Source organism: Phragmites australis, chromosome 3 (assembly GCF_958298935.1).
Source record: "Phragmites australis chromosome 3, lpPhrAust1.1, whole genome shotgun sequence".
Taxonomy (NCBI): Eukaryota; Viridiplantae; Streptophyta; class Magnoliopsida; order Poales; family Poaceae; genus Phragmites; species Phragmites australis.
In genome coordinates, this window is record NC_084923.1 from 7,706,624 (window position 1) to 7,778,058 (window position 71,435).

The window sequence follows — 71,435 nt, forward strand, 5'->3', positions numbered from 1 at the left end:
TTGGCATGTATCACAGTAAAGCTGCAAAGCAGATAAATTTTGTGTAAGAGAAACAACATGTGAAGATGGATATACAAGTACAACACCAAGGATAAGTTGTACCTGCTGCATTGTATTTTCCGTGAGCCAATTGTTTTCCATCAATCTATGGAAAATTGCATGGCAGACTTCTGTCTGCTCAGGAGAGGACGTACGCGAACTTGTCAAATTTTATGTCAAACCACTTGTAAACCTCATTATGTATAGCATGATACCTACATTTTTCAGCAGGGAAAGCTTCCTATGAAGAAAGTGTTTTCTTTTCTTTATGTAATAGATGCAGAATTGAGGTTTCCAAGAAATGCATATAGCAAATCACAGGTTGATAACTGAAACGTTCATGCGTAAATTACAAGACAAAGGAATATACAGTGGAATTCATAAAAGTCCAAATCTTATAAATAAGGAAGATATATAATTGTCGAACTCTAACACGATTGCAGCATTAGATTCATTCAACATGCGCAGATTGAACACGCAATATCAAACAAAATCATATGATCACCGATTAGGTTATCAACCAAATATTGCGCAAATCAAATCACCAATCAACTAACTACTGCACCACGACTCCACCTGTTCAATGTGATTTAGGAAAAGTGTAACCAAAATTCATAAATTGAAATCAGCTGAAGCAAGCAAATCAACTGGTATGAGAACCAATTTATCGATTTGGCCCATAAATCTCTCCGTATTCGAGTTTTTAGTTCTCAAACATCATAACTGCACGTCAACTTACTTTAGTGCTTCACTATTGAACACACCAAACTCGTACCACCAAAATTCAAAACCATGCATGAGGAGTGTCTAACGAGTTTACGTCAAAATGCAGCTAGAATCTGCTACCCCAGGCAATTCACCTCACTTTCGCCAGGTCGTCCTGAGGCTCAAACCCCCAAATCAGACAGCTCGAGCGAGACGATATAAAACCAAACCGATTCATCTAACAGATCAAAATTTCAACTAGAACGCACCGCCAGGTGAGGTGGAGGCTTGCTCACTTGTCGCAGATCTCTTTGGGCGTGCACTTCTCCTCCATGGCCTTCATCTCAGTGGCCGTCCCGTACTCGTCAGTCCCGCATATGTAAATCGCGTTGTATCCCCTGCAGCCGGCAGTACCGCGCGAACACATCGGCGCTGAGCACACCTGCGCACATGACCACCGAAGATCCCCATCAAGTGAAAAATGGCGAACGGAGAGAGATCAAGGAATAATTTGGGGGAGGCGGCGCAGGAAGGGAGGGATGCTCACAGCCGATGATATTCCCCAGGTGGGAAACATTGTTGACGTAGGGTAGAGCGCTGGTGATGAGTATGTTGCGGCGGCCGGGGATCGGCAGCTTCGGCGGCGGTGGGGAGGAGGCCATCGGGACGGAGGGGAAGGTTTTTTTTTTTTTTTTAGGGAACGGAGGGGCGGGTTTAGGGCTAGGAGACGGCTTAGCGATGGTTTGTGCGAGTCGCTAACTCGTGTTTCGTCTCGAGCCGCCCGTGCTTGTTTGGTGGCATATATATGGTTTAACTTGACTTTTGTTTTGAGACATAAGGAATAACTGTTTAGTTATGTGTATGTATTTGTGGGATTGGTTTTTAGAAAAAAGTTTTTTAGCTTGACTAAGTGAAAATATAGAAATCGGTCATTTCTCCAGAGTCATACTTGTGGGGTGCAGGTATATGCAAGTATGCACTTTGATTGTAATAGTATATGATTAGTTAGTGTTAATTTATAATAGTATATTCAAATTGGATCAATGTTTAATTTGATAAAAATAATATATAATGTATTTATGTAAAATAAATATTATCTTAACCCTTGCCTTTTCACTTTAATCTTCTATAACATATACCCATACAGATAATAAAATTTAATCTCTTCTCAATCAAATTAATAGTATATAATCAACTAAACAATATGATACTACTACACACAATTTAGCTTAAATAAAGCTAACTCACTAATACGCCAGACTAAAGCCATACGGACAACTAAGTGAACCCTAATCACTGTCAAACCTACCAACGCCGCTTCACAAGAATTCAGGAATCAGGAGTAACTGATTAAGGCTTCGTTTCTGAGTAAGCTGGAACCTGTATGCTTCGATCAATTGGTTCGTTTGTGCTACGAACTACTCACCTCTTTTGGTTCTTGGATTGCGCGTTTGCCATCCAGTGAATTTTTGGGCGTTTTCCAGGACGCTGAAAATCTTTCCTGTTGCTAATGTGAGCGCGTGTGAAATCAATCCTGTTGTGGAATGCACGCAGAACTGAACTACTGCCCTGCTGATTTGAAGAAAGTTTGATTTCTTGAATGTTGCACTGAATAAGGGTTTATGCCTGAAACCTGACAATTTCGTTTTGCTTTTCAGTTGATAAACTTAACCTGGAAGGAAAAGCCTGCCTTATAGTGGACTCGAAGCTTTTGATGCAGGTGCCTCAACATTCAACAAGGTACCCTCCTATGGTATCAGTTGTCCTCTAACGACTTGAAGAACTTCAGTCTTCAGTTCGTTCAAAAGGTGTTAAATGAACTTTACTCTGTTCTTTATGAAATCGAAATAACTGTCAAAGATATGTTTTCTTTATCACCATGAAAATCATATAAGGAGGGTGCAGTAGAGGAGTAAACAGTATCCCTCCGAGCATGATGTTTTTTGGTGTTAAGATAGAAAGTTATGGTCGAAGACCATTACAACGCGACCCGTACGAGACGATCGCCAAACCCGTGCTACCGGTTGATTTGTTATACAATGAAGCATGCAACCTAGCAGCTAAGCCTACTCTCGCAAACATAGACGACCTAGGTGCAGTGCACCAGCAGCGATCCAGAGGTCCACTTCGTGCTTGATGATCGCAAAGTCTAGGAAACAAGCACATGTTTCTTTCTCTTAGCTAGAGAACGGATTTTATCATCTGAATATGAGTCTCAAGCAATGCCTGAGCATGCATCAACCAATCAACTAAGCTACGCAGAAAGAAGGATTTTGCTTATTTACAATGATACGTGGTTGCCTCTTTATACAGAAAGAAAAAATTACAATCATAAATTTATTATAACTCTTAACTTATCTCTTACTAAACTTATCTCTAGCCAGTCATAATTCAATTTAATTCCTAACTTATCTCCTATCAAACTTATTCATAATTAAATCAATTCTAATTCTACCATAGCAATAAATACACTAACTAATCTTATCCTAACCTCCCTCATTCTACAATGTCGTGGTTACTATTCACATGCATGAACAGTAATTCATGCGCATAACATAGTGGTAGAGAGCGAGAGTTGTTAGTGGTTAAGTGTGTGACTTCAAGCCCTATTTCGTTTTGAAAAAAAGATATGTAGTTCCTTCTATGATTTCTAGAAAAAAAATCACTAACTTTAGTGCACATAGTGTTGCTTCCTGAAAATTGCTGAGATGTTAATACATTAAAGATTTTGGTAATCATATTGATATAGCTTAACCTACAAATCATCGACATAGTCAAGTACGGTACTTCATAATCGTGAAGCACTCAAGAAATAAAGTCCATGGCACAATGGATTGAAAAGGGAAGGTACAAAGCAATGGATTGAAAAGTACATCATGTTGTTTGGTTCATGTCACATTGCTAAAAGCTGAGTCCATGTGTCGCTCCCTGATCCAGATTGGGGACAGCATGAGCACTACTGCAGCTTGAACTACAAATTAACACTCTTGTGGGTTATCACTTTTTAATCACTACAATAAAATTATTGCCCATAGGCTCAATGGATGAAAGGGAAATGCATTGCATCACTCAGAATAGTACTACATCACGCTGTTAGGTCTGCGTCGCAATTAAGAAAAATCATGTTCATGATCAAAATTATTATTGGCTCTAGACAAGCACGATTAGTTGGTTAATTGATATGACTATTAACAACCAGCAGCACTCACGTTGTTGATATATCCTGAGTCCTGACCTCCATAAGTTGCCAACAACCAATTCATGCATCATCATTAGCTCAATTTGTGGTAATATGCCAGTATCCATGGCTAATTCTATCAGCTCCATTTGGGGGTGAAGTAACCAGTTTTAGTGAACTGAATAATCAACATCTTTGTTTCATTTGTTATTCCACTTTGTATCTACAAGTAAGAAGGTAACAGTGGAACAAGCTTCTTTTTTTCCTTTTACTTGCAAAAAAGAGGTGTTCTAGAGTAGTTAAACTTATAAAGATAGAATAATACTTTTGTGCTAGTGCCTGGAATATCTCCTTAAGAGAAGGCAAAAAAAAAATGTCATGGATCCTGTTGTCTCAATCTAACTATGAGATCATGTGATAAAATATTGGATTGAATGATGAAATTGCCATAGTAAAGTGATTTAGTATAATAACATTAGGATAATGTTCATAAGTTGCTAATATGCTACTTAGATATGCTTATATGCCAGTGTTAGTGTAGAGATGATGCAATATACTCGTTTGAGTAGTGTTACGTGAATTGATTTGAGTCTAGTTAGGAAAGACTGATGCTTGTACTCGTTTGTTGTTTAATTCATGTGCAGGTGTTGCTCGAAGGCGAACTTGGTCGATGATGGATCGGTGAACTAAGTTTAAGGAGGAACTGAGTTTCGATGACTAGGTTCAGGAGGAACTATATCACATCCGATTTTAAGATCAAACCGAATATAAACTATATTTATGATAGGATCAGTTTACACATACATATAGCGATATCACTAATGGAAAACAGACACAATGCTAATTATTACAACGCTATTTATTATAAAATGACCCACAGGTCTAAAGAAAATTACATAGCAGTAGAAAAAAAAACATAGGCGTAGTGCCCACTCCACAGGCAGTCGATCGGAAGCTCCACAAACCTAGAATTTTGTGTCGTCTTCATGATATTCCTCGAAAGCTTCACCTTCTGAAAAGCAATCGTGAATATTTCCAGTACTCGGCAAGTGAGGGAAAGTATGACATGGAGACTTAAACTAAAATTTTCCTATCCTCTAGGGTTTAATTTGCATAAAAACCAATTTTAGACTAAGGTTACATAAAGCAGTTTTTTCTAAAGGAAATAAGTGTAATTGATCTCCTTTAACCTCCAAAAATTCAACAATTTCTTTACCACGATAAACATCCATCCAACTAATCATATGAGGGTCCATGCCACTCGTAACCATGAGCACAGCTGAATATTCAGTTTAACACTCTACAGAGTTTGTACACTTTACCCACGAATCATGACCAACTCTTTTTCCAATACCCGTCAGTACCTTACACTCTTCCGAGGTGTGTACCAAGAGATCATTACGAGGCTTTTCCAAAGAGTCTCCCAGCATATATTTGCCCACTAAGATTTGGTCGTCGTACATAAGTGGAGTAACCCTCCACCCCAGAAGCCTCCTCTTGTGCTAGGTAGAATCGAGAAATATCCCTTCCTTTTCTACACATCTATTTGGCTCATACACCACTGGGAAAATATCTAGTTACTTAGTTACTTAGCCAAGCCATACCATATAGGTCTCATGGTTGTACTGTTGTCATGGGTGGTCACTCCACAAACTGATCCTTAATATGGTTTGGACAAGACCGTCAACTAACCAACAAGGGTAATCACCAGAATATCCATCCATAGTTAACCATGCTTGGAACACATCAACAGGCACACACTGGCATCCCCTTCTTGACCAAACCCTAGATTCCTTATTGCTAAATCCCTTAACAACATTAATTATCATATCCTACTTCTTATCTCAACTTTTAATTCCAAAGCTCATGATTCATCACCTATATACTACATGTTCATCTAAAAGCACAGCTAAGCAGTATACTCGTGTTATTGAATAAAACATCTACAGAGGAAAACTACACATATTGCTAGTGTTTGCTAAACTATCCCATTTCACCATAAAAACAGCATGTATGTTTTGTAAAATTGACTTTAATTGAAAATTAGGATCACAACATGGTCAAGACACTTGCCTTCATCAAGGTGGTGCATGGTTCCTTCAAAGTCTTCTTCATGGAGATTTCTGAACTGCTCTTGAATTGATTCGTCTACACGTGCACAAAATCAAACATAAGAACAGTAAACCAAACAGTAAGAAAACTAGGTAAAAACCCTATAAAAAGATTCTACACGTCGCAAAAAAGGTCTATGGATACATGGACCGTGGCTAGAGGGTCGGTTCACAAGTCCACAGTGGACCAGAGATGGCAGTGGTGGCTTTAGCGGCAGAGGGTGGCTGGAGATGGCCGGATCGGGGCTCCAGTGGCTGAGGTGTTCTGACGAGCGGTGGAAAAGGGAGATGAAGGGCCGGTGATCTCAACCTGAGCGATGTTGGGGTCAGAGCAATGGAGACGCGGCAAGGACGACGAAGGTAGTGGTCGGAGCGATGCGCGGGGGGGGGGGGGGGGCTCCGGCGGCTGAACAACAACGAAACTGCACGGGGCGGCCTCCAGAGTTTCCTGCGAAGCCAAAAGGACGATCAGCATGGTTGGATACGGCACAATGGTGTGAAATAGTGGCGGCGGTGCACTACTCATCGGAGACAACAGCGACGGCAAATCAAGTGAGGAGAAGAGGCTGGAATGGATGGAAGGGGTGCGCAAAAGGGTGACAAACTCGGTGGTGTAAAATTTATAGAGAGAAAGGGGGAGAGAGGGGCGCATGGCTCGGTCGGACTTCAATGTCGAAGTTAAATCCACGTGGCCAGAAATGGCAACGGGTGACCATTTCACGCGATTGAAGAGGGGAAAGGGAAGGGAGAGGGTGTGTGTGCGTGATGGTTTAGTGCTCGGGCGGGAAGGCGGCTCCGATTAACGACAACAGCGGCGACAGTGCGGGAGTGGGGAGGCAAGCGACCGGAGGAGGAAGATGAGCCAGGGCGGCTCGGCTCGACGTGGCTTTAGCTGGGCCCACGGTCAGTTAAAGGGGTGGGGCGGCTAGCTGGCTCAGCCAGTTTGGGCTCGACCCAAACCCATAGGGAGAGGGGGGCGAACAGGCTTTGGCCTAGGCGAAAAATTAGAGCAGGCCAAAAAAAAAGAAAAAAATGGCCCGGCCGGATGGAGGGAAAAAGAAAGAGAAAGGAAGAGGGCTTTGGGCCAGGTTTTCAAGGAGTTTTGGCTCGGGTTGAGTTTTTTTATTTCTCTTTTCTATTTCTATTTCGAATCTAAGGCAAATCAAACAAATTTTTAAAAACACTTTTCACCCAAAATTTTAGAGAGGAAGAAAAAGGGGCCTACTGCAACTACAGAGCCAACATGAATGCAATCAAACAAAATGTAACCTAAGGTATTTAATTTGTTTTAGAAAATATTATTTTATTCCTATGCTAATGGTGAAGCTATCAATTAATTTTGGGAAAAATTTTAATAGTTAACAAAGCTAAAAGTTAGGGTGTTACAAACCTACCCCTTAGGATGAATCTCGCCCTCGAGATTAGGGTTGATCCTCGAATAGCTGCGAAAACTCTGCCTATAGATCATCTTCTCACTCCTAGGTGGCCTCATCTTCTGAGTGCTGACTCCACTAAACCTTGCACATTTTGATAGTCTTTCTTCTTGTTGTTCGTTCCACAATATCCAAAATTCTGATAAGATATTCTGCATAGGTAAGATCTTCCTGTGGGTCCACTCCTTCTAGAAAATATTGTTCCTCTAATACTCTTAAACATTTCTTTAGTTGAGATATATGAAAAACATCGTGCATGTTGGCCAATGCAGATGGTAGTTTCAATTGATATGCTACTTCTCCACGTCTTGTAAATATCCTGAATGGTCCAATATACCTGGGTGCCAACTTTCCTTTAACCTTGAATCTGCGGAGATCTCTAACAGGTGAGACTTTCAAGTACACCATATCTCCGACTTCAAAGGTTAATTCTCTTCATCGATTATCCGCGTAGCTCTTCTGTTGAGACTATTCAGTCTTCAAGTTTTCTCATATGGTTTGAACCTGCTCTTTTTCTCTTCTAAGAACTTATGGTCCAAACACTTGGTTTTCTTCGATCTCGTTCTAGTATAATGGAGTTCTGTACTTTCTTCTATATAAAGCTTCAAATAGAAGCATTTTAAGGCTGGCTTGGTAGTTGTTATTGTAGAAAAACTCTACATATGGTAAGGATTTATCTCAACTCTGCTTTTACTTCAAAGTACATGCCCTCAACATATCTTCTAATACTTGATTGGTCCTCTCCATCTGCCAATCGGTCTAAGGGTGATATGCAGAGCTGAAGTTTAACTTAGTGTTCAATGATTTGTGCAACTTCAGCTAAAAGTGAGAGGTAAATTAGGTACATCGATCTGACATGATCTTTTTGGGTACACCATGTAGGCACATAATTCTTGGCATATAGAGCTCGGCAAGTTTTGCACTTGAATATTGAAGGGATCGGTGACATACTAAGAGAAGGGGGGGTGAATTAAGACACTTAGAACTATTTTGGCTCCAAAAACAACACAAGATAAATCTATATCAATTTCTATCTAAATGTGCTCTAGGTTTATCTAGTGTATCTACTTTACCAATCAAAACACTTACAATCTATCTAAGAAGGTAAATTACAAGAATGTATATGAGGAAATGTAAATAAGGTAGAGAGAGCAAACTCGACACAAGAAATTTTTTTCGTGGTATCGATGGCATAAATGCCACCATAGTCCATGTTAGAGCTTCATAAAGGATATGCTCCTGGTTGGCACCCAGTCACGGCTCTTGAGCCACCAAGTCACAAAGAGTCCACCCGGATAAGCCACAAAGCCAAGGTCTCATTGCTAGCCTCTCTTTCAGTTCCTTGCCACCGTGATCACTTTAGAGCTTGAGCCACCAAGACAAGGGTCTCCGCGTCCCCATACAATCGCCTTGCCGCCGCTCCACACCAAGTCGGAGGGTCAACAAACTTGCAGGCGAGTCACCAAGACTCCAAGGTACCAGCGTACCACTTGGTACAAGATTGGATCACTCCTCATCCACTCTCTAGGCAGCAATCGCCTAGCAACACTCTCTCTAGACCTACAAGCACTAATCACTCACTAATCTTATGCTTAGTCACATTGGATAATCACTTTAAGCACTTTAGTGGCTTGGATGTCTTATCAGGTGTACATGAACTTCTCTGGACTCTATTAGCATGCCATAGCTTTAAATAACTGAGTGAAGGGGTATTTATAGCCTCAAACCTGTGCACTAATCGTTAAACCAATGACTCAGAAAAGTTGTTAACACCAGATGATTCAGTGAGAACAATAGTACTAACACCGGATCATTCGTTGAGTACACTCTCACAAACTAGCCGTTGGAACTCCACTCTATCCTCTGTGAACACCAGACACACATTTGTATCTGTGTATTCGTATCTATTAGATGCCTGCCAACGAGTCTTCATGGGGGTCCTCTGATGAAGGACAAGCTCCCAGTCATACATCTGTGTAACTAGGTCCCAGAGGAGCAACAGTACGAAGGCCAAGGGCACAAGAAAAGAGGTCGATGGACAAGATTACCGTCACAGAAATCGATGATGACAGCATGCCTATGGAAAAGAAGGCCCTGCGGAGGTTGCAGAAGCTCGCATGCCTTAATGCTCGGAAGAGAGTGTCATTGACCCTTCCAAAGTTTGATGACCACATTGTGGCTCAAAAGAACACCTTGTTCAATGATGGCATCAATACGTTTCCGGAGTTCCTAGAGAACATGAAGATGAAGGGATGCAGGGCAGCTATGAAAATGATCGACAAACTTTGGAGAAGCCACAAGAGCAAGCTTGTGAACGAGTATATGGCAAAAGAGTTGGTGCCCTTCAGCAAGTACCTATATATTAAAAGAGAGGATTGTGAAGCTTTTTGTGGGGTTGAAGAGCTCAAAGGCGTTCCAAACGGAGAGTTTAGCAAAGAAGTAGTTTTAGGCAAAGAACAAGCAGAATCACAACCTGGGCATATGCGGGTACGTGGGGAAAGAGATAAATGACAGATGAAGGATGAAAAGTTAGCCAACGAAGGCCACGGGAATCCTTGGTTGTAATTCCCGGAACGATCGCAATCATATTTGCGAGTGAGGGGTACATTGTTAGATAGTGAAGAAATTACCTTCAAATCCACCAAAACCGAGATAGTCACTGAAAAGGTGAAATAAATAGTTGTCTAATCCTTCAAAGGTTCATTCACTAGTTTTAGGGAACAGGATGAGCTCTCCACTGTGCTGGGAAACCCTAAGCACCAGGTCGCATTCGAGGTGTGTCCAGTTACTAGGGCTAGAAGTTATGCTTCCTTGAACACGTTGGGATGTATAAGAAGAGGAAGAGGTCGGTTACAATCGATGTGCAAGCATTGAACCAATCAATCACGGAGAGTGTTTATCAAGATGTCATGCAAAAGTTTGCAGCATATGGACTCGTAATTCCTAGTGCACCAGCAGGTGGTAGCCCTATTACTGAATGCAAGAGTAGTCAAGCCTCCATAAAGGTTGAACAACTTCTCTTCTCTCCATCCATGGAGCCAGATACTATAGACCTTCTAGATGGGCCCATGCCAAGCTCACTGGTCATAAGACCTGGTGGCTACCAAATTGAGGTTGCAAAGGGCCAGGTGCATCCAAAGGTTCAAATGTTACATACGGTCCCAATACGTCCTGGCTATGTCATGGTCTTTGTAGATTTTGTACATGCCAATGTCGTGGACACATATTTGCCCATCCCCCCAATGGTGAGATCCAAAAACTGGATTAATCTCGTCTTCAAAGGATTCAGTAGAAGAGGGGGACATCATGGTGCACACGGAACCATCTAGGAGCTTTCCGCTTGGAGGTTCAAGTGCACTGAGTTCCCTACCCCAACCTTAGCCTCAAGATGAGATAGATATGTCACCTTTGCCCACTCTGCCATCTCCAGTTAGGCAGCCTAAAGGCAGCCTAGAGAAGAAGAAAAAGTTCAAGCCAGGGTCCAAGAAGTAGCTGCCGAAGAAATCCAGATCCTCTGGTAAGGACTCAATCACCGAGAAGCATGAGATAGGGACAGCTTGGACTTACGCAAACCCAAAATTCTAGCTTGGGGCGCCCTTGTTGCTGGCAGATCTACTTAGGAGGGTGGGACAACCTTGTGTCGAGTTGCATAATTACTATCTGCAAGTTTGTAGAGAGAAGCCGATTTCCGTTGTCGTCCGGTACCAAAATCGTCATTCTTGAATGGAGATGGCTAATTCCTCGTGGGATTCAATGACTTATACAACCTCTTCAACTTCGATGGCCTGGACGTGGGGTTATTGTGATGCTTTATATTGTAAGTTGTTTCAAACTAGATGTTTATTAATTATTACCACTAATTCACCAATTTAACTAATTTCTTATATGTAGACACTTTGTGCAAAAAACGAGAAAGAAGGAGCTCTTGAGATTCCTTGACCCCCAAATTATGATGATTTTTGTGATGAAACAAGAAAGGGAATTCGTTGTGGGTGGCTAGGGCAATGAGCCACTTTCTGAAGAAGGACTATCTGTTGGTGGCCTACAACACGGGTGGCCATTGGATCTTAATGGTCATTGCCCCCAAGTGAAACTTGGTCTGATACCTCGATTCATCAAGGCCAATAGTAGGATGTAACGACGAATGGGGAGAACATGACTATACTTTTATCAAGAAAATCCATGATGAGTTGGTTCTTCAAGACTTAAGTTACATATTGAACTTTCCAAACTTACACCAAATGTTGACTATTGGATCCCTCTTCGAATGTAGGGATTTTCATAAGTATATGCACTATGATCCAAAATACAATCAGAAGGAGCCCCACACACTAACACATAAGACCATCTTTATGGTAAGTGCAAGCAGGTATATTTGCAAATACTCTACTACTACCTTTTTCTTTTGAACTGATGGTTTTTTTACCTCTCCAGTGCCACCAACAACCACCAAGCAACGCCTGTGGCTTTTACATTGTGTGTCACATGCTGCTAATCATGGCATCAAAGGATGTGAAATCCCCAGATGTAAGATAATTGCATAGTCTTTTCATAACTACTTTCATTCATTAATAATATCCGATGATAAAATAATTTTGCGCATGCTAATTGCATACTTTTTTCACAACTACTTTCATTATGCAGGAATTCAACATACCGGATGTCAACATCGAGGAGTCTACGCTCTTCCACATGAGAGGATGGATCGTCTCGTTCATAATGACAGAAGCTGTCTCTTCGAAAGGCAAGTTCCATTTGAGGGATACATCATACTGACTTATGTAATTTGTGGTTCCATTTTTGACTTATATAATTTGTAGTTATCTTGATATGGACTTGTACCGCTATATGTTTTAATTATGTGTATGTGAATACCTCATGACTTTGGTACCTACAATGTGGGTATCTTAAAATGCACGGTGATTATGACATGAATGTTTTGAGTGATCTCGAATCATCATTGATGGGTGCACTTACCACCCGTCACTATGACTGAGTCATAAGTGATGGGTGTATTTACCACCCGTCACTAATGACTATGCTATTAGTGATGGGTGTCTTTGAACCATCACTAAAGACCGAGTCTTAGTGACGGGGTGTGGTTACCACCCGTCACTAATGACCAAGACCCAATAACATGTTGGAAATATACCTGTCACTAATGACGGTCACCAATGACGGGCAACATACTTGCTCAGGCCATAGGAGACATACTTTAGTGATAGGTTCGAACCCATTACTAATGTTTTAGCATTGGTGATGTGATAAGAGTGATGGGTACAATAACCGTCACTAATGATAATTATCACCCATCACTAATGTGCTATTTTAGCATAGTGCAAAATAATAAAAGAGATAGAACTTGCCTTCTCCGAAGCCTTCTTCTGAACCTTCATCGAAGTTAGGGTTCTTCGGTTCTACAAACGCGACTATTGGGGAAATGACCCAGCCCTGAGATATTTAGATGATGTATTGTGACATTACTATAGTGATCCTAGTATCTCAGTTACCACGTCTCGTGTAAAAGGGTGAAAAGCCCAAAATACACTCCTACACACATGATTGTAACATAATATCTTAGAGGAAGGTTGGTAATTTCTTCTGCCCTTCCTCTCTATAAATAAGCCCTCAATGGGCTAGAAAGGGGTTCTCTCTCTTTGGACTGAAACCAAAAACTCTTTTTTTTGCTATCCTTTTGTTTCTCAGTTCATCTCTAAGCTTGAGCCTCCTTGTTAGAAGAGGCTCCTGCCATATTCTGTCTGGGGCATATTTTTGTGCTCTAACAACGACAATGATCAACAATGACATATGCTAGAGAAGAATAAAATGACACTAAATGAAATTCCAAATAATCCATAATTGATATCACACTGTGATAGAAAGATAAATCTCGAAGTTAAATGAATTTAGGCAAAAGAATCACCAGAATAGGAGTCAGAACGGAGAAGTTATGACTCCTAAAATATTTGACCTAGAAATAAATAAAAAATTAGGAAATGACACTATTCATGTGTCAGGCCCACATGTGGGACCCACTGAACAGTGATAGGCCCACTGTACAGTGTACTGTGTGAAACCCACCGCACAATACTTGGGTTGGGCTGAATCTAGGCATGGATATGTGCTTGGGTTTGGACCTAGGTCGGGTTGCATAGTGGATGCCCACCGGAGTCGGGCCTCTTGGTTTCACGGGCTACTGCAGCCGGGCCGACCCATGGGGGCTCGACCTTGGCTCGTTGGACTGGCCAGCAGGTCGGCCCACCAGCGGCTGAGCCACCACCAACCTTGGCGGGGCCAAACCAACAGGCCAGGGTATGCCATGTGCGCGCGCGCCTGCCGAAGCAGAGCAGAGCAGAGAATAGCCGATGACAGGGAATCACAGCGGAGCCTTGCCAGGAAGCTCACCAGCGATGGGTTTCTACCGAAGATTCACAACAAGAGACTAGGGTTAGGCATCTATGCTCGATGAGGAAACCAATTTAGCGCTTATCGTTGATAGGCGGCTACCAAAGTGACGTCAGATGGCAGCCAGAGACAAGGACGATGGTGGAGCAGAAACTAAGTGGCACTTCTCCTATTCTAGAGTAGTTTGCCTGCAAGGGAAAGGGACTTAGTGCTCCTACGCTACACAGCATGATGGCCTGCACACACAGAGAGAGGGAAGAGTGCTGGCAACAACCACAGCACGGTGGTGGGGAATAATCCCATGGCCGAACCACGTCACGCGAAGGTGGGTCACACGGGCCAATGATATGCTAACTAGTGGGAAGCAGGAGGGCTAGGGAAACTCACCAAGATCAGAGATGATGAGGGAGAGAATGATGTTCGGCGGCGGCGCCTGCTCGGTCCTCGACTCGCGTGCAATCTCATCTGGCTTCTAGGCGAGGAAGGGTGACATGGGGAAGGCGGCGAGCTCTTGGTACCCCTCAGCTGCTCACGGGGAAGAGGCGGGGATGGTAGGGCAGCGACGGTGGTGAAAAGGGTAGCAACAGACTGTGATTGCGAGAAAGGGGAGGGGGGAGGGGGTTAGGAGCTCCATTTATAAAGAGAGAGGTGGAACAGAGAGGTGGTGACGGTGAGAGGGTGTGGCATGGCTTCTCGGTGGCGGCGCCTACTAGAAATCGCTCGGCAACGGCGGCTCTATGTGGCCATCTGTGCGTATGGTCGCCAAAGTCGTAGGCGGCCGTGGGTGCCTCGGTCTATGCGTGCACTGAGAGTAGAGAGAGAGAGAGAGAGAGAGAGAGAGAGAGAGAGAGAGAGAGAGATATGGGGGTGCGTAAGTCGCCAGCTCATCAAAACGGGAAGCAACGGCGTGTCCTCAGGCCTGCACGACAGTGAGCTAGAGGAGAGAGAAGGGGCTAGAAGGCAAGGCCGTGCGGCGGTGAGGGAGAGAGTGAGTGGGTGAGGCTGGCTTATGCGTGTGCGGCTGGGCCGAGCTCCATGGCACTTGCGCCCACATGAGCCGGGCCATGCGAGTGAGCGCATTGTGGCCCATGCGCGTGGAGGAAGGGAGAAGGGGCACCAAACTAGGCTATTGCTGGCTAGGCCGCTCTAAAGAAAGGAAAAAAGGTGCCCCGTGAAGAAAAAGAAAAAAAATAGATTAAGGATTAAATTCAAAAAGAGGTATTTGGATTTGGATTTGGCTTTAGCATGAATTCAAATAAGAGTATTTGAATTGAGATTTGGATTTGAACTCTGAGATTTGGGAGAGGATTTGAATTCAAAAGATTTGAATTAAATTTGGAATTCAGCTGAAATGAAACTAAGAAATATATTTGAATTTGGGAGATATTCAAATGCAAATCTCCACTCAAAGAACCATAAAAACAATAAACCAAAATACGTACGATTCAAATTATTGCATGGGTTAAATTAGAAATTAATTTGGTGCTCTTTGAAATACTTAGCCAAAATAATATATTTGAATATATTCATACAAGTATATATATATATACACACACACACAAATATATATTTCCTTGCTTTTAAGTTGTTTTGAATAATTAGAAAATTTTAAAAAGTAAAATGAATTTTTTTTATAATCTAAATACTAAAACTCGGAATGTTACATGTACCTTCTGACGTGAGAATAGGGCCTGGCCTTTTCTTTCTTTCTTTTTGGGCTAGGCAGGGTCCACAACCTAGCTTCGCCGCTTGCTTGTTGTAGCTCTGTACTCTACCCTATCGGGCTTTCCCGCTTTTTAATATAACAAACAGCTCTCCTGCCAATTAGGTTTCAATAAATTTCGAAAACACGATATAGATTGATTTGCCCAGACCATATCTGGAATTTCCACAATAGTTTGATTTATGAGTAAACTAGCTATTTATATCGTTATCTTGGAAAATATTGTAACTACAAAATATGCACATGAGCTACGAACTGCCGAATTAACTCAAATACTTACCTTAGACTGGAGAAGGGCAGAGACCACAAGAGCATGCCCACACGTTCTGAACGCCCAGCCAGTAACTTTATCTTTGGAAAACTTTTTAACTACAAAATATGTGCATGAACTCTCTCAAAAAGGAAATATGCGCGTGAACTACTGACTCGGGTTAGCTCAAGAGTATATTACACAGAAAGGGGTAGGTTGGCACTTTGGCTACACATGTTGGTAAGAATTCTTTAGTGTCCTGAAAGCGCCATATCTTTTTTTTATAAGAGAAGCAAAGCTTACTCTCCATACCTTAAAAGAGTTTATGCCCGCAAATCCGCAGTGCTTCTCCCCTCTGCCATTTGGAACCTTGTAGTTCATCCAATAAGTAATTCTGAGGCGATGCAGACGACAAAGGGGAGGCTCCATCCCTCGTCAACATCAGCAATGGGGCGTTACACGCTTCAGTGTCGTTACACGCTTCAGTGTGCATCAATATATCTATGGTTTTTCTCAGTGACGGTTACGATACACAGTTGCTTTTGGGTTTTGATTAGGGAGCGCGCAGTACATTGTACCAAATAAGATGTCCTTTTCTGCCTAGCTAACTCCTAATAGTATCCATTGCCAAATCAACGTTGCATTTAACACGACTTAGTTTCTGTCACACGGTGTTCAAGATTGATAATCTTTCGATTAATCATATCCGGTTTTCTAACAGCCCGACCTTTTGAAATATCTAACCAGTTAGATGTCGCTCCGTTTGGATAGATTTTTTTTCTAGTTTTTTCTTAAAAAGGCTAGAAACTATTTAAACGATAGCTTTTGGCTCTAGTTTCTGTGGTATTTGACTAACTGAGAAAGCGGATGTGGTTGAAATGAACTAAAAGCTGAGAAACATGTTCTGTATGTCTTTTTAGTATATTAAGAAGCTAAAAATTTATTATAAAAACTAATAACTAAAATTTAACAGTTATAGTCACTTTCTCAGCTAGCTAAAAACTCCGAAACTACAGCCTATTCAAACAGGCCTGTAATCTCCTCTCTTCTGAATTCTATCGGTAAAAGATGGATACTGAAAAGTGAAAATGGAATATTTAGTTAATATACAAACCAGCGAAATAAGATACATATACGATCTCCTCCCAACAGCTCATCTGCTGATTATGCTTTCCTTGGGTCAAATGTTTGTTTTGCAGTGTAACTCGGTTCCAAGAAAAGGTCACCGAAATCTGCGTCTCTCTCATGCCAGCTCTGTGCTCTATCGGTGACTTTGGGACACATCTCCATTTGTCACCCCGGCCCGGCCTGCCGTGGCTTCTCTTCAACCGCACTCATCCGAACTCCACTCCGCAGTCAATTTCCTCGCGTAAGCCGAGCGGCGAGTCGGCAACAATGGGGTGCTCCTGAAGAAACCAAGATCCCCATATAATCCCAACCACAGCCACACGGTTGGGTGTGCAGCCCATCTTCCTCTCCTTATTAGGTGAGAAGAGAGCAGAAACTGCTACCGCCATAGCAGCTACAGCTATAGCTAAGCTAGCTTGTCACTGAGTCCTTGCCTTCACAGCATTGCGAGAGAGGGATGGGCAGCTTGGGAGAGGTTGATCATGGCAAGGAGATGTTCCATGGCCACGGCCATTCTGATCCCGTCGTCAACGAGCTCGACAGGCTGGAGAATCTTCTCAGAGGTTTGTTCGTTTGCCTGTAGCAAATACGCATGCATTGGATCATCCGTTGTCAGACTTTCCTCGCAAGTGCACCCTTAGTTGCAAGTACGCTGACCAGTTTGTCTTCCCACACTCTACAGAGTGATGGAGCATTGCACAGCATAAATCAAAGATAAATTCTGCATACGGATATTGTTATGAACCTGATAACTATGGCTGCAACTGCACCATTACCGACACTTTGCAAATCGTGCTACTGCTAACAGCCTATAGGCTATAGTTTGTATTATACTGCATACCTCGAAGTGCAGTGCAATTATATATGCATGACATGAGTATGGGCTTTTTGAGAAATTGCTTATTACTTGATTGTCCTAGTTTCAGATGTATCTGGAATTTTTTTCCTAGTTTCAGTTGTAGTCCCGAGCATCAAACTCAAGTCCTAGCTGTGACCATGAGATCGGCCTAGAAGGCTAGAGCATATACCATGCACGTTTCTAGAAATAGTGTTTTCATCTTTTAGGTCAATTTGCAGGTGTATTGTTATCACCAAGAGTTGAAGTTAGGTTAGTGTCAGGGAAGAAGGTTCTCATCCCTAACACCTGAGATTAGTCCGAGTTAGACTAGGGTCCACACATGTGCGTTCAGTGGTATTGTATGTTTCCGCGTATTGGAGGCCTCATGCCCTCAATCCCATCAAACATGCATATGGATGCGCGTGTGGTGAGTGTGGGGTGCATGTGTAGCTAAATGCACCATGTCACTTGTGTGATTGTCTTGGCAAAATAGGTATAATTTCGCAAAAAAAGAAAAGGTATAAACTTCGTAGTTCTGACCTTGCTAATGCAATCAGTAATTCATTCAGTATGAAATACGATTCACATGTCTTAATTTCAGTTTCTCCAACGTATCAAATCTCTTGTGTTTGTCTGGCAATGTGTGATCCAGTATGCTGCATGCTGAACGTAACTGTGGAAAAATGATCCCTGAGGCTAATTTGTTTGCCGTTATGTTTTAGTGAAGCATGCAAATTAACTTTTCAAATCCTTTTTTTTCGAACTGAAAAAAAGAATGTTTCACATGCACGCTTTCTATGATTGCAATTCTAGAGTCCAAATAATCAGCTTTAATCAGATGAAACTACCTTTTCTACTGTAGAGGAGGAAACAAAAAGAGTGATACAAGTAACCAATTCGTGTAGGTTGGTAGAGATGTTTGCTCAGATTCTAAGGCACAGGTGTGACAAAACCTTGGAAAATGTTAGTGTGTGCACGGTTGGTAGGATGTCAAGGAATTGAACGGAGAATTAGCATGCAGAGTTGGTAGGGTGTCTATCAGCACCCATTTTAATACACGATCGATCGATACACGGCAGATTAATTTTTAAGTTTTTGAACTGCCATTCGCTTTAACCCTTTCTATTAATAGTGGACTTATTCTCTTTAACGTTTCTTATTCATAATGGCTTTATCCAATGTCTTTTTCTTAAACATTGCATTGCAACAAAATAATCTCCAGTTTAACTTTATTGTTTTTACACTTATAAACACAAAAGTCGTTGCTCATATCTTTTGTTGTCATCCATCTCATTCAACTACTTCACCCATATCAAATTACTTCAAACAAAGAATGAAGAAATTTCGTAAACGTAGTCTTCCACAGCCGCTATTTTCTCAAAATTACCATATGAGCAACTCTTACATTGCTAAGCTTTTCAGAGAAAGTGTAAAATAGTAATCCGTAAGGTTTTCCAAGAAATTAAGGTTATTCTAGAAATATAAAAGAGGAGAGTATCATGTCTATTTGAGTTAAAATTCGGAGTTTCATGCAGAAAATGAGAGAGAGCTAGGACATGCATATAGTGAAATAAAAGGCTTGAAGCTGACGGAAGCTCTGAAGGACAAGGCTATTGCTGAGGTAATTTGCTCTTTTTAAATTATCTTTTGCTTGAGTTTTTTTCTGCCGAAATGGATGAAAGGAACTTTTATCAGTTATAGTAAAGAAAAGATAGAGTTTAGAATTACATCACCTGACACACCAGAAGGGGGAAAAAATCTAACTGCACTTGAGCTGTTTGCATTACTCGGGAAAAAAAATCTAACTGCACTAGAATTACATCACGTGAAGACTCGGGACTCAGCATGGACCAATACAACACCTATCTACTCAACTACTCGCCATTCCTTTTGCTTGAGCTGTTTGCATTGCAAGTTAATTTCCACTTTCCACGCAGAGTGAATGCAACTTTGGACAAATTATAGCCTGGTAGCTAGCTTACTGTATTGAGAGCTTTATATTGTTGTAGGTGAGCAAGGAACTGAAGAAACAGGACGAGAAGATGAGAAGTTTGGAGAAACAGCTTGAGAAGAAGGTTGATTAGTTCCTTCAGCTTGATTTCAGTATTTGTACCTTTTTTTTCTTTGAAAATATTTTTACATAGAAACTGGAGTCTGCTTCACCATCGTAATATGTCTATTTGATATGGCAGAATTTAGATGTGATAAGACTAAGCAATGAGCGTAAAGAAGCATTATCTGCACAGTTCGCTGCGGAGGCAACACTCAGAAGGATACACTCTTCCCAGAAAGACGAGGAAGTGGTTCCCTTTGATGCCATCATAGCGCCCCTGGAGTCGGACATAAGAAACTACAGACATGAGGTAGTATAAATTCAGAAAAGTTTTACCATCAGAGCAACTAACAAACTTCCATCATATACTTAGTTACTTACCATATCTCCTCTTCTGGTCACCAGATTGCAGTGCTCCAGGATGACAAGAAGGCGCTAGAACGGCATCTAAAGCTGAAGGAGGCGACCCTTGTCGAAGCAGGGAACATTTTGCGTAGTACACTTGAGAGGGCACTTATAGTAGAGGATGTTCAGAACCAGAACATTGAACTCAACAAGCAGATGGAGATGTACCATGTAAGTACATGGCATCATTGTTTAATTGCACAGCAGTTAAATCTCTGTGTGCTGGTGATCTTGTGGAACTGATCCTTCTTTCCTGTACTACATCTGTAGGAAGAGAACAGATTGTTAGAAAAGAATAACAGACAGAAGGTGTTAGAGATCGAGAAGCTCTCGCATACCATCAGCGAGCTTGAGGAGACTATTCTTGCTTCTGGCGATGTTGCCAATGCAGTGCACTTCTTTCAGAATCAGGCTGCCAAGTTGACTGTAAGTGCGGTGCTAGTGCGCAAGTAATTCAGATGTTGGATTCCATCAGATCCTTGGTCGTTAACATATTAAAACTTGCAGAAGGAAAAGAAGACTCTTGAGAGGGAGCTAGCTCGAGCCAAGGTTTATGTCAATCGTGTTGCATCGACAGCGGCAAATGAATGGAAAGATGACTCTGATAAGCTGATGCCTGTCAAGAGATGGCTGGAAGAACGAAGGCTCCTTCAGGTACCCTATGCTGTGTCATATTTGAAAGGATGACCTGACACAAGTTACAAATTGTACATGCATAGAGGATTAACCATTTCACAATCATGCAGGGAGAGATACAGCGACTGCGTGACAAGATAACAATAGCCGAGAAATCTGCAAAGATTGAAGCCCAGCTTAATGTTAGCAATACTAAATAATCGTTTCAAGCAATTTACATCATTCAATTCTCAAAGTAATTTCTTCAAATTTGGTTTGTTTCACAGGATAAACTCAAAAGGAGACTGAAGTCCCTGGAAGAAGACATGAGAAATGAAACATCCAACTCATCTGCAAAGGAAATCAACAAACGAATCGCTCCCAAAAGATCAACATCTCAACCAAGACAAACTAGCACAGCCAAAGTGACACATCAATCACCCTCATCTGAAGCCACTGAGAGGAGAAGGCCAACATCTCAACCAAGGGCGTCAATGGCAGGGAAAGTGTTGAAGCAGCCATATTCAAAAACCGAACCTGCAGAGAAGACTAAAAGTGTTATGCGATTCGACAGTCCAAGATCAAGAAATGTTGTTGGTAAAGGGGAGCGTCCTGTGAAGAATCATCTATGGGCGACAAGAAGCAAAATGACCGCTGATGATGGTAAGGAGAACATGGAACATCTGAATGTGTCACGTTTACAAGGACGTGATGACACAAAGGCTCACGCTGTATTTGATGCAAATTGCGAATGTGGAGTTCAGTGCATTGAACATCAAGAAGCCATCAAGGACGAGGGAAATGTTCATACCTCCAATGCCGAAACTAGTACTTAGGACAACAGGGAAGGTTGAGGTCTTGAGGATTTCTTCTTGCATGAGGATACTTAATAGAAGGACAAATAGCAATTATTCATGTACAGGTAAGCATTTTCTACCATTAGATGCTTCATACTTCTTGAACAGTTTTATTCACTAGTGCTCTTTTATAGTTATCTCCGAAGCAAAACAATCATTTGCACATTTTGCATAAAATCTTATTATACCTAGACTTTTGATCTGACATTGTTCGTTTCTTTTCTTTTTCTCACAGATACAAGATGTGACTTACTTGAAGAGCATGTGTGCCTATCTACAGCTTAATTTATTCCATTTGTGAGGTTGTTTGGACAAGGAAGCCAGTAGTGGTGTCTCTGCGTTTTTCTTGTTTTTTTTTCTCTCCTGGACATATAAACTATATCATAAAGCCTACACATGTAATTTGTGCCTGCCAAAAAGAAAGAAGTTCTTCAAAAAAGAAGAAAGAAAGAAAGAAATTTATAGCTTTTTGAGAAAAGGTTTGTTTTGCCCACATAAAAGTTGTTGATAATGCAATGGAAACAATACAAAAAGAAGTGAAAGGTATTCCTCAACGCGGTTGTCAAATAAATAAAAAAATGAATTTTATTGTTCCCGTTTGCTACTCTCATTTGCCATTTCCATCCGTTGCTCCTCTCTGTTCCATCTGTTACTAAACCATGTGCGATCAAAATATTTAGAGTGAATTGTATAGAACTACAACTATTATATCATTTGTAACATAAAATTACAACTATTATACTAATAACACAAAATTACAAGTTTTGTACACCGACTTCACATATAACCCGATTTTTGTTATCTCTATCGTCGAAATCACTGCTCGCTGGTACTGTTCACCGATGCAAAAATCAGTGGTCTTCTATTTTTCAAAAAATCCTAAATTTTTTTGGACAATATTTACCGAGCTAAACTCAAAATACCTCATGGATAAACCCTAGGCTAGGGTTAAGCTTGAGTCTAAATGGAATGAGGATCGATTAGAGCTCGAGAACAATGAAAAAATTGTAGGGGACATTTCACCTTAGCTTAAGGAAGCCTTCTATTAAAGGAGATCACTCCGGAGGAAGCTTCGATTGGGTGATCGAGCTTTGGGGTGGTGTAAGGATTAAGGTGGATGAACTCATGTGGAAACTTTACTGACGACGAGGGTGAAGGGGATGAGCTCGATGAAGTCTTTGGGGAGCTTCAGGAAGTCCCCTCCGTCAATCTCTGGTCGTTGTGGACATCGAGGTGATCTCTCCCTCTCTCTTGGTGTGGGTGAAGGGGTGAGTGAGAGTGAGAGTGTGTGAGAAAGTTTGCCGATTTCCTTAAGTGGAGCCTCTGCGCTATGGTGGTCAGACCGCGGAAAGGGTCGGTCAGACCATGGGAAGCCCATGTGGTTGGCCCCTGGCAGTCAGATCACGGGTAATCCCGGTCAAACGTGAGAGAGATCCTTTACTGAATTTTCCTAAATTTGCCCCTCTTTCTATTTTTCTTCTTCTTCAAAATATTTAGGGCTTCTCTAAGGAGCTTTAGACTATCTCCAAAGTATTTTTGAAATATGTTTAAACTCAAGTTATCAAATAAATACGTATAAATATAATATCATGATGATTATGAATGTTTAATCACCTTATTAGCATTTTGGGACATGAAAACCACCAAAATCTGTCGAGCCCAAGCATGAATCGGCGAGCCTGAGCTACGTGGAGCGAGGAGAGGAGTCGCGAACGGCATCCCCGACTGAATTGGCATGTCTTCCCCACCGGGTTGGAGCTCGCGTTGCCTTCTTCCCCATCTCTAACCACCACCCAAACCGGTCGCACGTCGAGTCGCAACTGTAGCACTCCTTTTGGCAAGACTAACATGCAGTGTGTTCCCCTCACCATCCTTTTCCTTTTGCACATTTAGCTTTTCCTTTGGCCCTACACCAGCGCACCTCTCCGCGATGATGCACTACGTCGGCTGGGCCATCGGCCCCTGAACCCCTTGGCTAGACTCCATGCGTCGCGCCACACCTTTAGTGGCCCTTAGCTGGTCAAGTCCCCCTCTCTTTCCTCTCCTTCGCCAACGACCCAGCCACCGCCACCATGGTCATCTTCGGTCATCGATTAGACCCACTCCAGTGGCCACTTGCTGTTGTCGACCCCCAAAATGGATCCATGTGCCCACGTAGACCACCTGCCCCAAAACCTTTGACTCAGCCGTAGCCCTAACGCAACGCCGGTGAGCTCTCCGGTGCGGCTCCACCACCTTTGCTCATTGTCGCTCCCCCTTCGTCGCTCCACCCTGCTCGTCGGCTCGTCGCTGCTCCTTCTTCGCCACTCCATCCTGCAAGAAGTTATGACTCTGTGGGCTGAACACTGTGTAGCCTAGCCTAGGTCCAAACCCGAGCCCAAGTTCAAGACAAAATCTAGCCCCCATCCAGTTACTGTTCGGTGGGCCCACAATATTGTTCAGTGGTTCCACCTATGTGCCCCACTAATGAATAGTATCATTTCATAATTTCTAGATTTAATGTAAGGTTAAATCTTTTAAAATGCATAACTTATCCGTTCTGACCCCGATACAGTGACAGGGATTACAAAGCAAGGTGTAGCCCCTTTCAGGAAAAAAACTTAGATATACTTTATTACCTTGTGTACACTGTTTTCAAGGTTAACAATATAGAATATGACTGGATATATGCATAAAACTGCTTTACGCTTAAAACTAAACATCTAAAGCCTTATCTTTTAATTATTTTTTATACATCTATCAACACCTTAACGTAGTATGTGACTTGTTGATTACCTTCCGTACTCACTCTTATTATCATTCAAATGAGAAAGCAGATGCCGACTTCGCTAGAGATGAAAGCGTGGATGAGGAGTAAATTAGTAGTTATGTTCGTATTCTAGCTCCTATGGCTTTGGGTAGACGATCCGATGTGTTTTTGATGGTTGTTAAACTAAATTTGTAATATACAGTATGGTTTGAAGACATTTTATACTCTGTAAACTTAATAGCTTTATGTATGAAGTATGACTATGTATCATAATTATTGTATTATGTGTATCAGTTATTTAATTTAGAGACTGATATATGAAGTATAGAAGATCCTAGATTTAGGTGTCTTACATTGGGCAAATATCTTAGTAACATCACTGTTATATATGAGATGATGTCATGATTTTAGCAGAATTACTGCTCGGTGACACCAGTGACACGATTTTCTGGATTCGCACCTGCCAACAATAACCTCATCAGTCCTGATATGATCAGGTTTTTGAAATTGAGCTTAACCTACCACCGTCGGAAACGAGAAAGACAACATACTAGAGCATATTGACTGTTGAGAACCCAATCAAAAGGTTAAAGTTTTTGAATTTTTTTCTCAAAAAATAGAATGATATATATCAAAGGGTAAGTCTTATTCACTACATTCTTGGTTTTTTATTAGGTTTTCTTGGTTTTTTTATTTGGTTTTTATTTCTCGTTGTTTGCTAGAAATTCTTTTTCTGAAATTCGCTTGGAAAAAACCAAACTGCCATGCCGTCGTGGGCCTAAAGTCCTCAGCCCTCGTGGGCCCATGCACTAAGCATATCCTCGCATTAATGTGATTCGAGCCCGTTCGGCCTCCACAGGCCCACAAAACCACGGCTCGCTCGATGCTCGTTTGGTTCTCTCGCTCGCCATGGCTGCTGCGACGACGGCAGGAGTGGCTACCGCGGCCGTGGTATCGCCAGAGACGCCGCCGATAACAGTGACCTCACCGGAGACAACATAGAGAAACAAAAGCCGGCATGGCACCTTCGCGAAAGACACCACAGGAACCCTAACTATCTCACAACACCTACTAACTATGCTATAAACTACCTCCGACGTCGATCCACCCGAACCTCTTGTCCTCCAGCGCCAAAGAGGCTGCAAGAGTAGAGGAGCCGGTGAGATTGACGCCGGAATCGGTGTCACCTCCGCTGTCACCCTTTTCACCTCTCTGGTTCTGTAGCAGGAGAACTCTCTGATTCCATTTTCTCTTCTTGTGTTATGCATTATAATTGAAACTGGCCTATGGGCATCTGGATGAAAGCAATAGAAAGATAACTTTAGAAGGAAGCAATTAAGCATCTACCAGCAGAAACCTGTTGGGGGGGGGGGGGGGGCATCAGAGCACCTGCAGATAACACAGAAAAACCGGGGGGGGGGGGGGGAATGTTATAAGCCCTAAATTCTGCCGTTTACACAGCAACCAATTCCGACGACTTCATCCCAACCAGTGCTTCGCAGCAACGCTCGTCGTCAAGAACCAGCCTGCCTTGTCAGGTGCCTCATGGAACGGCGCGTCGAGCTCCTTGAGATGCGCCTCGAACATGGCAGCCAGCCCTCTGTCGGAGTAAGAGTTCGTCCCTTGCCCCGTGTGGATCCCCAGCAACGGTGGCAGCCCCTCACGCCGCCGCTCTGCAGCGCCGTGTACAGGTCGTTCATCCAGACATGCAGCGTGGTCAGTGCCGCGCCGACGGAGAGTCCCCTGAGGTGCAGTGACCACTGCGTCTGCGTCCTGGTCTGGATGTTGGCATAGATGCCGAGCTGCTGCGCGGCGTCGAGGAGAGCGCAGGCCTTCTCCACCTGGTTCAGGTTCACAAACAGGTCCATCAGGCAGTTGCAGTAAGGCATCTTCACCACGCCGCGGGAGCTGCTCAGCAGGTCACTGGCTGCTTCCCTGAAAGATTCAGCGGAGGCGCTCCGGTCCACCAAGAGCTTTACTACAGCGCCAAGCTGGATATTGCTCCTCTCAATGCAGTTGATCACCTCGTGCAGCTCTTCCACCTGCGTGTTCGCCACCACGCTACGAAGGCAACCGCAGAAACGGTCGTCGGGCCTGATACCGAGGTCCTGGAGCATGCTAAACGACCTGACCACGTCGTCGGTGCGCCATGCTTTGCCGTAGCAACGGATGAGTGAGGTGAGGACCAAGATGTTCGGCTTGAAGCCGGCCTCTACCATCTCGTTCAGTATGCCCTCTGCACCCAGGACGTTGGCAGTGGAAGAATAGAGTGTCACCATTGACGAGTAGCTCCAGCTATCAGGCTTGGACCGGGAATCCATGGACGCCTTCATGTCCCTGAAGATCTCTTCGGCCTCGTCGACGTAACCAATGTCCGCGAACATGGACAGGAACATGTTGTACAGCATCACGTCGATGTCAATCACCTGGTAAACGGCCATGGCGTCCTCAACGTAGCGCGCCCTGGTGTACGCGTGTAGGAGACAACAGTACGTCGCCCTGCTGGGCTGCACCTGCTGGTTAACCATCTCCCTGTGGATTGTCTTCACCACCCACGGCCGCATGGCATCCAACATGGTGTTGTACACGACCAGGTTTGGCTTCACACAGGCCGCCTTCATTTCCTCGAACACGTTGAGCGCGCCGTCGAAGTTGCCAGTGGTCGAGTGCACCTTGATCACCGTGGCGCAAATGACGGGATCGAGCTACCATTTCTCCGCTCGAGTGCGGTCGTACAGGCTTAGAGCCGCCTTGGCGTTCCCGGCGCGGCCATACGCGTCGATCACCGCCGAGTACATGAGCATGTCCGGCGAGCACCCAAACTCCGGCATCTTCTCGAACCACTCCACGGCCTTGCTGGACAGGCCGCAGGCGCGCGCTCAGCTGATGACGGTCGAGAAGGTGGCGTTGTCGGGCTGCACGCCGTCTCGCAGCATCTCGCTCCAGAGAGCCTCGGTGTCGCTCCACCGCCGCTTCTTGTGCAGCAGCTTGAGCACCACGTTGTAGAGGATGACCTTCTTCCGGACCTCGGCGTTTCCAAGGAACCAGCGGAGGGCGAGCACGGCGGTGTCCAGCCTGACCGTAGCCGTGTTGAGCACGATGACGGCGTCCTGCTGGGAGGGAGGCTCGGGAAAGGCGGCCTCAAGCGCGACCGCCACGGCCGCCTCAGCGCGCTCACACGCGCCGAGCACGGCGGCGGCGCGCTGGCTGTTGGGGTTGACCCAGAGATACCTCGTGTTGCTGCTGGACTTGTTAGGGTCGGAGGGAGGCGCCGGGTCCTGGACGGAGACGTGAGCGGCGGCCGGGGAGGAGGGGTTCTTGGGCTGAAAGGAGGCGGAGATTGGCCGGTGAGGCCATGAGAGGTGGAGGGAGGAAGGCGAGCGGCACAGGGGCAGGGAAGCCATGCGTTGCTGCGCTTCCTGTGGATTGGGGTTGGAAGTGGCCGGCCCGGGAGAGTGACGACGCAGCTGTGCCTTCCTGTCTGGCACTTCTGGTATCCACATGTCAGTAAGAGTGGGGGAGAAGGAGATGCGTCATGCGTGACGGCGTGCGAGAGGAAGGATGCACTTCCCGCCGCTCCCCTCCAGGCTCCGAAACTGCAAGCCGCGCCGCGCCGGCCGCCTCAAATTCGCACGCGGCAAGCCAATTCGCGGCGCCCCCGCCTCGCGCCTCCTCCCAACAGTCGCTCGCCACTTTCACGTCGCCCTCCTCTCGCGTGCTCACCTCCCCGACTCCGGCGGCTCCCCCAGCCCCTCTGCTCCACTCCGGTGGCTGGTACTCCCTCCTCCTCCTTTCCTTCTCCGTCCTCCTCCTCCTGCGTCCCCATCCCGTTCTCCTCCTCTTGCCTCTTGCGCGCGACGGTCTAGGAATCACGACCGGCCTCGTCGACGCCGAGGTACACAACGATTTTTTTTTAGAGATCTGAAGGGGTTTACACCCCTACAGATTTAAAATTAATAGAAAAAAGTAAAAAAACAAGAAAGAAAGGAAAACAAGGAACAAAGCAAATAAAAAAGGAACAAAGCAGAAGAACTAAGAGCCGAACTGATCTATCCATTGGAGAATGAGAGGGAAGTAGCTTGGCTTTGCCCGGTGAATAACCGGTACAGCACGATTTGGCTAGGGAAGACGCTACTTGTTGCTGTCTTGGTTCAGCTTAGGGTTGCTCTTCCAGTATCGACGCGGTGGCGGCACCTTTCTTTTCACCGGTTCCTCCTTTCCCTCCGTCCCTCGTAGATCTTGGATTGGAAGGTATAGCTGGTCTTTCTTTGCCTTTTTTTTTTACATGAACCTGTTTTCTGCATTTTATACTATGGTTCTGTTCATGTAAGTCCCTGTTGAGTATTGGACTTGATGGAGCATAGTGATTTGATGATCTGGTGATAATTTCTTAGATTTATTCTGCCTCTAGCATAGGATCTGAAATAGTGTGGTGTGGATTGGGATTAATACTTTAGCCATTTGGTTTGATAAATCTTGATATGCCTTTGATCCAGTTCAGCTGAATTCCAGTTATCTTTCTCTCAAGTTCTTTGGCTATAATTTGCTAATGTCATGTCAAAATATTTTGCTCTGATGTCTGAATGCATCCTTCACAGTTCCATTGTGGAGATCACTCCCGCCCCTGCAAGCTCTGATATCTGAAAAATGCATACCTCACAGTTGCATTTTGTGCAATTGTGCTTCTTCCACTTCTCGAATAGCTCATTGTTAGCAAATATGAGGATAAATTATGAACTATTATTAGATAATTCTCTCACATCTAATCTTGTATCCATTCTGTCGCATGCTGTTACAGACATTGGAAAACATTGTGTTCATCTGGTCCGGCATAGACATTGGAGTCTCCTAGTGTAATAATCAGATTGCACGGGGTGTGAATTGCAATACGTATAGGGAGATCCAATTTGAGTGAGGTGCTGCGATTTGGGGATTATTTCTTCTAGGGTTTGTTGGCGATGCTGAATTGGAGAGGACTGCTACCGAACGCTGCGATTCAGTTCACGAAGATGTTTAATCGAACCACTGCATCTTCCTCTTCATGTAGCTCCAAATTGTTCATCAGTGGTAAGATTATCTGCACTCTTGCATCCTCTTGATGTGCTTTTCTCTGATGCTTTGACCAGATTGCTTCTTTAATCTGATGGGCTAGCTATCAGTTATGCAATTTGCATGTCGAACTGAAAAAGGTATGCTTTCTTGCTAGTTTGTCAAACTACCGACGTGCTTGCTTGCTTGCTACTGTCAGATGCAGTGGCGTTATGTCATCCAGTCTTATTCATCTGTTTAAACAATATCTGGAAAAACACCACATATCATAGACCTGATGCCTTATATATTCCAACTCTGGTAACTGCATCATGCCTAATGTGGTGATCTGATCTTAATCTACCGGGAAAGTTGGGTTTCTTGTTAGTTATAATGAGCTATGCAAGTCTAGCGATGATTTATACTGGTTCAATGTGATGGGTGCCGATGCTGATTGCTGCTTGCCGTTTCTTGTACCAAACTGCAGGTCTTTCTTATGATACTAATGAAACAACTTTGAAGGATGCTTTTTCTCAATATGGTGACGTTATCGAAGGTATATTACCTGTTCACGTTGATGCTGTTAAAACAGGTGTTTGGATCTGTATTTTGTGTGGCTTAGAAATTGTCCTCTGATTCATCAATCAGTGAAGGTTATATGCCATCCAACGACAGGGAAGTCGAAAGGATATGGTTTTGTCAAGTTTTCTTCAGAAAATGAAGCTGCTGCAGCACTGCAGAAGATGAACGGTGAGGTGGGTGCACTTCTCTTTCTTCCTAGAGATATCAGAAGCCAAGTTCTTTGCTTACTGTACTTGCCTTCGTTTTGGAAAACAAATTCCCACATGATAATTTCAGGTGCTTGATGAAAGGAACATTTGGGTGCACTACGCAAACAGTGGATGATCTTACAGTGCTGCTTTAGATATGTAAGGTGCTTTTTCGTTGCTATTATTTGTTGTACTGGAAACTTGGGATGATAGTTGGAGGCCTGGGCTTGTGTTATGTGGTTATCTTAGATTTTGAATGACCATCAATGCGTACTGCATATGTTCTGTTCATCTCCGCATTTCAGACCGGTTTATTCTTGCAAGGGTCGTGTAATTACATGCCTAATGCGACAATGCTGGGATATGTCTTGTCTGTAAGATTTATACAGAGAGCGAAAACCGCACAGTTCCAACAAGAAAATGCGCACGTCAAGGAATACTAGTCCGGTAATTTGTACTATACAGTATGATGAACCGCCTTTAATCACCATTGTCTTAGGATTAATCTATTTACTTTTGGTATAAGCAGAGTCAATGGTGATTCTAGTTGTATACATGAAGGTTAAGTAAAACATGAAACCGAGAGCTCAGGAGCGGAAGAGACTTACCGGTGGTTAAGATCGCAAGATGTAGGACACATGTCATCATCGTAGCGCTTGCTTTAAGTGGAAGCAAGTGACGGCTAGTCATGCTTTGAGAAGCGTGCTAGGGTTTCGTAGTTGAAGCTTGCGTCGAGGCGAAACTATGTCGTAAAGGCGTCGCAGCCGTCCAATAATGGAGAAGAAAATAGACTAAAATACCATCGATAGTAGGTAGAAATATACTACAAGAAATGAGTCTTTTGGGAAAAACCTAGAAGGATAGGGCTATGGGAGAGGAAGAACCAGCCATTTGAGCCATGTGTGCCACTCATATGAAAGCATTATGCTAGGGTTTTAGTGGAGATGAGGATGAGTGCTTAGCCTATATAATAGCTGAGAATTTTGAGAGGAAAGTCTTTGTAATACGTCTAAAATAGGGCTTACCTGTTTGAGTAATGAAGTTTATTTTATTTCATATGCTTGAATTTTCCTCTTTCTAGTTTTCCTCTCGTGGTTCTCTTGTCTTGTGTGCAAGTTTTTTCTTTCTGATTTTGATTTTTGTTTTGGTTTATGGTTGAAATTTCAACATCTTATGAGATTATTCTTCTTATTGCTAGAGGCATAAAATTTGTGTTCATCTTTTCTTGTTTCTTTGCTTGTTGTGATCTTTCAAGTGCTAAGATATGGATTGATTTTAAATAGAACTTATAATTCATATATCATTTGTAAAGTCATGTTGCCTCAAATTTTTCTTATTAAAATTTCTCTCAATTTTAGCTTCTGCTTGAGTTTTGAGGTGCGTTGGATGATCCAAATAAGAGAAGTTTATCGATTTCGTAAGAAACTTTTTGAGGCGTATATTCACCCCCTCCTCCCTCTGGTCGTCAATCTCGTTCCTACAATTGTTATCAGAGCTAATTTGATCACTTGTTGACCTTAACCGGTTTTGTGATTCGTAGGTGACAAGGACAAAAGTGGGAAGATTTCACTGTTTGATGGTCGTGATTTTTCATACTGGAAGGTGTGTATGGAGGCTAATCTTTTAAGCCAAGGAAGTGCAATATAGGAAGTAGTTGATTCCAACTACGAAATCCCTACTGCTCACACGATTTAGGTTCAAATCGAACAGTATGAGGTCAACAACAACGCTAAAATGAGTTTGAGAGGATCCAGTACCTCTGTATAAGAGATTTTGAGTCTCAGCGCTTTGGCGGATCATGTTTTCCTCATTGTGGTACTCGCCCTCAGGATATTAGACCTGTTTTACCTGCACCTACTTTTACCACTTCAGGGTGGATGACCTAGTAATAGATTTTCAAGAGGTTTTTGACTAATCTCAGTTCTGAGTCATCCACCTATTATTCTTCTCACATATAGGTGGCAGGCGGAGGCCTGGAGAACAAGCAGCTCATTGACTCCGGTTGTTCGCACATGACCGGATATTCACCATGGTTCTCAAGCCTCACCCCCGTGAAACGATATGAGTACTTCACATTTGGGGATGATCGGAAAGAAAGGGTGAAAGCTAAAGGTGTGGTAAGGGTGAATGAGAGTTTCACTCTCAAGGATGTAACTTTAGTAGAGCATCTGGGATACAACTTTCTCTCTGTATCTTAGTTGTTGGATAAGGACTTGGAAGTGCGTTTCAAACACGATACTTCTCAAGTTCTCGATTCTTCTACCACATTGATTTGCAAGATTTCTCGAGTTAAGATAGTTTTTGGAGCTGATTTTTTTGAGTCTCTTGATTTTTCTTGTTGCTTGATTGCTCAACCTTTTTCTGAGCTTTCGATGTGGCATAGGAGACTAGGGCACATTAGTTTTAATTTGCTTACTCATTTGGGTGTCCTAGGCTAGATCCGAGGATTACTCAAGCTCAAGTTTGAAAAGAATCTTGTTTGTCCTCCTTATCGGTATGGTAAGATGTTTGTTGCCTCCCACCTACTATTCAATCTGGTGATGACTGAACGATTGGGAGAACTTCTCCATCTAGACAATGTTGGTATTTCTCGAGCTCGTTCGGCGGGTGAAAAGTAGTATATTCTTGTTATTGTTGATGATTTCTCTCACTACTCTTGGGTCTTCTTTGTTGTGAGAAAGAGTGAAGTATTCTCAGACTTTCGGAGCTTAGCTTTGAGATTGTTCAAGGAACTCCTTGGTGCATTGGAAGTAATTCACAGTAATAATAGCACTGAGTTCAAAAACTATCTTTTTGATACTTTCTGTCTTGAGCATGACATTGAGCATTAGTTTTCTGCCCTACGTGTTCCTCGGTAGAATGGCATGGTTGAGAGAAAGAATAGGACTAGAAGTCCTATGCTTATCGAGCATCGTCCTAGCTATCTCAAATTGGATTTTCTTGCACTCGATCTTGAATTTGACTTCTTATGAGTTGTGCTTTGGGAGGAAGCTGAAGATTTTGCATTTGAGAGTTTTTAGGTGTTGGTGCTTTATCAAAATGTGGCAATCTTGATAAGTTCGAGTCATGATCTTTCAATAGCATTTTCTTGAGATATTCTCTTCATAGTCATACTTACAGGGTTTACAATCTTGACACTAACACTATCATAAAATCATGTGATGTGAGTTTTGATGAGTCAACCCCCTGTGCTAGTTCTATTTTTAGTGTGCAGTTGATTAAGAGATGAGCAAGAGAATCTTTGTAGATAGCGACCTTCTAACTCTTGGTGTTGATGAGGATGATCCACTACTTCTCTCTACCACACCTGCTTTAGAACTGACTCTTGCTTCTTCTACTCCAACAGAGAGTCATGTAGTCTCTACTTCCACTTCAGTTGTTTTCGAGCCTGCACCAGCAGTGTTTGTGGGGGAGATACATTCACAGTGTGAGGCCCCTCAACACATTCAGCAGCGACATCTTCCACAGACGATGATCGATGACATCAATGAGAGGGTAACAAGGTCTAAATCTGCTTCTTATGCTCATTTTATTGATTATGCATTTATTGCTTCTTTTGAGTCCTATGATGTTGGACATGCTTTATCTGATTCGAGTTGGGTTAATGTGATGCATAAAGAGCTTTAACATTTTGAGAGAAACCAAGTTTGGGTCCTTGTAGAGCCACCTCCTAATGTTCACACGATAGGCATAAAATAGGTTTTCAAAAACAAACAGGCGAAGGATGGGTCTATAGTGAGAAATAAGGCTAGACTAATGACTCGGAGTTTCAATCAGGTTGAGGGGATAGACTTTGGAGAGACCTTTGCACCCGTAGCTAGGCTAGAAGCTATTAGGATCTTTCTTGCATTTGCGGCATCCAAGAGTTTCAAGTTGTATCAAATGGATGTCAAGAGTGCTTTCCTAAATGGTTTCATTTAGGAAGAGATCTATGTTAGATAACCCCTAGGCTTTGAGGATCGTATATATCCACATAGAGTTTACAAGCTTAGAAAGACTTTGTATGGCCTTAAGCAAACACCTAGAGCTTGGTTTGGTTGGCTTAGCTCTTTCTTGGTAGAGCATAGGTATGTGATGAAGTCAGCTGATAAAATTGTGTTCACTCTTGGACATGGCAATAATTTCTTACTTGTTCAGATATATGTGGATGATATCATTTTTGTGGCTCTTCTCATGTACTTGTGGCCAAGTTTGCAGAAACTATAAACAGGGAGTTTGAGATGTCGATGATGAGTGAGCTTAATTTCTTCTTTGGTCTACAAATCAAGTAATGCAGTCAAGGTCCATTCGTCCACCAGATGAAGTACACAAAGGATTTGCTAAAGAAGTTTGACATGAGTGATGTGAAGCCTTTGGCAACACCGATAGCTACCTTGACCATGTTTGATCCAAATGAAGATGGTGAGGAGCTGGACCAGTGGAAGTACAAGAGCATGATCGGCTCTCTCCTGTACTAGACGGCAACAAGACTCAACATCCACTTCGCCGTCTGCTTGTGTACTCACTTTTGGGCTTCACCAATGACGTCTCATCGCCAAGCGGTGAAACGCATTCTGAGATACCTCAAGCACACTCTTGAGTATGTGCTTTGGCTTTCTGCTTTCTCTTCGGCTTCTTTTTAAAGTTTTTCGGATACGGATTTTGCTGGTTGTAGGATTGACGGGAAAAGTACTTCTGGTACATGTGAGGGGGAGTTTTTCTTTGTACATACTCTATCTTACTTTTATTGTATTTGCATTATATTTCATTATGTATGATAATCATAATAGTTGAGCTTTGACTTGTATATCTTTAGCATTTTTGGTTGCTAAACTTGAATTTATACTAAATTAAGTAGTTGTGTGGAGCAAGCTATTAATCTTACACTCTTTTGATGCTTTGACAAGATACATTTAGTAAGCTAGCTTTCCTTAAAATGAAATTTGGCAATTTTATGAATCATTTAAACTATAAAATGCTACAGTCTTAATCACTAGGTTTGTAATTTCTTAGACTTTAGTCAATACTTGTGTTAAGGCTAGTTTCATGAATATCTTGCTCTAAGTTTTCTTGTTTAAGACAGTGAATTGGGGAATATTGCACTATATTTTTTATCTTTATTAAATATTTAGCTCATGATAGAACCTTAACGGAATATGTGCTCCTTATATCGCAAAGACACTACTTAACTTGATCTTGTGACCATCTTGATAACTTGTGTGAATCGAATAATCATGAAAAATCAAGTCTCTTGTGCTAAAATATGATCCAATACCGTTGTCTTGAGGCCTTAAGCTATTTGTTGTATCCAGTTACGTAAAACTTTATTTAGATAAGAGGCACTTGAGGATAAAATGAAATTCAAAGAAATATGTCTAACTATTTAATTCTTTGTAATCATTTGATCAATATAAGTCTTGGTTTCATATGTGAGCGTTTGTAAAATCTATTGTCATGAATGCTTGTTTTGTTAGTTTGAGATTGAAGTTGGCTAGTTCTTAATGCATGTATTGCCTCGGCACGAGTGGATGCTTATGTGGTGGTCACTTTTAACATGATTTGGCTATGTGATCTTCAATGCGCCAATCAATTCTTCGGGTTGAGCTTGTAATGCTTCATGTTCTTGTGTCACTTTCTCTTTTTGAGCCTCTATACGATTGTGAGCTCCACTTTCTACTTTCCTGAGCCATTTGACGTTTCTAGCTTTTGCAAATGCTTTGTGGTATAATTGTGAAAGCTCATTAGATTTGCATATTCATGCATTACATAATATTTTATCTTTAATGTTTGTATTGCCAAAGGGGATAGTATATGTACAAAGAAGAGAATATATTACAAAGGAGAAGAAATGAGAAATTTTCAAACAAATCTCAAAGAAAAATAAAAAATGTGCATTTATCAAGGGGAAGCATTTGTTTTTTAAGTTTTTAAGCTTTTCTTGATCTTTTATAGTTTTGGCTTGTCTTTGTCTATCTTCTTTCCATTTGCAATTTGTTTTATGCCAAGTGATTTATATTTACTCTTTCTCGAGTTTTCAGTCACTTGGATGTGCTTCACTTTTTTCATCCTAAATCTTTGTGCTTTAATGGTTGTCAATGCACTTATTAAGGGGGAGATTGAGAAAACAAGTGGAGAAGTGCATTCGTTTGAATGTGATAAGGTATTGACAATAGTTGATATGTCTTAAACTTGGTTATCATGTATTTGTGGATGTTTATTTTTGTTCATGTCTAACTCGAGTTGACGATATTTGGAATTGATAAATTCTTCTCTGTACGTAAAAAAACTACACACCGGAAGTTCCAGTGTTCACCGAAAGTTCCGATGTGGGTAGTGTATACTCGCCGGACTATTTCTTGTATAGAATAATTTTTCGGGTGAAATTAGATATCAATGCACCAGAAGGTCCGGTGAATATGATAACTACACTGGAGGGTATCACTGAAGCATTTTCAGTGTTGAAGCAGAAATGAAAGCAAACATCGGATGGTCCGGTGATGGACTTTGAGAACGCCGGAGTATTTTCTACAGAGAGGAGATTTTTTGTGCCAAGTTTGATTATATATGCCGGATAGTCTGGTGCTGAGATTGTGAATAACCGAGAATGCATCAGACCTTTTATTACAGAGAGGTTGCAGAAGGGTGGTTCGGTGGATTGACACACATCGGATTATCCGGTAATGGACATGAGATCACCGGAAGCTTTCACCGGATTTTTTCTTGAGAACAAAGTTTTTCTAGAACATATAGTGTTACACTCACCGGATGGTTTGGTGTTTAGGAGCAGAACACACTGTAACATTCGGTGTTCACGTTTTCTACAGAATGTGCTATGAGTTGAAGTTTTTGATTTTGTGCCAACCTGGAGATGTTTGGACTGTGGAGAAATGTGTTTGCTTGTTTCAAGGTGTGCATGTGACGGATGCAACTTGACGGTCGATGGCAGGTGATCGGGGCTAAGTAGGTGTTTGGTGCCGGACGATCAAGGAGGGCCGAACGGAGTTAAGGGTAATCCTAGCTGTACATATGAAGGTCAAGCAAAGCATGAAACAGAGGATGAAGATGACATGTTGAAAAAAAAGCGAAGCGGATGCCGGTGCAAGTGACAAGGTGGCCTGAGAGATTAGGAGCGGGAGAGACTTGCTGACGGTCAAGATCGCAAGACGAAAGACACGTCATCATCGAAGCTCTTGCTTCCGGTGGAAGCAAGTGGCGGCTAGTCACGCTTTGAGAAGCGTGCTAGAGTTTCACGATTTAGCCTCAAAACTGTGGGATAACTGGAGGAGTATGTGGCACCATCGTGAAGCTTATGTCGAAGTGAAGCTAAGTCGTAAAGGTGTCATGGCCGTCCGATGAATAGAGAAGAAAATAGACTAAAATGCTCTTGGTGGTAGGTAGAAGTGTACTACAAGATAAGAGTATTTTGGAGAGAAAAAAAGCTAAGAAACTTAGGGATCACGTTTTCTAAATTTATAAATAGAGAGGTAGGGCTATGAGAGAGAAAGAACTAGCCATTTGAGCTAATTGTGTCTCTTATATGAGAGCATTGTGTTAGGATTTTAGTGGAGAGTAGGTGAGTGCTTAGCTTATGTAATAGGTAAGAGTTTTGAGAGGAAAATTTTTGTAACCCCTCTGGCTAATGAAGTTTATTTCATTTTATATGCTTGAATTTTCCTCCTTTTAGTTTCTCTCTTTTGTTTTTCTTGTCTTGTGTGCAAGTTTTTTCTTTCTGATTTTGATTTTCGTTTTGTTTTTAGGTAAAAATTTCAACACGTTGTGAGATCATTCTTCTTATTACTAGAGATTTACACACACTTATGTGATGGAGTCTTAAATTCTCATACCTCTAGATAATCAATTTGAGAGTTTTGTTGCTCGGTGTTTATCTTTTTTTTTTCTTTGCTAGTTATGATTTTCGAGTGTTAAGACATATGGATTGATCTTAAATAGAACATATGGTTCATATACTAATCGTAGAGTCGTGCTGTCTCGATTTTCTCTTGTTAAAATTTTACTCGATTTTAACTTTCGATTATGTTTTTAGGTGCGTTGAGTGATTAAAATAGAAAAAAGTTATTAATTTTATAAGAAACTTATTGAATTGTCTATTTACCCCTTTAGTCACCCGTCCCAATCCCACAAATTTAAAAAAAATTATTTAAACATCTATTCATCCCTCTGATCATGCTACAATTTTCCTCCCATCGCCGGCTCTTCGCCCGTCCACAGGAAACCGGGCCGGCGCTTGTCGATCTCCGCAATTGCCCACCCGGGCAACTTGATGGAGATCAGCGGATAGATTGGCGCGGCAGAGAAAACCGATTTGACCGTGATCAGCCTGCCCACCCTGGTGATCAGCGACGCTTTCCATGCCGGAAGCTTGCCAGCAGCAGCAACAGTGTCGGCGCGCTCTTTGACAGGTTGGTCCACAATCCCGATGCATCGCCGAGTAGATCGAGGAGATTGCGAGTGACGCTGATTTCCTGAATCGTAGGGGGGATGAATAACATGACAGGTTGTTCTGCTGGTGATCTGGCTACGCTACTGCATGTCTGCGTTGCAACGATTTTCGATTACGGTTTCCTCAGAATGTTTCAGTGAAATGCCTTCCCGATGCTGAAACTTTTTCTTGACGCGTAAGATTCTGAACTCGCATTGCGTTGTATTTGTACTGAACTCTGTCAGTTTCCGTACACTGCAGAAATTATCTATCGGGATTCGGGACAAAGGTCCATGTGGTCAGTATACAATGGAGTTGTTCACCTTCAGGTTAGTTAACGTCGGTGTGGCATGGTTGAAATTTGAAAAGAAAAAAAATGATTCCTGTTCAAAAGATGAATTCATCCCTTTTTTTCTCTGTAGAAGGCAGTTCAAAAGATGTCCTGGCCTAATATACATTCGTGGGATATGATTTTACTTCTGGAAGTGGCAGGTAAATATCTACCGTTATCTTTTTTGCCTTAAAAGAACCAAAGTTTTCCGTAGAGACTAAACTGATCCAGATTGTAGAGTCCTGTCAAATGATAGTATATCCAAACATGAAAAGAATAAATTTGGTGTTGAGACAGGAAATGCACATATCAAGACACATCTTATACAGTGAAGGACTGGGGAAGACAATGTGCACTCTTGATGTGTTATCAGGTAAAGAAGTCCATTTTCTGTTATTTGTTGTTGTATGTTTCTTTTAATTTACTTAAGCTCTTCATATCTGATGACGTTTATCATTTCTTATAGTTGCCGGTTTCTTTTGACTTGTGAGAATTGGCCACAATTAACATGTTCCTCTGTTATGGCCTGCGACTTATTTTCCAGTATGCCTAGCGGATGTCAACCCAATATTTTTGTCTTATTGGATCGGCCTGCAATTAAATTCTAAATACATTATGATTTTCCTGCTACATAGTTGGCAGGTTTTTGGTGGTCGCTGCATTTTGCTGTGGATGTATCTGACATCATTAAAATATTGTATGAGCTGCTCGTTTTAACTGTCAAGAAATTAATTACACCTCTGTTGTACCATTGGCATTTACCCCTGTGTAATTTCCTGGTCCTTAGTATTTGCTCCTAAGTAATTTTCAAATCAAAACTTTCAGCAGCTATGTATTATCTATGCAATTTTGCATCTAATCATCTGTCACAACAAAGCATGAACTCATGTTTATGATGAATATTGATTGCTACAAACATTGGGAAACATCATCACAAGTTTCGTACGTTGCTCTCCTGGAAATAGCACGTCAACTCATTCAGTCAGTGAAGTTCCTTTTTTCTTTCTGGCATTAACAGTAATATCTCTATAGCAATAATATACATTGAGATCATGCAATGGTGTTCCCAATTATATGTATGTCATTCATGATCATTCTCGATCTTGGGATGGTGGACATTACCATCTACAAATTGTTCCATCGGTTTGATATAATTCTTTTTTTTAAGTCCATTCAGTAGTATTAAATACAAAAAATTATTTTAGTTTGTGTTCAATCTTCACTACTTATTTATTACCACATGACCCTGTCCTTGATGTTAGTCAGTCTTGCTAGTAACTAAATGGGGTTGCACCAACTCCGCTTAAAGTTCATCTAAAATTTTTTTGCCTAAAGTTTACAAAATCAGAAAGGTATTTTGTTGCACGATTTGTAGGTACCAATGTCATCTTTTATTTTTGTGTCTGCAAGCAGTAACCTGTGCTAATAGTAATTGCCTCGTTATATATTGTGCCTGCGAACAATTAATATTATCTCTCCGTTTCTTTGCGAGCGATGAGCAAACATTGTATACTATATAACAGTAGAGATATAAAATAATTTTATTATTGAATACTTTGCAAGCTGACAAACTTGTGGTGTTGCAAGAAGTGCCAGGGCTGACAGAAGGATTGCTGTCAGAGTTTCATTTTCTTGAAAAAAAAAAGTTTTGAACTACCTATGGTGTTACAAACTTCATTCTCAATCATGACTTTCGTGAGCAGGGATTATTATTTAAAAAATAATCGTAGAGGTTTATTTTTGAAAAATAAGCAGGGTTTACATAGTTTCAAAGAAGCTTAAATGCTCAAAGAAGACACTGTTGAAAAATAAGCAGGGTTCACCTATCCTTCTTCTTGACTAAATTTGTTCCGTGCCCTTATAAAATTACATGTTTTGAAAAATGTCACTACAAAACGCTTTACCTGGCAAGTGCCATTATAATTTTGTTTGGCTTCAAAACATGCCATTGTGCACCTCCGACGCTCTTGGGCCCACCTACAGGCCACTGTATATCAATATGGACCACATTGCCCCCGCCCATCCTCCTCATCTACCTGCAATTAGCCTCCACCAAGTCTCAAAGATTTAGGATCTAGCAATGACAAGGTCAGCACCGACTGCCTCCACTCCGGCGTGGGCGGAAGGTGTTGCGGGGGTGCGGGGGTGCCAGCTGAAGCAACTCCGCGAGATCTTCCATTGGTTCGACATGGATGGTGACGAGAAACTAACGTAATTGGAGTTGGTGGTGCTGCTGCGCTCCCATGAGTGACGAGGTGCGCGTGCTGCTGGTTAGTATGGATGAGAAACCAAAGTAGAAATGTGACTTGTTTTACTTGTGATAAGTGATTGATATTGGTATTTATTTGGTTTGATGATCTTCGGTTTTGCATGAGCTTTGATGTGTTTTGAATTGATTTGGGATTTTATTTGAGCATATTGATTATGGACTAACTGGAATTAGAGTTGAAGATGGATGCAACTTGGCGGTCGAGGGTGGGATGGTTGGGGCCAAACGGAGTGCTTGGTGTCGAACGATCAAGGAGGCCGGGCAGAGTCAAGAGTGATCCTAGCTGAATACGTGAAGGTCAAGCAAAGCATGTAAGGCAGATGGAGACGACATGTTGAAAAAGTCAAGCGAAAAGGGATGTCGGTGCAGGTGACAAGGCGGCCTGAGGGATCGGGAGCGGGAGAGACTTGCCGGTGGTAAGGATCGCAAGAAAGAGTACATGCGTCTACATTAAGCACTTGTTTAAGGTGTAAGCAAGTGGGGAGTTACGCTTTGAGAAGTATGCTAGGGTTTCACAGTTTGATCTCAAAATCGTGGGAGGATTGGAGGAGTATGTGGTACTATCGTGAAACTTACGTTAAGATGAAGCTAAATCGTGAAGGCACCACGACCTTCCAATTAATCAAGAAGAAAATAGACCAAAATACCCTTGGTGATAGGTAGGAGTGTACTACAAGAGAGATGCACTTTGGAAAAAAGTTAGGAAACTTAGGGATCAAGTTTTCTAGGCTTATAAATAGAGAGGTATGGCTATGGAAGGAGATGAACCAGCCATTTTGAATCTCTTGTGATATCCATATGAAAGTCTTGTGCTAGTGTTTTAGCGGAGAGGAAGAGGAGTGCTTAGCCTATATATTATGTGAGAGCTTCGTGAGAAAAAAATCTTTATAATCTGCCTAAAATAGGGTTGACCTCTGCTGCAATGAAGTTTATTTTTCTTAATATTAGTGTGTTCAACTCCTTCTAGTTTCTCTCTATTGGTTCCCTTGCAAGTTTACAAGTTTTTCGGTTTTTGGATTTAATTTTTATTTTGATTTTTGAGCTAAAATTTTAGTACTTTGTGGGGTCATTTTTCTTGTTGCTAGAGGCATAAAATTTGCATACATACGCTAATGTGATGGAGTTTTGAATTCACTTGTCTCTAGATAATCAATTTGGAGAGTCTCGTTGCTCGGTGTTTATCTTTTCTTGTTTTTTTGCCAGTTGTGATCTTTCAAGTGCTAAGACACATGGATTGATCTTAAATGAAATCTGAGAAACCAAGTCGTAATGTGTATTGGTTTTCTTGTGATGAGTGATTGATATTGTCATTTATTTGGTTTGATGATCTTCGGTTTTGCATGAGCTTTGATGTGATTCGAATTGATTTGAGATTTCATTTGAGCATATTGATTATAGACTAATTGGAACTGGAGTTGGAGATATATGTTTGCTTGTCTCGTAATGTGCAGGTGATGGATGCAACTTGGCGGTCGACGGCGGGATGATCGGGGCCAAGCAGAGTGCTTGGTGCCAGACGATCAAGGAGGCCGGGCGGAGTCAAGGGTGATCCTAGCTGAACACGTGGAGATCAAGCAAAGCATTTGTCGGAGGATTAACTCCTGTCGCAGAGATCCCGGGAGACCCCTTTTTAGAGATTCGGCCGGGGGGATGATCCTGAATAAGTTCGTCGGAGAAATAAATGGGAATGAATGCAACGGCCAGTGGTGGGGGTGACAACCTAGTGCAAGAAGAAGTAAATGCACCGGAATTTAGACAAGTTCGGGCCGCACGGGGGCGTAATACCCTACTCCTGTATGGATGCTATAACTGTCCTGAGGAAGTCCCTCAAGGATGTTGCTGGTTACAAGGATGTTGGCCTAACTATGAGCTTGAGGCTCCTTGTTCTTCGACTGGAACTATGCTCAACCTTGCTCACAGTGTCTCTCTTGCGCTGTGTTCTTCGTGTCTACTCTCGGACTCTCGTTGTGGGTCTGGTTCGTCTTGGGGTTGGGGTTTTTTCGCCGTTGTTGGTATTTTCTCTCGTTGTTGGTGTTTTCTCTCGTTGTTGGTGTTTTCTCTCATTCTTCTTCGTTGGTCTTGTTCTCCTTTTCTTCTGTGTTGCCGGCTATTTTAAGTACTCGCCGGCCACGACATGCCCCGAACGGAAAGGAGGAGGCTCGAGTTCCGAGATGCCATAAATGGAAAGGGCGTCATCATTTCTTCTGGGTGAAGTGACCGAGGGTGGAAAATACGTCGCACGCCCGGTCGCCCGTCACCATAAATGCCCTAGCAACGGGCACCGTGGAGAGGGCCCACCGGGCAGCCGCAGAGCAACCTGATGTGCTCGCCCTGTCTTGTTCCCCTGCCACAGCAGTGCGGCAAACGGAATGCCTTGATCCTCACGACGTTATCCCGAGACAAGCCGGATGGCACGGGACGGGACCTGTGCAATTAATGACCCCACGCCTCTCTGCCAAAACGTGGCAGGAACTGACGCTGAGCGCGGCGGGAGCAGTTAGAGGTGTCAGGCCACGCACGCTCATTAAATGCGGCCTTGGGCCTTTGACTGGTTGACACCTCATCGGTGGGCCCCTCGGGGGCCTTTCTGGGTCGTCGGGGTACCGAGTGCTCGGGGGTACTGTTCATATCTCCGAGCACTCTCTCCCGAGAATGCCTATCCTTATCCTCGGGGAGCCGAGTGCTCAGGGGTACTGTTCACCTCCCCGAGCACTTTCTTCCGAGCACTCTTGCACGGACCTTCGGGGAACCGGATGCTCGGGGGCTGCCACGTGCAGCCTCGCGCACTCTCTTCCGAGCACTCTTATACGGACCTTCGGGGAACCGAGTGCTCGGAGGCTGCCGCGTGCAGCCCCGAGCACTATCTCCCAGGACTTAGCTCTTCTGAACGTTGGGGGACTAGGATGCTCGGGGGTGACCGGGCACCTCCCCGAGCACTTTCTTCCCGGTACTCGGATTCCGTGGATCATCGGGGTACTGGGGTACTCGGGGGCCACCGACCGTGGCCCCGAGCACCTTCTCCCGGGACTTGGCCTTTCCTCATCCCACAAGAGAGACCTCACGGGATGGCGCCATGTGGCGGATGGCTGGCTTGGCCTCGGGATTCGGGGACCCCTGGTTCCTGATACACCGACAGCATTGAAGGCGCATGGAGACGACGTGTTGACAAAGTCAAGCGAAGGGGATGCTGGTGCAAGTGATAAGGCGGCCTGAGGGATCGGGAGCGAGAGAGACTTGCCGGTGGTCAGGATCGCATGACGGAGTATACGCGTCGACATTGAAGCGCTTGCTTAAGGTGTAAGCAAGGCGGTGAGTCACGCTTTGAGAAGTGTGCAGGCGGTTTCGCGGTTTGGCCTCAAAACCGTGGGAGGACTGGAGGAGTATGTGGCATCATCGCGAAGCTTGCATCGAGACGAAGCTAAGTCGTGAAGGCGCCGCGACCGTCTGATGAATGGAGAATAAAATGGATTAAAATGCCCTCGGTGGTAGGTATGAGTGCACTACAAGAGAAGGGTATTTTGGGGAAAAGCTAGGAAACTTAAGGGCCAAGTTTCCTAGGCCTATAAATAGAGGGGTAGGGCTAGAAAGAGCTTTGAACCATCCACTTGATCCCCCATGTGCCACTCATTTGAGAACCTTGGAGCTAGGTTTTTAGAGGAGAGAAGGATGAGTGCTTAGCCTATGTAATATATGAGAGTTTTGAGAGATAAATCTTTGTAATCCGTCTAAAATAGGGCTGACCTCTTTGAGTAATTAAGTTTATGTTTTTGCATATGCTTGAATTCCTCTCCTTCTAGTTTCCCTCTATTGGTTCCCTTGCAAGTTTGCAAGTTTTTCGATTTTCGGTTTTGATTTTCGTTTTGGTTTTTGGGCTGAAATTTCAGCACCTTGTGAGATCATTCTTCTCGTTGCTAGAGGCATAAAAACTCACATACGAGTGTATGCTCATGGGTCTTGAATACCCTTGCCTCTAGATCATCAACTTGGAGAGGTGTCTTGCCCGGTGATCTTTTTCTTTGAGCTGCAATATTTCATCTTTGCAGGGTTATTTTTCTTGGTGCTAGTGGCTTAAACACTCACATGCTAATGTATTTGAGCGGGTCTTAAGTCCTCTTACCACTAGACTATCATCTTGAAGGATAACCTTGTCCGATATCCATCTTCTCTAGTTTTTTTTTATAATTGCGAGTTTTTATGCACAAAGACATATGGAATGGTCTTGAATAGAACTTATGGTTCATATTCCATCCGTGGAGTCATGTTGCCATGGAACTAGTCTTATTGCTTTGTCTCTCTAATTCCTTTGCTTCCGCTTGAGCGTTTTGAGGTGCGTTGGGTGAGAAATAGGAAAATGCCATATATTTCGAAAGAAATTTGTTGAGATGCCTATTCACCCCCCTCTAGTCGCCATTCTTAGTCCTACAAAACCTATGGTTAATATACCATCCATGGACTCGTGTTGCCTCGATTTTCTCTTGTTAAAACTTCTCTCTATTTTTGCTTCCGTTTGAGTTTTGAGCTGCGTTTGGTGATCCAAATAGGAGAAAGTCAATGATTTCGCAAGAAATTTGTTGAGATGCCCATTCACCTTCTCCTCCTCTAGTCACCAATCTCGTTCCTACGATGGATGCAGACGACAATAGCAAGGTGGAATTTGACGAGCTGGCAGCGCTGCTACACTCCCTAGGGCTACGTCCCATGGGTGACGAGGTGTGCGTGCTACTGGTCGGTATGGATGCAAACAGCAACAACAAGGTGGAGTTCGACGAGTTGGCGGCCGCCATCGTTCCCATGCTCACCACACAGACGCACCTCATTGACCAAGCGCAACTGTTGGAGGTGTTTTGTGCCTTCGATCGTTACAGCACCGGGTACATCTCCACCACCGAGCTGGCCCAGTCCATGGCGCGCCTGGACCAACTACTCACCTTCGAGGAGCTCAACAGATGATGTGTGATGCCGACGCGGATCGCAATAGGGTCATCAGCTTCCCAGAGTTTGCCACCATCATGGTCAAGGCTTTGGAGCGATGGGCGGGGGCAATATGGTATACACTGCAATATGGTGGTCTGTAGGTGAGCCCAAGGGCGTTAGAGGTGTACACGATGGTATGTTTCGAAGCCGAGCAACATTATAATGGCATCATCCAGGTATAGCCCTTTGTAGTGGTACTTTTCAAAATATACAATTTTATAATGGCATGAAACAAATTTACCCTTTGTTATTTAGGCAGCGACAAAACTAGGAGGTACGAAATGAAAGGGGATAGCAAATAAATGTGTGACTTGCACATTGGATTCCTGATAGTTAAGGGAATAAGGAACATGGGTCGTCCAAGGCTTTTGGTATTATGCTACGAGGATACATATGATATCTTTATAGTACCATTAGTTTATCTCCACATCCTAAATGGACCGTGATCCTCTGACTTCATCGCTCTATGGTCAGAGGCGCACAATGAACTGAGCCTTAATGAATAGTAATGTTTAATCGGTCACCGCAGCATGCATACTGTTTAACAGGTATGGTAGCACGAGAGTTCTGTTCATTAGGTGTTGTAGCATAGATCTGAACCATTTATCTTTGATCCAATGGCTTAGACCAATTTAAAATTAGAGGATCACAATTCCTCCCAGACATATATGCTTGGTTCGCCTGCCTGAGCATGAATATTCATCTGTGGCTGCTTTTGCATGCCGTGAAGTCACAGTTGTCGATCTCTAGTCAATTTTGGACGAACGCAAATTTAATTTAGAATATATGCAGACAATTTAGGACGATGATATGGTAATAAGCGTAAACTGATCGGATATCTAGTTTGTCACTCTAAACTCTGGAGTGTGTTGATCTAAATAATGGAAAATCAATCATTCGTTGCTTCTACATGGCATCCAAAAAGCACTAGCATTGAGCAATCTATATGCTATAATATCCAGATGGGCCCACCCAGACTGTGAACTTCGTCATTTGGCTTTCTTCAACAGAACACCAGTTGCTGTACAGGGCTGCACTCGTATCACATCGGTCGTCCACACAGGGCTCCTCCCCTGACAGAGGGTGACCATTAAAGGCTCTCATGTTGCAACTAAGGTTAGCGTCTGCTAACTCTGATCTTAAACACACAAGCATGATCCGTTTTGTTGGGAGATGGAGCTAAAATATAAGAGTTCTGGGGTCAGGATCAGAGGCCGTGTGGGTTCCTTTTCTTCTTATAACTGTTTACATGCCCAGCTTTTTTTTTTTGGTGTCCTGATCAGAACAGCCAGGATTTAACTGCAGCACCCTGCACCAAAGCCTGCCATCTAGTACACAAGCATTGTACAATCTGTACTGACATCTTCCACTGCCATCAATTTGTGAAGCCCGTTTCTTCTGGGGCTCACATGATGCTTGGCTCTTGCCTTCAAAATTTCAATGTCCAGACTTCTCACTTCTCAGGCCAAACGTCTCCTCACTTTCAAGTAATTTAGAAAATGTACCATTTAACTGAGATTGATCATAAGATTTATGTTGGACGTCATCATCAAGAACCCCCATACCCCTGGCTTCACCAGCGTATGTATGTGAGCCTCTAGGCTCAGAACCCCTGAAGTCGTCTCGGAGCTGTGGCTCCAGAGTGTGTAGATCTCCGGAGGCCATTGACCTCAAAGCTTTAGAGAAGCTATCGGTTCTTTAAAAAGATCAACCAAATGAGATTTGTCGGACACTCTCTGCTTACCATGAGGTGACATGCATTTAATACCAATCAATTCGACGACCGACTTGACATGGCAAAGCGGTGTCGCAACAGACGACCAGCTACAGCCACTTACTAGGGCCACTTGCTGCCCCTGTTGTGCCAAGATCAGGTGATGTCATTAGGGTAGATTTAAATTTATCTAGGTTTGAGCCATAATTATCAGGCTGACCCTAGATCCCTATTATCTATTGACAATTTGTATCTCTACCCTCTATAGGGGTGTGTATGAATACTTACCCTTTGTAAAACACTATAAATACACATCGTGCGCATACGGTAAAAAAAGAGTTCGGTTTATAGAAACACATCTTGATATTACTTTCCTCTCTACTTCTCCTTCAAATTTAAATTATTTTTGTAAATTAACTCTAGTAGTACTTTATTCATAAAAAATATATTTTCTTTCACCAACGATTTCAATTCCCAGTGCAACTTAGACTGGACTCCATCTGCCTGTAGGCAGAGACAGATACGTTGTGCTCACCTGTTTAGGCTAGTCACGTAGCTAGATTTAGTACTGATTGATTGAGCAATACATGCAGTACAGGATACAAATCTGTGTGGTTGCAATCTTGGAGGAAATAAAGGCGTCTTGTCCAGGGTAGGGTTCACAAATGCGTTTGAGCATCGAAATACGTTTCTAGCGCATTCTTGACTATCGATTGAAATTCGAAGAATTCGGTGAGAATTTGGCTAAAATTCGTATTTTTTAATTTTTTAATTTAAATTCAAATTTGACGGGTAAGCGTCAGTTTTCATTAATGCGACTGAGCTCGAATGGTCGATATATGAGGGACCTATATATGGTATGGAGCAAAAGTCTCTAGCTTTAGTATAAGTACAGTTGCAGCATACATACAAGCGATATATTGGGCTGATGGGAGGTCTGTGCCTGAATTGTTTGCTGCCTCTTGGTATTTCTTTCTTTAATTTCCTCGCTGTGCTGTCAACCTTCACGATTGTACCTGCTTTGGACAGTGATCTCATGGTGTCGACTGAATGTCCAACAGAAATAGCGACTTCTCGGCACTTGGCAGTGGGAACATTCAAGGTGTCCATTGCATTGGTGATTTTATATACAAATGTTGCATGTCCAAATTAAACTCCTTATAATAGTACAAAGGTTGCTTGCATGAAAGATAAAAAGTGCTAGATTCTTATTTGCTTGCGTGAGGGAGAAAACGACACATCCTGAAGTCGCATTGGATCTATCACTAACAGTAGTGACAGGAACGGCAGTGCATCAGCAGCGACATAAAAAACGATAGCATTGGACATCAAAAGCACAGGAACGGGGACATTCATACGATATCCTACTCTGAGACCACTTGCTTAAGACAGGCGGCCGGGGTATTTGCCTGCTACCTGTTGCATGTTTGGTAAACACTCATTTACTCCATATATAGCCGTTTTCATCACACATGTACAGTTGAATAACGATACTTAACGAACTGTTTCATGGATTCAGGCACCGGACTGCATCAGGTGGGCAAACCCCACCGTTGTTTCCTCGGAAAGGACACCGAGTTACACTAGTCCAGCTGGTAAGTAACAGTTGTTCGGCAATGGTCCAGACTCCAGAGAGTCCTGCGGATCGCTATCGAAACGATCAGTGCCGAGATTATTCGAATCTGGCCGCAACTCTCTTCAACAATTCTATTTTTTAAAGAGAAGTTTATTCACTTTCATTATTATATCAAGATAATACAACCGTACAAGAGTCTAAACTGATTTCTGCTCTTCAACAATTCTACTTGTCGCACAAATCAACTCTTATGTAAAAGTGATGAAGGTGAAATTATTCTCTGTGCTGCCTCCCTTGCTTCATTTGGAGAAAACTCATACAAAGCGCGCGCACGCTCTCTTGCAACATCACTAGACACTAGATAATAAGGTTATTTTTTTCAGCCTGGCAGTCTAGTGCCCCATTGAGGGCGAAACCCTAGCTAGGACACAACATCAGGCTGCAGGGAGCTATATATTCAGCAGCCACGATCCGAGTGGCATCATAGCATGCATTGCTTTCATATACCAACAGTACGAGCTCCATCTTGAATGAAATTAGTGTGGGAGTAACTAGGGGAGGCCCTTATTTCTGGTCAGCTCTTTTTTCTCTTTAATGACGATCAGTTCGATCTGGCATTTCTCATGTGCTTAGTCTTTCTGAACTCTCCTTGTCCCTTCTGCTCCCTCTTCTCATACTTGTACTTCCCTTGCGTGTAGGCACTTTAGTAGGACTGATGAATTTAAAATTATATACTTGAACCTTTTAGATACAGTCAACACTGCGCATCTTCAGTTTTTCAGAACTCTCTCTCTCTCTCTCACACACATTAAAAAAACTTTCGAGAAGTCAACTGATAGGAGCCATATAGTGTTTTTTTTTGTAATGATCTACATCCCTCTTTCTACGTTCATCTATTTTTAATATGTGTATATGTCTACAGATGCAGATATTCTTGAATCTACGTTGTAGATATTGTAAAGCACAGCCTTATTGCCCATCCAAGCAGCAGTTACCGGATACGCACGTACAAGGTAAAACTTGTGGTCCTTCAATTCCTCTTTTAAGAACTTTATCTTTCTTTCGTGTATTTCTTTTAGCCGGCATAGTACAAACTCTCTCTCACACACACACCTCGAGACTGATAGCAAAGCATAATGAAAAGTATAAATACCAGAATACAAGCAAATATATTATTTTCTGTTATGAGATACTGTTTTGTATCTATGGAGAAAATTACTTCTCTCGGTGTTTGTGAATAATACTCTAGCCTACAATCTGTTTTGTTTAGGATGCTTCTCTAAACAAAAAAAAAAAAGTTTGTCCGATTCCGTTAATAAAAGTTTATCTGAATTTAGCCTTTCTTTTAATGAAATGATTTTAGCATATTTTCTCTGGAGGCTTGGACATCTTTAGCGTTGTATTGTCGTCAGTTCCATACAATCTACAGTTGAGTGCAAGTTGACTTGTTGAAATGCGTATTTTTTTGTGTTCAATGATAAAATTCAGATCCTAATCATATTCCAAATATATCTATATGTGCATGATAACAAAAGGACCAACACTTTGATGGATGCAATTCCTTTGCACGTGTCAGAAAAATAATGCTCGATCTGAATTCAGTGAATGGTAATCTCAGGGAAGGAAAAGATGGGGAAATCAGTTTTTGGAGTAATCCACCAAAAGCAGCAGAGAAAAGGAAACAATTATAGATGTAAATCTAAGCTCACACCCTCGGATGCGGTGTTCGCTGGCTGCTCACAGACAAACTGACCTTGTGGAGACAGCAGCAAAGAGGAAGATGAGGACGACGCCACAAGAGAAGCTGAAGCCCTCGGTTCGTCTCCTCGGAACACGGACAGCGCAACCGGCCGCCGCTCTCCACCCGGCGGCATGCTCGTGTTCCCGTGCTGCACGGCAGGCGGCCCCCTCCAGAACCCAGCCGTCAGGGCGTTCCCGTTGATCGGCTGAGTGATCGACCCGATTCCGCTGTAGAACTGCGGGCCGATGGCGAGGCCTCCGCCGCCGCTTGGACCCCTCACCGTGGGCCACGACGGGTACAATGTCGCCACCGTGGGGCCTGTCACGCCGTACCGGTGCTGCGGGTAGCCGAGGAGGTGGTGGTGGTGAGCGCCGCCAGCCGCGGCGGCGGCGGCGGCGGCCATCGCGGTCTGCATCTGCACCCGCTTCGCGTGCTGCCGCTCGCGCTTGTGCGCGTTCTGGTGGCCTCCGAGCGCCTGCGACGTCGTGAAGTTCCTGCAGCAGTAGTGGCACTCGAACTTGCGGCTGCTGTCGGGGGCAGCGGCGATGGCACTGCCACTGCTGCTTTGTGTGGCAGCAGCGGCGGCGGCAACCGTGGCGGTGGCGGTGGCTTCTTTAGCCTTGCCCTCAGATGATGAGTGAGGGACGTCGATGCCGAAGATGCGGATACCGGAGTTGGGGCTTTTACGGGGCGGGGCGGGGCGCAGGAACGGTAACTCAGAGAAGGACGCGACGTTGCTGAAGTCATGAAGCTCCTGTACGCTCGCCGCGTCGCCACCGCCGCCTTCGCTACCCATGCAATGGAGAAATGAATGTACAGGCCGGATCTCTCTAGTACGTACGCCTTTGTGAAATAACTTGCAGTCGTTGGAAGTAACCAGCTAGCGCCTCAGCTGGTCTAGGCGTCTAGCTAGCAGTGAGCTTGGAGGAACCCTGTCATGCTCTCAGCATCTCTCTTCCTCGGCAGGGGGAGAGAGAGGGGAACGGAAGGAGGGGAGGAGAGGCAAGCAGAGAGCTAGAGGGAATAGAAAGGGCCGGAAGGCCTGCGCTCGTGTTGCTCAAAGGAGTGCCAACTGCCAAATGTATACAAGTGATAGGTTGTGCATGGCTACCGTGGAGCAGGGTTTTTGTCACCTTACTATGTTGTGGTTAATTAGGAGGAGGTGGGCCAAGCGGGGAGGCAGGTAGGAGAAAAGGAGATGTGGATACATGTTTCATGGTGGTGGTGTAGTAAATTCTTGAGTAGGGGTCGGGTGTCCATAGTACACAGTAAGCTCTGGCAAGTACTACTGCACTCGGAGGCTTTTGAGCTCTCATAACAAACAAGTACCTATCAGAGAGAGGAAAAGCCAACAGTCTCATACAAGCATAGCTCAAGCACATAAACACATCTCTCTCCTTTCTTCATTTCTCTGGCTGATGGGGGAGAAATGCCCTAGCCCTAAATACTAGAGAGTCGTCACCAAAGACTCCTTCAAAGCTCTAGGGCCTCGGATGCCCTACGGCAACCAAGGCCTCCGGAGCCCGTGAGCCTCCTTCTCAGGTCACCAACTCTTGGAGCCTAGGGGAGCTAGATGACCCTCGATGCTCCTTAGGCCAGTCTAGGCTCGACAACACTTTGGCTCATGACCCTCTGAATCTTTGGCTTTGGAGCGGTCCTAAAGACCCAAGCTTGGGTGTCTCCCAGAGGCCCGGTGACTCCTAACCTTCGGAGGCCGCGGACTTCCGAAGGCTGGAGGAAAGATACGAAGTCCCTAGTAAAGATTAGCAGAAACATGCCCGTCAGCCACGTGATGTCTGCCATGAGATGACCAACATTTAATACCGGTCATATGGTGGCCACCCCTAACACACCAGGAGCAAGTGGTGACCGACCTGACATGCTGGATAGTGCGGCGCTGGAATGGACGACTAAGCTTGCCACCACTCGCTACCACGGTTAAAAAATATCCTCTAGTAGGGTTATAGTATTTTTACCTAGTCTTGGGCCATGTTACCCGGCTGGACTAAGGTCCCTGTTGCATAGGGAAAACGTGTATTATTATCTCGGTAGGGGCACGATTGTATGCTCACACCCTGAATAATACTATAAATATAGACCTATAGCTATCGGGTTATGACACGTATTTTTATCATCACCACTTTGGGCATTCCTTTCCTCTCTACTTCTTCTCTAAGCTTTAGACACTCCTGTGAGTGAGCTCTCGCCGCACTTTGTTCGTGGAAGATATTTTGTTTCACCAACAGTTGCTGTTGTCCGTGGAAATGAACGTAGAAGTACTAGAAGAGGTAGGATGTCACCTAGGCGCTGGCCTAAACTACCGGCTCCACCACCACGCCTAGGCGTTGGCCCAAACGACCGGCTCCACCACCACACCTGCACGAAGGTTGGCGCAACAGCCGTAGCCAAGCACTCGATGTGCCACCACCAGTTCTACACCCGGGTGGAATGGGGGCTCGGCAGCTACCGTCGATCCGATCACAACCCCGGCGGTGGTTGGCATAGGGGCTAGAGTCAACTTAGAGGCTTTCCAGCAGCAATACAGCGAAGAGCTTGATGTACCCCAAGGGGCTACAGCCGAGGCCTCAGCTGCGCATGCCGCCCTCTGATGGTTTTGGGCGCTAAAACCTAGGAGGCAGTTGTGCCCAGCCCCGAGATGACTTCTGTGACTATGTCCAGAGAACTTTCTTAGAACCATTGTCCTCTAAAAGCCGGTTCGCTCGGCAGCCTCCTCGGCCTTCCTCAGCGAAAAGGGGCACCGAGAAGGCCATGGGTTCCGGAGTGCGCAGATCCTGCCAACAATGTAGGAGGCGCGACCAGGGGTGCTCTGGATCCTCCCCTGAATGACGACACGCCTCGGTCAATTGCCAGCGGAAGGGCACTAGTGCACTCTATATGGGGCTGTACGGGCCCATAATACCAAGGACTGTCGGACACTCGTAGCATTATGGCAAGGGTACATCGAGAGGTGGGCGGCGCACTTGGTAGGGAAAGGAACCGACAACAGGTGACCCGAGATCGGAGGCCCGTAGCGAGTCACTAGGCCCCTCGGCTAGCTCTGCCGACTCAAACTCCACCACTAACGGTGCAGCACCCTAGCAATAAAGAATCTCCGATGACCCCTTGAAACAGCTTTGGCAAAACTTCACACGTGGGGGCAGCCGTGTCAAGGTAACCATGCCAGAGCCCTTGTGACCTTTGTCTCCAACAAACATCATGGGGGGATCCTCCCCCTCACTGATGCTCTAAATAGTTGCAACCAACATTGCCACATCAAAACCCTTCGTTCCGAAGGCCTAGGCGGGGCCCTGTTCGGTGGTGGCCTGTTGGGCCCCAGCGGATAGGCTTCGGTCACCCCGGAGGTTCAGGCAGTCTTCCCCTTCAGCAGACAACCCACGCAGGAGGTGCCTTCCCCTCTACTACCTCGATAGCTACTGAGGCGTCCGAGCCTCTAGCCTTGCTGTAAAGGCCCAGTTTAGGCCAAGGTACGCCCCACTACAGACCTCTCCATTTTAGCCTTGTTGTATACTTTCGACCTTTAGATAGCTATATAAAAGCCTCAGTTTGATGTATGATGAGAATAGCCATCCGAACTAGTGACATTCCCTATTCCAATTAGTTGTTCACTCATAACAATACATACAAAACTTAAGTTATATCTTTGCTCAAATAGTGCCACATAGCGCACAACAATCAAAACCCTTCGCTCCTCGGAGGTACGCAAAACCCTCCGCACCTCGAAGAGATAGCCTCGATCACATCGATGTCCAAACCCTCTTCCATGAGTGTCAAGGTCCAAACCATCCGCCATGCGTGTTGAAATCCATACCCTCCGCCATGCACATCGAGGTCCAAACACTCCACACCTCGAAGACACTACCACAATCGCATCGATGTCCAAACTCTCCACCAAGAGCTTCAAGGTCAAAACCCTCCGCACTCGAAGGCACTGCCTTGGTCACATCGAGGTCTAAACCCTTGGCCCTCGAAGGCATAGTCTCGATCATGTTAAGGTCTAAACACTCCGCACCTCAAAGGCATAGCCTCGGCCACGTCGAGGTCCAAATCCTCCACAAAGAACGTTGAGGTCCAAACCCTCCACACCTCAAAGGCATAGCCTCGGTCATGTCGAGGTCCAAACCCTCTGCCAAGATCATCGAGCTCAAAACCCTTCGCACCTCGAAGGCACTGCCTCAGTCACGTCGAGGTACAAAACCATCCACACCTTGAAAAAACTACCTCGGTCGCATCGAGCGTAAAGTCTTCTGCCACCTTGGTGGCTATAGGCCTCTGTCGCATGACATAACTGCCTTAGAAGCTTCTCTGTCTCGGTTAAAGCCTACAATGATAGCTCTAATAAAACACGCCCTTCGCTTGCTCTCGACCACAAGACGCGAGGGGGTTGAGGGAATGATGCTTCGTGCAATACACACTGCACAGTGTGCATAGGATGCGAGATGCGCCCTCCACTCGCATGTGGTCACAAAGTGTGATGGGGTCAGGGAGTCAAAAGGATTGGCTGATCCCCCACAAGTTGCAGAATTTTGCTAACTCGGTCAAAAAGCATTATTTTTAAAACAGTTACAAGAATGATGCAGGGGGCGAGATCTTAGAAAATTTGAGTGGGACTCGAAATATATTTGCTCCGGGGCTTCGCCATCATCATAGACTGCCCCCTTAGCCTCGCCATCGACTTCACCTCCAGTTTTACCGTGAAGCTCTAGATGGCCAAGTCTCCATTGAGCATCACTGTGACTACATGCTAAGGGGTAGCAGATGAGGGGGTAGCAAACCCCCCCCAGTCTCACCATCGATTCTGCCTCCAGCCCTCACCATGACGGTCCCACCTCTGTCGAGCATATATACGGCTACTCGTTAAGGGGGTCACAGGCTGCCTCCCTTTGCCTCACCATCGACATCGCCTCTGGCCCTCGCGCGCGGTGCTTTGAATGGCCCCACCTCCATCAATCAACATTGTGGCTGAATGACGAGGGGTCACAGACTGCATCTCTCGACCTTGACGTCAACACTGCCTTCGGCCCTCATCGCTGTGCTCTAGATGGCCCCACCTCCTTCGAGCAACGCTACAGCTGAATGATGAGGGGGTCACAAACTGCCTATCTCAGTCTCACCGTCCACTCCGCCTTTGGCCACCACCGCAGGGCTCCAGATGGCCATGCCTCCGTCGAGCCTTGTCGCGGCACCCCAGACGGTCTCGCCTCCATCGAGCATCTTCGTGGCTAACTGCTGAGTGGGTCCCAATCTATCTCTCTTGGCCTCACTGTCGACTCCATCTCTTGCTACCACCATGGGGGGCACTAGACGATCCTGCCTCCGTAGAGACTCGCCGTGTATACCACTGAGGAGGTCGTGGACTGCCCCTAGCCTCGTCGTTGACTTTGCATCCGGTTTCGCCATGATGCTTCAGACGACCTCGTCTTCGTCAAGCATCGCCATGACTACATGCTGAGGCGGTAGCATACCCAACCTCATCCTCGCCGTCAACTCTGCCTTCGGCAACCATTGTGGGGCTCCGGACAACGCTACCTTCATCGAGCCTCGCCACGGCACTCTGGATGGTCCCGCCTCCATCGAAAATCTCTACAGCTACCCGTTGAGGGGGTCGCGGACCACCTCTCTCTGCCTCACCATAGACACCACCTTTGGTCCTTGCTACGGTGCTTTGGACCGCCCTGCCTCCTTTGAGCAACGCTGCGGCTGAATGATGAGGGAATCACGGACTGCCTCTCTCGGCCTCGCTGTCGGTTCTAGACGTCCCTACCTCCATCGAGCCTTGTCATGGCACTCCGAACGGTCCCGCCTCCATCGAGCATCTCCGTGGCTACCCGCTAAGGGGGTCACAGACCGCCTCCCTCTACCTCGCCATCGATATCACCTCCGACCATTGTGATGGTGCTCCAAACGACCCCGCCTCTGTCGAGCAATGTTGTGGTTGAATACTGAGGGGGTTACGGATTGTCTCTCTCGACCTTGCCGTCGACACTGCCACCAGCCCTCGCCACGGTGCTCTAGACAGCCCTGCCTCCTTCGAGCAACATTGTGGCTGAATGCTAAGGGGTTTGAGGACTACGTCTCCCGGCGTTGCTGTCGACTCCACCTTTGGCCACTGTCGCAGGGCTCTGAACGACCGTGTCTCCATCGAGCCTCGCCATGGTGCTCTGAACGGTCTTGCCTCCATCGAGCATCTCCGTGGCTAATCGCTGAGGGGGTCACAGACTGTCTCCCTCAGCCTCACTAATAACTCCATCTCCGACTACTATCGCAGGGGGCACTAGATGGTCCTACCTCCATAGAGCCTCGCCGTATATACCGTTGAGGGGTCGTGGACTGCCCCTCAGCCTCACCATCGACTTCACCTCTGGTTTCGTCGTGACGCTCTAAACAGCCACGTCTCCATTAAGCATCGCTGTAACTACATGCTCCAACGATCCCATCTCCGTCAAGCATCTCTGCGGCTACCCATTGAGGGAGTGACGAACTGCCTCCCTCTGCCTCGCCATCAACACCGCCTCCGGCCATTGTCGTGGTGCTCCGAACGGCCCTGCCTCCATCGAGCAATGATGCGGCTGAATGCCTAGGGGGTCATGGACTGCCCTTTGCAGCCTCGTCGTTGACACTCCCTCTTGACCTCACCGCGGTGCTCTCGATGACCCCACCTCCTTCAACCAATGCTGCAGCTAAAAGCTGAGGGGGTCGCAGACTGCCTCTCTCATTCTCGCCGTCGACTCCGCCTTCGGCCACTGTCACGGGGCTTCGAACGGCCCTTCCTCCATCGAGTCTCGTCATGGCACTCTGTACGGTCCCTCCTCCATCAAGCATCTCCGTGGATAACCGCTTAGGGGGTCACAAACTGTCTCCCTCGGTCTCGCCGTCGACTCCATCTTTGGCTACTGCTGCGGGGGCACTGGACGGTCATGCCTCCGTAGAGCCTCACCGTGGCCAGCGTTGAGGGGGTCGCAGACTCCTCCCTCAGCACCACAATAGACTCATCTCCGATCACCTCGCTAGGCTTCAGAGCCCGTCATCTCCGTCAAACCTCATTGGTCTTCGGCTTTGATGATGACTACGCCTTCGGCCTCAACGTAGGCTTCAAAGCTCGTCGTCTATGTCGACCATCGTTGTGGCTAGCGCTGAGGGGGTCGTAGACTTCCTACCTCATCACCATCATCGACTCTGTCCCCAATCACCTTGCTAGGCTTCAGAGCCCTTTGTCTTTGTCAAACCTCGTCGGTCTTTGGCTTCGACATCAACTACACCTCCGACCCCATCATAGGCTCCAAAGCACATCATCCTCGTTGAACCTCGTCGCAAACAGAGCTAAAGGGGTCACAAACTTCCTCCCTCGGTGCCACCATCTACTTCTTCCCTGACAAGCCTCGCCACTCTTCGGCTCTGACATCAACTACGCCTCTAGCCTCCGCCTTGAGGCTCCAGAGCACATCGCCGCCAACAGTCCCTCCTCCTTCAGTGACCGCCGTTAGGCTCCAGATGGCCTCTCCTCCGTCAAACCTCTCCGCGGCAACCCAAAGGGGCAGGGGTCACGGGTACCTCCCTCAGCTCCCCCTATCGGCTTCCCCCTCAAAAACCACCATGGGACTTCAGAGCACAGTCTTTGTCAAGCCTTGGTGCCCTCTGGCCCGTTGTCGGCCTTGTCACAGAGCTCCGAACCACACCATATACATTGAGCCTCGACGCCATCGCTCACGACCACCACTAAGAGGTCAATCTGGGTAAAAAGTTGTTCAGATATCCTGACTCGGAGGCAGGGTTGGGGCTAGTTTCCTTAGCAATTTTGCATCCAATCGCCCCTCCAGACCTCGAGGCCAGCGGATGAGAGGGTGCTATTGAGGAAATGCCTTAGCCATAGATACTATAGGGAGTCGCCACCAAGGACTCCTCTGGAGTCCTAGGGCTCCGGACCCCCTACAGCAACCAGGGCCTCCGGAGCTCGTGAGCCTCCTCCTCCTCGGGTCACCGACTCTCAGAGCATGGGGGAGCTAGCTGACCCGCGACACCCCTTGGTTTGGCCAGTCTAGGTCTGAAGGCACTCTGGCTCATGACCCCTTCAAATCCTTGGCTTCTGAGTGGTCCTAAAGACCCAAGCTTAAGAGTCCCCCAAATGCTCAGAGACCTCTGACCTCCAGAGGTCGCAGACTCCCGAAGGCTGGAGGAAAGATGCAAAATCTCCTGTAAAGATCAACGGAAGCAGGCCCGTCAGCCACGTGATGTCTGCGATGAGATGGCAAGCATTTAATGTCGGTCATGTGGTGGCCACCACGACACACCAGTAGCAAGTGGTGATTGACTTGACACGCTAGACAGTACGACACCGCAATGGACGACTAAGCTTGCCACCACTCACTGCCACGGTTAGAAAATATCCTCCAGTAGAGTTATAGTACTTTTACCTAGGCCTAATCCATATTACCCGACTTGCTCTAGGTCTCTGTTGCATCGGGGAAATATGTATCATTATCCTGGTAGGAGCATGATTATATACTCACACTCTGAATGACACTATAAATACAGATATATAGCCATCGGGCTAGGAGATTTTTATCATCACCGCTTTGGGTATTCTTTTCCTCTCTATTTCTTCTCTAATCTTAAAACACTCTTATAAATGAGCTCTCATTATATTTTATTCGTGTAAGATATTTTCTTTCCGAGCCTTCATGCATGTGTAAGCATCAGTGAATACGTGGGCCTGTCGCTCTATATGGGGTGGTACTGTAGTACTGGCTGTTTTATGGAGGCTCTTTATAGCTGTTGGCTTCTTTACATCTGGAGCTGCAGGCTTGTGCTTGGAAGTGGTCCTGCGTGCAGATCTAGTTGTAGCCTTGTGGCTTGGCTAGCTGCGTGACTGATTTCTCTCTATACCTCTCCTCAAAAAGACTAGCTAGTCTGAGTCTTAGTCGTTTCTTATACTGTTTGTTTTCCCGTTTCTTAAGCCATACCTTATATAGGAACGTCCTAAGTATCTCTCCCTGTTACAACCATTCATCAGAATTAAAGCTCACCATCTATCTCCTCCTAGCCAGGTTAGTTGTCAAGCAAAACAACTTGTTCGCCATTCCATCACTTGCTTGGTCACCTAGCTAGCTAAGAATTATATATAGAGAGAGTTAAGTGTTCATACATTGCAACGATAACACAAATATTGAACACGATAAGCATAAACTCAAAATATGAAGATGTAATGCACAAACTCAAATAATTTATCTCCTAATTTTTTATTTTTTTATTAGTAAATAGGTTCTATATCTGTAACAGGTAACGAGGAGAGAAAGCTAAAGGATAAAAATGGATGGTAAAAGTGGGTAAACTATTTAAATTTTAGAGTTTTTTTATTAGATGTGAGGATAGTAGGGAAAGAGATGATATGAGAACAAACTCGCATTTTATACAGTATATATATATAGGTTCATGCTGTAAGCTTTGCCCTTTTGCTATAATCAAGCTACTCAACACTCGCTTTGGTTTTTTTTTCCTATGATTAAAGCGAGGCTCACATGTGTAGCAGACACATGCATGCTTTGCAGGTACCCTGGTTGGAGGAAGAAAGGAATGTTCGACTTAACTACTTAAGGAGACATCATGCATGCATGAGTTGAAACGAAAATTAGCGAAGCAATTCTATTAATTCGTGCTTCGATCTGTGGGTACCTATGTATGTCTCACTAGTCACTACTTGAACACCATTTTGCCACTTGCAAAACCAATAATATATATACCCCAGCTACAGCAAAATGCATGCATGGGTCATGGTATTCTGCTTTAGGCCTTCAGCACGTACATTTTGTCCAGAATAATATTTCAGGTGAGAAAAGGCAGATCGCTGTTTCTCCGGCCGGCCGGCAAGCTAGTCACGTTCCTGGGCGATGGGAATTCTGATCTGCATGCTGCTTGCTGCTATATCGAAAGGTGCGCTCCTCCTCAACCTTTTGTTTTTGTGAAGCATAACAGCCTTTGTTTTTGTCAAGCATAACGAACTTTGTTGAAAGACCAACGAGGTACTTTCCTCTCTTATCCCTATACATATCATGCCTTTGGAGATCGTTATATATAGCTTCCCAAGACTAAGGAAATAGTCGGCAGCAGCTAATCGAGGATGTAGACCCCAGAATGATTAGTTAGTTATCAGCACTGTCACTACCTCTGTCGCGCAAATCATATCGCAAGCATATCACAAGTCTATAGTTTCGAGTCCAAGAACCAGAGCTCACACTTGCAGAGAAATCACCCATGAACAATTTAAGTAGCCGGAATCGAAACCATCTGGCACGAGGGTTTCGTGCCGTCTGGAAATTCTGTAACAGTGGTGGGACCAGGACATACAAGTATTTTTTAAGGAAATATAGGACTTCGTATTCGTGTGAAAATATTAAATCAGTTCACAGCATAGTGCTGAATCTGAACCAGCAGTGCATGTAGAAACTCTAGATCCAAAAGGGGATTGTACTAAATGATGTTAGGTGCGTTGTACTACTGGCTAATTAGCTAGTCGTACTAAATGATGATCCGGGCACGAAGAATGATCGCTAAATTGATTGATCAAGACTCTTTTGACCAGAACCAAAAACATGCCAAATCGCAGTGGTTGGTCACAGGTCTAGATCTCACTAGCAGCATTCCAACACTTGATCAGCAGCTGCTTGTGCTAATCTGAAAGGGACCTTCCTGCATGCCGTTCTCAGGGAAAACGCCACCATGCTTGTCCTCGTGAGGAACTTGCTGTTATAGGTGGAGGGACCGTATGAAAAGAGAGGGAAATGAATCTTGTCAGATTTTGTTGTAGTCCAACGGAGCAAGCTTATTAAAGCACTACTGCTTGTGTGCAATTTGCTCATTCCTCGCTCTCCCTCGCTTTCTTCTTGCTAACTGGTCCGCTTTCACTACGGATTCTCATGTCTGTGCGCAGTATACGTGGGTACTGACTTTTTAACTGTGGGTTGCATATGTTCCTACCAAAGCAGCAACTTGATCATTAAGGCATGGGGCCTCCCGGCGACATTTTGATTTAAATATACTACTCCATGGATCATAAATATTTATCGCTTTTAATTTTTTAAATTTTTTATGTGTAACTTTAACCATTATTTTTTCTTAGAATATAGTTATAATATCTAATAAAAATATAATAGTATACAGTTATTTTTTAAGGTAAATCTACACATAATTTTTATGTTTTCAAATTAAATATTTTAGAAGTAATTGACGGTTAACATTTTAAAAGTTTGATCGGATCTTAATCAAAACTATAAGTATTTTGGACCAGAGGGAGTATCTCAATAAATCTACACATATTGTCCGTAAATCGTTATGTGCATTTTATTTTTTCTCTTGGTTATTATTGTACTATGAAAGTTTCAGTTAGGGCTGTTTCTGTCAAGTACACCATATCAAATGGAAAGGAATTGTCACCTGCCACCGCCCTGTGAGGAAATGGAACAAAAAGGATACTGACGGATCAAAAACTGGGAGCATGTCTACGGTAAACCCAAAATCAGGTGTAATCGTGGCCATTTTAGCACGAACACATCACGTCAAGATGAAAAGTTTCCAAAAATATCCAAAGCTCGGTTGTGCTAGATGCTTCCATGATGAAACCTGTGTTACTGGCCACTGGCCAGTGCCCAAACTTTCATGCATGAAGCTGATGATCATATGAACTGTGGACGGTGGCGGCTTTACTGATGCAATGCCTGACTCGTACGCACTTATTCCTCCTATCATAAAGGTTCACACTTGTTCCGCACTCTGCAGTTCCCATCCACCATCATTAGCTTCTGAGACATAGACATCAGCACCAGTAAGGGATGACAAATAGTCTAGACCTATCGACTAATGTCACATCATATTCGTATCCATCTCAAATAAACACATCCATTATAATACATATACCCATTCACGGGTATAATTTTTACTCATACCCGTACCCGAGTGGGTATCGGGTACTCATGGGTGACCCATACTCACTTCACTCAGACAGCAGCGCAATAGGCAAAGATCTGTATGGATTTAGGATATGCTATGCATTGCCATCCCTAATTCCCTATCCATCGATGATCAATAACAAGATTCACAATCACATTGCCATCCCTATCTGTCATCAAGCATACTAGATTCACAAATCACAATTACAAGACGATGAGGATATGGGGGCTGCGGTGGCTAGGATGCAACTGGCCGGTAGGGGAGTGGCGGCCGACGAGGGCACAGGGCAACTGGAGCATGAGCTACAGGTGACAGGCCGAGGCAACTAGGGCGCGAGACGGTGAGGGCGACTGGGGCATGGGGGCGAGGATGACTGGGGCACGAGTGTCGAACACGGTGACGACGATGACCAGACACGAGGCACCAAGGCCGCGCGCCTGCACGATGCGACAACTGGGCCCCAAGCACCGAGGCCGCACGTCTGCATGGTGTGGTGACGGTGACTGAGCGAGTCACCAAGGCCGCACGCCCGCACGCATCGAGGCAAGGACTCAGGAGCAACGCACTGAGGGTCGAGGAGCGACACATCGAGTGCGGGCGGTGGCTAGGCGCCTAGGTCCTCTATCCTATACTCCTATGGTGATTGGGCGAGAGAGAGGGACTGTTGTTTGTAGGAGTGGTCGGATGGGGAGTATGGGATAGATTCTAGGGTTAGTTGCGAGGTCCAGTGAGAGTGGGCCACATGTTTGGCCAATTGGGTTGCTAGTGGATCATATGGGTAAACGGGTAAGAGTATCAGGAGAACGGATCCAAACCTACTCCACCCAATGGGTGATGGTATTACTCGCTAATAGACCCTCGGGTATAGAAATTACCACATACCCATCCCCTAATGGAGTAGTTACCCGTCGGATAGCGGGTAACGAGCCCCATTGCCATCTCTAGCACCAGCCCTAAGGGAAATGCACACATGTGCATACGCACGCATGGCTTATCATAACCATTCATTTTACATTGAGATTTGTGCTGGAGAAGTACTACATTGGTTTCAGTTTACTTGTCACTGTCTTTTACTATAGCAAATTTGATCGTGCATTTTTTAAAAAGATTTTATAGATACTTAAAACTTTTATATTATTAGATTTATCTTGAAACAAACTTTACTAGTATTGTATATTTTTAAGTATCTATAAATCTTTTTTTAAATTACTTGGTCAAATTTACTATAATAAAAGACTGTGATAAATAAGCTGAAACGAATAAAGTACATATAAAAATAATCAACAGATAAATAAATATTATAGAATAGAGGGACGGCTAATATAAGTTATTAGTCCATAAATCCATATGAACTTACATTTCCCGTATTTGGTTCAGCTGCGCAGCCCACAGGTGAGCTCCAACTCCACAACTCTGTGCTAGTATGCTACTCTGCTAGAGGGTGGACAAGGTACTTACCACGGGCTAGTTTAATTTGTTAGCTTACATGGCGTATCATTGTTACCCCCCCCCCCCCCCCCGGCGTAATGCCCCAGGGGGCTAGACTCTAGTTCCATTCAGGCTCGGCCCTGGGGGGCAAGCGGGGCAGCCGCTCCGGGCCCCCAAAACTCAAGGATCCATTAGCCTATATGTATATGTATATAGGCTAGAGTATTCCGTATTTCCGTCTAAGGTTAGAAAAATTAGGTCTTTCGTGATTCCGTCGGTACTCCGTGCTCGGTGCATGTGCAGCGCTGCATCCATCCGCGTGACTGCGCACGACGTGTCAGCACTCGGCAGTCGGCGTCGGCGAGACGGCGACTCAGTGTGAGCAGTGAGCGTGAATCACTGAATCCCCTTTCCTGTTCCCGTATTCGGATTCCCGTGCCACCGCCAGTTTGCCACGGTGCCGACGTGCCGTCTCCCTGCCGAGGCCGATGTGAACGCCGCACGCGCAGAGCCGCAGACGCGCTGCCGGAGTGACGGGCGACGGTGTGGACGGTGGACGTGTGGTCTGGTAGACTGGTCTGCTAACTACCATCGCCCATCTGCGGTGTGTCGTGCTGCGACTCGCGCCGACATTGTCCGTCGACCGTGGTGGTGACTGGTGACTGGTGAATCCGACAATCCGTCTATCTGTGATCAATTCCTAAAGTATGCATATCAATTATTAATTTGTTTCAATTTTCAGGCGGGAGACGGTGGCTCGTCTTAGTTAACGACTTGGTGATTGGTGACAATGGTGAGACGGCGATTTGGCTTAATTGGTGAGACAATAACTCGTCTTAATCGTCTAATTGGTGATCCTTTTAGTATTTCAACCGCTAATATATTTTCTTTTTTAATTTTCAGCATATTCTTGAATTATGTCTACATTCCGTTTCACATAAGAAGTCTTCAAGAACATATAAATTACAAATAAGTCCTTCGGAATAAGGACCAAGGTGGACTGCTGATTTTATTTGGCTCATTGCCGGTAAGGACAAAGCTAGTTGATGGTGACGAATAAAGATAGAGGTGGAAAAAAAGAGAAAGACAGTGCCAAACAGACGACATAAGATCTTAATCGTACCCTTTGAGGCTTTGGTGGTGAAAAGGCATATCTAACCGAAACATATAAGATCTTAATCTTGCTCTTGAGGCTTCGATGACGACTTCAGATCTGAAATCGAGTAAGGGTATTTTAGTGTTATTTACACACACTATTACTATATATATGGACGGACATAGCATACAGCTAGCGAGTGTACTGTCTCCGTCTAAAATCTAGTTTTTCGATAAATTTAACTATTTTTTTAAGTTGTAAAGATTTAGACACTGTTATACCATATTTAACTTTTAGACTGAGTCTGTCTCTAACTGTATAGGGTATGGGTCCCGAAGGCAAAAATTTTCACCTCAGGTGAGGCGCACCTACCCCATGCACCGTTGGATGTGCACCGTTGGTCCCTCAACCTGTCCGACGCCAACAGCTAGCCAGACAGACGAGGGAATGGACCTGATCTAGACCTTAAGGGAAGCCTATGTGGAGAATAAGACGGCGACAACTGTACGGTTGAGGAGAATGTGGCTATATATCTTCTTCGTATTGCTATATTTAGTTCTTAGACAAAATCTAAGACAACATGGTTAGATTACATTCTTATAGCGTTGGTCCCCATTAAGTATCTCCATTCCAGAGAAGATCCGAGCCCTCCGATCAGGATCAACCAGTACCTGTTGACCGTCGAGCGCGCGGTAACTTCTGCTACTAGAGTACTAGCTGCGGGCAGCTACCAGCAAGCAGGACCCATATTCGAGAAGCTGGGAACAAACTAACAAAATTAGTTGTGCAGCTAATGTATTCATTAATGCAACCCTTCGTCCACGGAGCGAACAATTATTAATTGATCGACTGGTTTAAGTAACTATTACATGCAAGTATTGCATACTCCATTTTCACTATTCAGCTTCGTAGTCATTATAGGGTTAGGTCTGTCTAGCCATCAGCTAGAAGTTTGTTTTCATGAAGACAACATTCTGGCCTTCGGATAATTTTTTAGGTTTGTGGAATCCTAAAATTACCCTCCTCCCACCTGTAAGATCCTTTTCTCAAAATCTCCTATGCCACGTATATTAATTTCTAATCAAATAGCTAATACGTACAGTATAATAATTATGATATCACAGTCATATATAAAAATATTATGGTTACAAAATACAAAAGATCTTTAAACTATATTGTATATTATAAACTTAGCCTAATGGCTATCAAAAGCACAGCGAAATGACTACCTAAACCCACAAACAGTTAGGGTGCGAACATGACTACTAAATCTACTCCTCATCCACACATTCATCTCTAACAAAATCGACATCTACATGCTCATCTGAATGATAACAAGAATAAGTACAGAAGATATTCATCAAGTCATATAATACTTCAAGGTGTTGATAGATGCATAAAAGATATATCAAGGACAAGGCTTTACTGTTTAATTTTAAGCATAAAACAGTTTTATATAGTTATTCAGTTGTATTATCTCCTGTTAACTTTGAAAAGGATCAATCGAGGTAACAAGGTATATCTGAATTTTTTTGGTCCTGTGAGAGACTACACCTCATTTTGCAGTCCCTGTCATTATGTCTAGTATACCACTAGTACTACACAACACCTAGGGATGGCAGTTTGCCCTGCCAGGTCGGGTCCTTGCGGATTTTAGACCCGACAACAGCGTGTTCAGATGGAAAAATAGCACAATAAAGCAATCAGGTTAGGGGCTCGACCCGTATCGGGTTCGGGGCCAAGGCTACGTTTGCCCCACGGGTGCCCCCGCGGGTCCGAAACAAGGAAGCCGACCGACCAACACACGGTCGCACAATTACGCTAGCTCACGGTTATGCAAGCATCACCTCGACCAGCTCCTCCCCATCGTCAGAGCTCCTGTCCGGCCCGTGCGGCGATGAGCCTGTGCTCTGGTGCTCAATGGTAGTGGTGTCGTCGCACCAGACTCCCATCGCAGGCGTGTCGACGGCTCGCACAACAGTCTAGCAGGGAGGAGCATGTCACCCCAGTCGCCCATCGTCGCCCCGGCCGCATGCCCGCCGTCACGCCCCGGTGGCTTTCCCTCATCGCGCTCCGCCCGCCCTCACCGCACCCTGGTTGCCCGCCCTCATTGCGCCCCCATCGTACCTCGGCCACATGCCGTCAGGTCTCACGTACTCGACCGAGGGTGGGGCCGAGGTTGGTTTTGCACCTAATATCTATTTCGAGGCTAGGTCAGATTTTAGGAATTGGGTTTCGTGTCGGGTGTGATCAGGCCAAACCCGATGGGGGTATACCTGTTGCCACCCTTGACAGCTCCTGATAGATTGAGCCAACAACCTCATCACACGGACATCTAGTCCATATACTCACTCATCAAAGACACACACGCCCGGAGTCTAATCAATAAGGTCATTTCTTCACATGTTCATGACCATGGACATGGCTATTCGAATAAACTTACACTCTTCAGAGGTTATACATTATACCCACACGATATGCTCAGTCTCCAACCGTTGCAAGCAGAGGAGCGAATCATACCGAGATCTCGTACCCATCAAGTATGTTGCTACCCGATCCACCCACAGGAAAACTATCAGGGGTCTAGAGCATTGGATTAATCACGGCTCGACGGCCATTGCAATGTCACCAGCCAGCTTTGGTACTACGCATAGTAACAATTCTTTTTCTGAGTTCCCGTTGTACCCCTACCTCTAAGATGGGCAATGAGCTTAGCTAATGGGGTGTGAGATCAAGTCCTGCTTATAAAGGAAGCTGGTTGCACTGGGGTTGCTTAGTAGTGAATACCACAAAGGTGACTCGAGCCCCTAAGAGCATCATCGATCGGGGAACTACTCTACTTGTCCCCGCCAAAATAGTTGACCTATTTTACACCCTACCCACCATATCAAGGATTCCTTTTTCACCAAAGATTCATGGTATATGAGTTGAACTGATTAAACGGCAAAGTTACATCTCCGAAGAGGTGTAATCCACTAGCGACATCTTCGAAAAGAATACATTCCATCCTAAGAATGCTAAATATCACAGAGTCATCCAACGTTAATATTGATAATGACAGATAAATCATAGGGTGATATATATTCTGGATAAGACATTAAAGCATGGTAATTGTTTTATAGGATTTAACTACTACAAACAGTTAAAATAGCGCAATACATAGCATATGTGATAATACCAAATAGAATACCAAATGATCCCTAATAGATATCACACTATAATAGAGAGTTATATCTCGAATTTAGATGAATTTAGGTAAAAGAATTATCAAAATCGGAGTTAGAACAGAGAAGTTACGACTTACAGAAGATTTGACCTAGAATTAAAACCGAGAAAAAGTGAAATAATACTATTCATGGGGGTCACACATGTGGGACTGTAACACCCTAGTGTTTAGAATTTGCAATTTTTTTTAAAAAAAATTCAACATTAGTAAGTAGCTTCACCAGTAGAATAGGTTTAAAACCTATTTTTATAAACAATCAATCAATATAGGTTATTATTTTGTGTGCATTGCATATTGAGTTTTGCTAGGAGCCAGTAAATGCATTAGTGTTCTTTTTCTTTCTCTTTGGTGTTTTAAGTGAAAAAAAATTAATTTTTTTTTTACAAAACTCTGTAGTAAATTAGTTAAGGATCTTAATTGTTGAAATTCAATATCTTTGAATTCATCATCTATTCAATCCTTGATCATACCTGATCATTCTCTAGTTCAATTCAAATCTTATCTAAATTCTTATTTAAATCTAATCTCTCCTCTTTCCCAAATTCTACCCAAATTCAAATTCCTTATCTACTTCTATTCTTGTTCAACCACATTTTTTCGTTTCTCTTAAATTCATTCCAAGCTCAATTCAAATTCAAACCCTATTCAAATTTCTCTACAAAAGTTTCTTTTCTATAACTCTAGATATCACTAAGGTGCCATTATATGTAATCTTATCTAAGCCTAAGCTCTTGGCCGGCACACAAGTCATCTAAGAGGCCCAACACAAAGGATCCATGAAATCGGTGGATATTCACGGATCCTGGACAACCTCATCTTCCCATGCAGTTTCGGAGTTCAAGATAACCTCAAATGCAAATATTAACAATACCAAAGTTGAAGGTCTCATTGAAAGCTTCGATTTGAACCTATGGAAGTCTAATTTTGGATAATCGAGCTAGGAGTTATGACCCCCAAAAATAGTACTACGCAGATAAGTCTTAGTTCAATCAGTTTATGTTGTGACGTATTTTTGGAAATCAAAATGATGTTTTCATAAATTCCAATAAATACTAAAGTTGTAGATCTTTTCGAGTACTACAATTTAGAGTCTAGAAACATACAAATTGAAGTCCTGATAGTGAAGATATCATCCTCAGAATAGAGAGCTACGAAAAAGGAAATCCTAACCGACTCGAACTCCCACCCGAATCGTGTACGGCTTGGACTTCATCTCAACCAGCCACCCCTAGCCCTATAAAATAGTTGTTTAACGTCCTCCCCTACCCCCTTTCCATGCCTCCAAGCCCTCACCGCCGCGGGTGCTCTGCACGTGCGCCGCCGTTCGCCGGTGTCACCACCGTTGTCGCTTGTGATGCGCTACGTCGTCATCTCCCCGAATCCTCCTTCCCCAATCGTCAAAGCAAGGTGAAAACCCAAGTTTCTCCTTCCTTACCCCTATTTTACAATCATTCTAAGTCCCTAGCCAAGTCCTAGTCCTGGCAAAAGGTCAATCTACGTCGCCACGGTCATCACCACTGCGGATAGCCGTGTCGTCACCAATTGGCATCGACGTTCCTGGCTGACCAGAGGTCAAATCACCATACCCTTTCACCAGTTCATGACCCATGATATTTCTCATGCACTCACCAACCGAGTCGTCCAGTAGATCAGTCAAACCACCGGGATCAAGGTCGACATGCCCGCTGTCCAATTTCTAGATGCGTTCTGCACACGCACTGAGATTGCTGCCACGTTCCCCGTCAATCTGGAAGCCGTATGGATATTCCATCTACGTTACAATATGTCCCATGAAATCTTCTACGTGACTCTAGGAGCTTTTCACCTATTGTGCAGCGAATCCACCGGAGCGTGTTTGCCACCCACAGCATATCACAACCGCCACCCATCTTATCTCTGTTGTTTGTTCTTCCTCTCAGGGGATGATCTACCCAAATTCGTGCTATAGCATTATGTTCCCGGGATATATTAATATCTCTATTCAAACGGTTTCTCAAATTTCATATCCATTCTTTAGGAACGCATGCATCTTCGTCGCTACATCTGGACGCGGCCACAATCGAAGCTATGAGCGTTTATCGTTGTTTTGCCGCTGTCGCGATTGACCCCTTCTAAAACCAACCATACCTTTGAATTAGCATTTCCGTGTTCTACGCTATACTTCCCTAGTTTTGCTAAAACACCACTAAAGCCCAACATTGATGTTAGTGGCCACGCACTCGATCACTGTCTTCGACGAAACCCGAGCTGCCGCCGTTATGCAGACTTACCGGTAGTATCCTTAACCTAGAAGCATAACCCTAGCCATTTGATCATGGGTGACCGAGACTGGACCTCAGAGTACCTTTTTTTAATCCAAGTCAATGCTTGCATAGCATGCCAAGTTAGTACCACATCCTCCTCCTTAGCCTAATCA

At 44.3% G+C, this 71,435-nt stretch overlaps 3 protein-coding genes and 3 pseudogenes across 10 annotated transcripts; 3 read left to right on the forward strand and 3 right to left on the reverse strand.

Moving 5' to 3' along the window:
* LOC133911908 (probable methionine--tRNA ligase) overlaps positions 1–1,504 on the reverse strand; it is a 6,439-nt pseudogene extending 4,935 nt beyond the window's left edge.
* A 15,759-nt stretch (positions 1,505–17,263) lies between these two features.
* On the forward strand, positions 17,264–22,218 carry LOC133911910 (microtubule-associated protein 70-4-like). Of its 3 annotated transcripts, none has more exons than XM_062354385.1 (10): positions 17,264–17,535; positions 19,346–19,431; positions 19,820–19,885; positions 20,003–20,173; positions 20,269–20,439; positions 20,539–20,694; positions 20,776–20,922; positions 21,015–21,086; positions 21,171–21,546; positions 21,648–21,782. In XM_062354385.1, exons 1-10 carry the CDS (start codon positions 17,430–17,432, stop codon positions 21,653–21,655), a joined length of 1,359 nt encoding a protein of 452 aa, XP_062210369.1. In that variant the 5' UTR covers positions 17,264–17,429; the 3' UTR covers positions 21,656–21,782. The 3 variants fall into 3 exon arrangements, with proteins under 3 accessions (XP_062210369.1, XP_062210366.1, XP_062210368.1); XM_062354382.1 differs by adding an exon at positions 21,976–22,218 and having other exon boundaries at positions 17,265–17,535; positions 21,171–21,805; XM_062354384.1 differs by lacking the exon at positions 19,346–19,431 and adding an exon at positions 21,976–22,218 and having other exon boundaries at positions 17,407–17,535; positions 21,171–21,805.
* A 3,724-nt stretch (positions 22,219–25,942) lies between these two features.
* Positions 25,943–27,992, reverse strand: LOC133911911 (pentatricopeptide repeat-containing protein ATP4, chloroplastic-like; annotated as a pseudogene).
* An 11-nt stretch (positions 27,993–28,003) lies between these two features.
* LOC133911912 (glycine-rich RNA-binding protein 2, mitochondrial-like) lies at positions 28,004–30,578 on the forward strand. 6 transcript variants are annotated; one of them, XM_062354388.1, is made up of 6 exons: positions 28,004–28,384; positions 28,645–28,740; positions 29,288–29,556; positions 30,005–30,073; positions 30,166–30,272; positions 30,376–30,578. In XM_062354388.1, exons 3-6 carry the CDS (start codon positions 29,448–29,450, stop codon positions 30,421–30,423), a joined length of 333 nt encoding a protein of 110 aa, XP_062210372.1. In that variant the 5' UTR covers positions 28,004–28,384; positions 28,645–28,740; positions 29,288–29,447; the 3' UTR covers positions 30,424–30,578. The 6 variants fall into 6 exon arrangements, with proteins under 6 accessions (XP_062210372.1, XP_062210375.1, XP_062210374.1 ...); XM_062354391.1 differs by having other exon boundaries at positions 30,193–30,272; XM_062354390.1 differs by lacking the exon at positions 28,645–28,740 and having other exon boundaries at positions 28,004–28,263.
* A 10,539-nt stretch (positions 30,579–41,117) lies between these two features.
* On the forward strand, positions 41,118–46,381 carry LOC133910473 (probable calcium-binding protein CML14; annotated as a pseudogene).
* A 4,778-nt stretch (positions 46,382–51,159) lies between these two features.
* On the reverse strand, positions 51,160–52,418 carry LOC133910945 (zinc finger protein 8-like). Its single transcript, XM_062353183.1, has one exon. It carries the CDS (start codon positions 52,105–52,107, stop codon positions 51,256–51,258), a length of 852 nt encoding a protein of 283 aa, XP_062209167.1. The 5' UTR covers positions 52,108–52,418; the 3' UTR covers positions 51,160–51,255.
* Between the last annotated feature and the right edge of the window lie 19,017 nt (positions 52,419–71,435).

Excerpts from the sequence above, each read along its gene's own strand:
- LOC133911910 (XM_062354382.1), top strand. The coding sequence starts at position 17,430 with ATGGGCAGCTTGGGAGAGGTTGATCATGGCAAGGAGATGTTCCATGGC. Across the intron at positions 19,432-19,819 it reads AGGACAAGGCTATTGCTGAG|GTGAGCAAGGAACTGAAGAA; the intron begins GTAATTTGCTCT and ends ATATTGTTGTAG. Across the intron at positions 20,174-20,268 it reads TAAGAAACTACAGACATGAG|ATTGCAGTGCTCCAGGATGA; the intron begins GTAGTATAAATT and ends TCTGGTCACCAG.
- LOC133911912 (XM_062354386.1), top strand. The coding sequence starts at position 28,025 with ATGCGTGACGGCGTGCGAGAGGAAGGATGCACTTCCCGCCGCTCCCCT. Across the intron at positions 28,264-28,644 it reads CTGCTCCACTCCGGTGGCTG|CTTAGGGTTGCTCTTCCAGT; the intron begins GTACTCCCTCCT and ends GTCTTGGTTCAG. Across the intron at positions 28,741-29,287 it reads CGTAGATCTTGGATTGGAAG|ACATTGGAAAACATTGTGTT; the intron begins GTATAGCTGGTC and ends ATGCTGTTACAG.
- LOC133910945 (XM_062353183.1), bottom strand. The coding sequence starts at position 52,107 with ATGGGTAGCGAAGGCGGCGGTGGCGACGCGGCGAGCGTACAGGAGCTT.